Source organism: Quercus robur, chromosome 2, assembly GCF_932294415.1.
Source record: "Quercus robur chromosome 2, dhQueRobu3.1, whole genome shotgun sequence".
In the NCBI taxonomy this organism is placed as follows: Eukaryota; Viridiplantae; Streptophyta; class Magnoliopsida; order Fagales; family Fagaceae; genus Quercus; species Quercus robur.
In genome coordinates this window covers 60,085,169-60,157,257 of record NC_065535.1, presented here as the reverse complement: position 1 = coordinate 60,157,257, position 72,089 = coordinate 60,085,169, and the positions used below count along the sequence as shown (strand labels likewise).

The 72,089-nt window shown below is 36.6% G+C and overlaps 4 protein-coding genes across 4 annotated transcripts; 2 read left to right on the top strand and 2 right to left on the bottom strand.

The window, feature by feature from the left end:
- Positions 1-23,351: 23,351 nt before the first annotated feature.
- Positions 23,352-31,226, bottom strand: LOC126714308 (endo-1,3;1,4-beta-D-glucanase-like). The gene is made up of 7 exons (XM_050414400.1): positions 31,076-31,226; positions 30,514-30,535; positions 29,806-29,932; positions 29,336-29,426; positions 28,990-29,077; positions 27,788-27,890; positions 23,352-23,658 (listed from the first exon to the last, which is right to left on the bottom strand). Exons 1-7 carry the CDS (start codon positions 31,224-31,226, stop codon positions 23,518-23,520), a joined length of 723 nt encoding a protein of 240 aa, XP_050270357.1. The 3' UTR covers positions 23,352-23,517.
- Positions 31,227-39,671: 8,445 nt separating this feature from the next.
- LOC126701462 (uncharacterized) lies at positions 39,672-40,922 on the top strand. The gene has a single exon (XM_050399579.1). It carries the CDS (start codon positions 39,672-39,674, stop codon positions 40,920-40,922), a length of 1,251 nt encoding a protein of 416 aa, XP_050255536.1.
- A 7,958-nt stretch (positions 40,923-48,880) lies between these two features.
- Positions 48,881-51,695, bottom strand: LOC126714307 (probable galacturonosyltransferase 9). The gene is made up of 3 exons (XM_050414399.1): positions 51,211-51,695; positions 49,687-50,928; positions 48,881-49,393 (listed from the first exon to the last, which is right to left on the bottom strand). Exons 1-3 carry the CDS (start codon positions 51,391-51,393, stop codon positions 49,118-49,120), a joined length of 1,701 nt encoding a protein of 566 aa, XP_050270356.1. The 5' UTR covers positions 51,394-51,695; the 3' UTR covers positions 48,881-49,117.
- Positions 51,696-59,005: 7,310 nt separating this feature from the next.
- LOC126714305 (6-phosphogluconate dehydrogenase, decarboxylating 2) lies at positions 59,006-63,108 on the top strand. Its single transcript, XM_050414398.1, has 2 exons — positions 59,006-59,206; positions 61,320-63,108. The coding sequence occupies exon 2, from the start codon at positions 61,328-61,330 to the stop codon at positions 62,783-62,785; it is 1,458 nt and encodes a 485-aa protein (XP_050270355.1). The 5' UTR covers positions 59,006-59,206; positions 61,320-61,327; the 3' UTR covers positions 62,786-63,108.
- The last annotated feature ends 8,981 nt before the right edge of the window (positions 63,109-72,089 follow it).

The following is a 72,089-nucleotide window of genomic DNA, read 5'->3' as shown; positions in this document are numbered from 1 at the left end:
CAATCCTCTTAAAGTCTAAAAACCCTTAGCCTCCCCCAGAGTTTCCCTTATCCGTTCACTTACACCTTGAATCGTGATTCGTCCACGATAGGAGCGGGAATGAAGAGACCATACACTTCCCAGAAATGCTACATTCTTGTGAAGCTCAAAATGGCTCGGTTAGGGCAAGGATGGCAGAGACTCAAGATACTTCTCATCCTCCTTTCCGCCAAAATCCAAAGCAGGGGCTCGTCGAGTCAAACTTTTGGCGCGACTGAGCTAGGGTCACCCATTATCAGTACCAGCCGCTCTCTTATGAGCATAGCTAAAATGGCACCAGCGTGTTAGGAGTCAGGACTGACGTAGGGACAAAGTATCCCTACTTCTTCCTCTCTTCCTTCACTGGTGCCTCCTTTTGCCTCTCTTTCTTCTTCTTTCCCATCACCAGATCCATCCTGGTGCTTTTCCTTCTTCCTCTTCTTCTCCTTTTCCGCCCAGGAAGGTCCTCCTCTCAATATGGGTGCCACTGGGACAGAATTTGGAAAGATTTGGAAGCAGAGCTTAAAAAGATTTCCGTTTGTTTTTTTTTTTTTTTCTCTTTTATTGTTTTTGTAATTCATTTTCTATATAGGCTTTGTTTAAGCCCTTCATTGTACGCTGTAATACCTATTTATATTAATAAAGGTCGTCATTTCTTTATTTCGTATATTCTATCTCTTCTTTTAAAATGGTTATGCCATGAATAGACGTACTATCCTGTAACTATTTTTTTTTTTTTATACTATGAACGATGCTTAGGGCCGAGATTCCAGTTAATAAAAAGACTTTGCTCTGTGCTTATTGAAATTATCCGACTTAATAATACCGAATCGAACAAATGATACTTAGGGCTAAAAATCCTTACTAAGAAGAAAATGAAAAGATATTATGATGAACTTATTAGAGCTATCTGGCATAATGACGCCGACTTGAGAAAACAATACTTAGGGCCGAAATCCCTTTCTAAGAAAAAAGATGTTATTATGAACTTATTAGAGGTATCGTATATAATAAGATCGACCTGAAAATGGGTTGTATACCCCAAACTTGAACGAGGTGATGGCTGAATGCTCGATGCCACGTAGGAAGTAATCATCCGAGGATATATAATCCAAAAGTGTACAGCCCCTGTAGGTCGCTGAGCAATAAGGCGTTTCGCTATCTTCCCAATAATTTTCATAGCCTTAACCTTTTCTGGTATTTGGTCCGAGAATTGAGCGACTTAGAATTCTTCTTAAGCAGCTGACTTCTCCATAGGTTGGAGTCCGAGGACCATGCAATACCTTGGTTCTGTCCAAAACTTAATTTTGATAAGTAGTTGGTTTCCCCATAGGTTTGAGTCCGAGGACCATGCAATACCTTGGTTCTGTCCAAAACTTGATTTTGATAAGTAGTTGGTTTCCCCATAGGTTTGAGTCCGAGGACTATGCAATACCTTGGTTATGTCTAAAACTTGATTTCGATAAGTAGTTGGTTTTCCCATAGGTTTGAGTCCGAGGACCATGCAATACCTTGGTTCTGTCCAAAACTTGATTTCGATAAGTAGTTGGTTTCCCTATAGGTTTGAGTCCGAGGACCATGCAATACCTTGATTCTGTCCAAAACTTGACTTCGATAAGTAATTGGGGGAATTAACCCCTCGGCTATGGCATGGGACCTTGGTTTTAAGGGGAATTAGTTCATCGGCCAAGCCCCTAGAACCATCCGTGCGGCTGACGCTACGAAGCGCAGCCCCTAGTAAAGAAACGTAGCCCCTAGTGGAGCTTTACGCTAGGACACTACAACCGACTGTTAAAAATGACAAGAGAACTGTCTCGACCTACCGTCTATGCCAACATACAAGCCTTTCCCACAGACAGCGCCAATTGTAAGGACATGATTTGTAACGACCCATAATAATGTTGGGTTCGCACATAAAAAGGCCCAAACAATATCATTTATGGAGCGTAGGTTTGAAAGGCTAGGCCTTGGTCACCAGACAATGGTTTTTTCGTGGTGTTCATACATAATTAAATCGTGTTCGTCCTAGGAGTCTTTCTCCTGGAGGCGGGCTGGGAGGCTCTGGTTTTTCGCCATTTTTCCCAGCCTCTTTCCCCGGATTGCTCACCTTTTCTTTTATACTAGCCTGTATCCCTTATCCAACGTCCACGTGTGGGTTCGATTTTTCAGGACTGATACTTGTCCCATCAGCCCATACCCAGAGTGGTTGGGGGTGGTTGTAAAAGCTGAAGAGTATGGCTCTGTCAGGTGCAGAGTATTGAATGGCAGTAAGGGCAGCTTTCCCTTTGTCCTTGATTGTTATACTATCCAGCATACCCTCCTCTATTGACCTAGATATTTTAGATCCTTTTCCAAACTGTTCTTATACCGTTCTTGCCCTTCCTTCCTGGGAGACCTTGGATATGCCGAGGATAGAATCATCCTCGGCTGTGTCTCAAGACTTTTTGGACTTTTATTACCTATCCTCGGCTATAACCTTCCTTGGCTCGGGTCTTGGGCCCCAATGTAAAAATGGGCCAAGGCCACAAATTATTGGACCCCACAATGACTATATTGTTGTATTGAGTTTTTAATAGAGTAATGTAAAAAACAACAATAATTCTTGTTAATAAATTACAAAGATCAATAAGTTGTCAAAATTGAGTTGTTGTCTAATTTTATGTCACATGTCTAAATTATTGTTCTCAATTTTGGTGCCAAGTTATTCATTCATAATAATCAATGTAAAAGTTAAGCTAAATACCCACTCATCTAGATAAAGATCACTTTATCATTACTACTGTTGAATGTCTATTGAAAGTTTTCATGTGTAGGCATGAGTTACAAACTAATACTCCCTCCATCCCGATTTGTTTGTCATGTTTGAAAAGTCAAACTTTTTAAGGGAATATCATTTATTATCTTGTCTGCCTTATAAAAATGTATAAATTTACAAAGCTATCTTTAAATAAATTTATCAGTTTTTTTTTTTTTTTAAGAGTTGTTCTTAATGAGACAACTAAAAAGGTGCTCCAATTAGATTGATTTTTTAAAATATTTGTTACTTTTCTTTTCAAATAGTTTTGAAAATAAAGTAGGGGTATAATAGGAACATTAGTAAATTAATGACTTTTATATTTAGAAACAGGACAATATTTTGGGACATCTCAAAATTGAATTGAGGACAAACAAACTAGAACGGAGGAAGTATTATTCTAAGTGAGAAAAATTAAGACAATGTCAATCTTATTGAGGCAATTATAATTAAAATAAAAATAATAATAAGATGAAAAAATTAAGAAAATGTCAAATACTTCAATTATTAAAAAGAGAAAGTGATGTCAAACTATCAACTCGGCCATAAAAATAGAAATTAAACCATGTGCGAGCAGAAGAAAAATGGTTTAGTAGAGAAAACATATGAACAACTTTTCCTCTTAATAACGGCTGCAAAAATAGACCAACGTTGAGTTTGAACGAACGAAAGAAAAAAAAAAAAAAAAAAGGTTTAGTAGACAAAACATATGAACAACGTTTCCTCGTAACATCAATTTAGGCATCTGTCTTTCAAAAAATAAAAAAGAAGAAGAAGAAATTAAGCATTTGCCTCAAAAATGAAAATTCATCCATTGATACTACGTTCACCATCAAAGCATTCTATTAAGAGTCAAAGACAATAATTACAAATTCCATGTTTCTTGGCAATTGTCCCAATATAAGGAGACATGATTCATCTTTATCTATCTGATCAAAGAAAAAAAAAATGAATGTTGGAAATTCGTGATTCATCCCACACTACCTAATTGTTTCGTGCCGTGATTGTATGGCTAACATATGGATAAAATATATTATAGGACCGTCTTTATAAAAGACCGCTTTTACATTTAGTGACTCTCACACACTTTTAGATATCACATATGATGAAATCAACATAAATCAATCTCATAAGATAATTGTCCCAATATAAGGAGACATGATTCATCTTTATCTCTATATTTAGTTATTTACTGTACCTATTTAAACACTTCTAAAAATAATAATAAAAACTATACCAATTTAAACAAAGTTAATATGGCAAACATAGTTGACCAGATACCATCTACAAATAAATAACACGCTTAAAATGCAAAAACCATTACTAATGTGCAACACTAGGCTCTTCTAGAATCCATCATTAATACCACAAAGGACTTAGGGTACGTTTGGTTGGAGGTAGGGCTGTCCACGAGTCGATTCGAATCGGGTCTGGGGTTAACCCGCAACCAACTCGATTAGATCGGGTGTATGAAAAATGGACCCACAATTGACCGAATATTGGGATCAAACCCGATATCTTGGGTCATCGGTTAAGCAGGTTGGAGCCATCGGGTGATTTCGGATCTAAAGAACAACATAGAATAAATCAACCCCAAACTCAAAGAACACATCTCACATGTCATAACCATAAACCAAAACAAGAGAAATCAAATAACACCAAAAATACCACAAACACAAATCTGAGCTTCAAATCAAGTAGCACTAAAAACACCAAACCCAAATCTAAAATTCAAATCAAATACCAAAAACATTACAAAGTACAAACCCAAATTTGTGATTGAAAGAGAGAGAGAGAGAAAGAGAAGACCCAAATATGAGATCGAAAGAAAGAGAGAGAAATAGGAGAAATAAGACTCATTTGGCACCACCACCACTCCCTCCTCCCACCATCACCGCATCCACCATTAGATTACACAAGATCAAAGCCATGTAGATTAGAGGAGGCTTTAGCTAGATCCTCCTTTGACCCCAGAGAAAGCTTGTTCAGACTGCTCTCTCTGAACAACCCAGTACGGTGGGCCAATGGCAATAAGGTTGGCGGTTGCATTAAGACAGAGGCTATAGGGGTAGGGATTTGAGAGAGATCAGAGAGGGACAGTGAAAAACAAAGGTCTTAACTTTGAGAGAGAGACTTGAGATTGAGAGTAGAAAGAACGGAGACCGATTTATGAGAGAGTGAGATTCTGATTTCTGAGAGAGTGAGATACTGAGATGAGATTGAGAACTGAGGCTTTGTGTGTGGAATTGTGGAAAACTGATTTTCATTTGAATTTTAGCCGTTCTGAACTTCTGATTTGATTTTTGCTTTATGTTTGTGTGTAAGTTTAGATAGTGTGTAGCTCTTAATAAGTTAGTGACTTAACGCTTTAGTCTTATTAGGTCTTTAGTCTTCACATGTTCATCTAAAAAGAATCGATTTTTTTTTTTTAATTTTTTTTTTTAATTCTAAAACTTTAGGTTGGGTCAAGTAATACGGGTTTTTAATCCCTTAACCCGCTATCCAAACCAAATATTCGGTTTTTATTAGAGAAGGACCCGAATCAGACTGACCATGGGCTTCAGGCAGACCCGCTGGGATTCGGGTTGATCGGATTCAGTTGGTTTGGTCGGGTCCTTAACCCGCTAGATAGCTCTAGTTGGAGGAGTGGAAAAGTGGGAGGATGGAAAATTAGTGGGAGGATAGAAAATTTGGTTTTCCTTCATGTGTGTTTGGTTGGTGGGGTGGAAAAGTGGGAGGGTGGAAAACTTTTTTGTTTGGATGGAGAGAAAAAGGAGAGGATGGAAAATATAGTTTATATAAATTGACTATTATGTCATTGTTATATAATATATAAGAAATAGATATAGTTACACTCATTAAATAATATAAAAATTAACACAAATACGTATACATTTATATTACTTTTTTTTTATTATTATATATAATTTAAAATTTATGGGCAACAAAAATTGATTATGCGTTAACTGGGAAGACATTTTCAAAAAAACAAACTTTATCCACATGACCATTGTTACATAAACTGGGAAGATATTTTCAAAAAAAAGAAACTTTCTTCACATGGGCAACTAGGCTGGAGTTCACATTGCCGTGTTGTGAAGATGCTAAGAAAGAGATAAGGATAAAGAGACAAAAGGTTAATTAGGTCACAGGTGTAATGGGAAAGTGAGATGGGTAGGTGAGTGCAATATAGGTGATGATATTTGTGTAATTTATTACCCACATCTTCTTTTCTCCCCTAGTTTTCCTCCCAAATTGGGAGGACAAAATTATATGGGTCCAGAGGGATTATTTTCCACCCCATTTTCTATCTCTCTTGTTTTCTCTCCTAAACCAAACAAGAGAAAATTCCATTTTCCACCCTATTTTCCTCTTCTTTTTTTCCACCCTCCCTATTTTCACCCCAACCAAACATACTCTTAAGTTTTACATGTAACTCACGACAAGTCCATTGCATTTGGAAATCGTTGAAAAAATACTTGCTTCTTTACTTTTTATCTCAACCTTTTTTTTTTCTTTTTTTCTTTTTTTTAAATCTAACTTTTAATTTTTTTTTTTTTTTTTTTTGGGTTGAAATAAACTAACTTTTAACTTTTTGTAACATATTTTTTAGAGAGTTTCAACATATGATGTTTATTCTTGATAATAGTTTTTTATCATCAAATCTCAACCTTTTAAAAAAAAATAATAATCTAACTTTTATTTTTTATTTTTTGGTTGAAATAAACTAACTTTTAACTTTTTGTAACATATTTTCTTTTAGAAAGTTTCAATATATGGCGTCCGCTCTTGATGATAGGTTTTTATTATCAAACCAAAATACCAATCAGTTTTTGGTAATTAAAGGCAAAAATTGAATCCAAAATCTCTTATTCAATTATCAAAGACTTTACTAGTTGAACTAACTGGAAGTTTGGAACCCACTTCTATAACATATTTGACATAAAACAAAACGATTAGAAGCTGAAAATCATAAAAAGGCCGGTTGAAATGTTGAATGCTCTTAAAGATGAACCATGTAGTCAGAGAAGGAATTCAAGTGGGAAACAACCTAGTTAAATCATGCTGTAGGACAAAAAAGGAGGCTTATCGAAAAAATCTACATTTGAATTTTTTTTTTTTTTTCTTTCTGTTTGATCACTTTCCGGCCAAAGATTTTCCAATGAGAGTGATCTATTTTTTAACAAGTTAAATATGGGGCACGAATTATAAAACAAACATGAATAACATAAGAGGATAATGTTCTCATGCCATTTAGGCTCCATAATCAATTAGTTTATCAGCGGCTAAGATCTACATTCTACAATAGAATGGAAAGGAGTAACAGTGTCCAGTTTGATAGATTCTAAAGAATATTTCATTCCTTTTTTTTTATGCAACACTGATTCTTTTAATAAAATTACATAATTTTTCATTTTTGTACTAAATTTAACAAATGATAGTCTACAAATAAAATGTAAGGATATAAAACTGATATTACTTATCTCTTTAATTTTCATTTCTATTATTTATAAACTCCCAAACATTGTATAAGAAAATAATAGTATTATTATCCGTGCAATGCAAATACACGGCTTAATAAAGAATCATAAAATAATTAAATAAAATATTTTAATAATATAATTAATATTGGCCAATAAAATAGATCATAAAAATAAAAGAGCAAATTATTTTATGTTACATGACAAATGCACACATAATGTAAGTTCAATTATTTATTAAAAACTAAGTATTATAAAAAAGGGTAAACCATGTATAAGGTCCCTATCCTTTACACCGTATTTTAATTTGATCCCGAACCTTCTAATTGTGTTAATTTGGTCTCTAACATTTTAGTGTCATGTCAATTTAATCCCCATGTTATCTCTTGGATGGAAATTGCTGATGTGGCAAACGACCAAATAAAAAACTAGTTTCCATTGATGTGACAATAAACTAATTTTTTATTTTGACTGTTTGTCACGTCAACAATTTTCATTCAAGAGCTAACGACGGTGATTAAATTGACATGACACTGAAAAGTTAAGGACCAAATTGATACAATTGAAAGGTTAGGGACCAAATAAAAATATGGATGAATTTGATAGGAACCAAATACATAGTTTACCCTATAAAAAATTATAAAATAATTAACAAAAATCATTTTTATTATTTTAGAGCTTATGATAATTGAGTTTTAATTAGATTATTTTTTAAAGAAAAAGCACTCAAGTGATAGAATTTCACTTAAGTAAACTATTTTCATATTTTTGATGTACTTATAATGAGTTACATGACAATGTTGTGCTGTACAACTTGTAATACTTACATTGAGCTACATCATTTAAACATAAAATGTATGACCCAACATTTATTATTAAAAATAATTATGGTAATTTTCTTAAATAATACAAACTAATCAGTTGATGAATAGTTATTTATTAATCCTCATTATAAAATATATTGTTTAATTATTTTAATTAAGTATTAAGTTTGTTTAAGGAAAAAAAATCATAATTAGTCTTTATTGAAATGATGGAATTTCAAATAAATTGGTTTTATTTAATAAGTAATGCTTGAAGTGAAACATTTGATGAAAAAAATAAAGCTAATGTTTTGAATAAAGATAGATACATGATTTTTTTTTAGTTAAGACTGATATATTGCCAAACACAATTTAGTTACTAAGTACTGACCCATACTTTAAAATATACAAATCATGGTAATAGGGTAGAGTAGTGATACACCCTATTGTGCACTGATAATACCCATGGACTTACCAAGTAGTAATATATCATGGGATATGGGGCGATGACTACACACACAAACTCCTTTTTATTCTTCTAAAAAAATTTATTCTTTAGAAAGTTGATATAAGAAGGAAGTGGGCTAGCTTGATTTGATTCTAAAAAAAAATACCTTGACTTGACTCTCAATTACATATTGTCAAATACAACAACAAAAAGGGGGTAAATTTCAGTATCGAAAACTAGTTTCAATGCTAGATTTAGGTTGCATTAATTTTGAGCATTTTCAATGTCCCTAATTATAACAATGTATTAATTCTTTGAAAGTTAAGTAGGAAGGAAGTGGATGGACTCTGCTTAAGTGCTATAATACAATGGGCTCATTTCCGCAGACACACTTAATTTCAAACCTAATTTTACATCTTATTGAATTTTTAAGTACTTATAATAGAAGTAATTTCACTTTCACATTAGTTTATAACTAACACTCAACAATTTGACAAATTAATTGGATGTAAAATGAATATGAAATTGGGTGTGTTTAAATTTCTATAAAATTATAGTTGTGCACCAAAAACCTCTTTTTCACTTAAGTCAACTTTTGTACCGACCAAAAGCGCAATCACCATAATCCCATCTACCATTTTATAATTATTAGCCAGTACTCTAAGGACACTCATTAGCATTTCTCATTATAATAAGATGTTCTCTACCTAATAATTTGCCGATAGTCATGTATAGAATATCCGTAGGTGTCAAAAAGTCCTTTTTTCTATATATAGAGGCTATAGGCTTAGCTTTTTTTCTTCAAAATGTCACATAGGTGAGTACCTCTCTCTCTCTCTCTCAGAGAATCTTTGTTCTTTTATCAAGTGCACAAATTCTTCCACCTCTCCCTCTCATCAATTATGGAGTCCTTGAAACACCTATTGCATGAAGAAGGATGTAGCAGCAGTGAATCCGGGTGGACAATGTACATATCCTCTCCCATGGAAGAAGATTTTGTTGAATTCTGTAACTATCACGATGATGAGGACGACAACAAAAGTCACTTCAGAAAGCAAAACCAGCATTATGATAAGAAAAATGAGGATGATGATAGTGATGATTCATTGGCTTCTGATGCTTCCTCTGGCCCAAGTCATTATCAGCATACACATTCTAACGGTCAAGGTAGTCATCCTACATCTCGTTCTAAGCAAGATAAGAGTTATAATGTAAACAAGTTTTTTTTACGCAAGAAAGCAGACAAAGAAGAGAAGAAATCTGTCAAAAACAATACTAGAAAAAATTGAAAAAGTTTTGGTATACTTTTAGGTGTCTATGACAAAGTGCTGCTGTTTAGTTTAGATCATTTCAAATTCTAAGTGGTGCAATGTTTACAAAATTTATCGAGTGGAAAAATGAAAACACAATGTACGTTACTTTCCATATATCCTTTAAGAGAATCATATTTATTACTGCTATCCTTTTCTTTTTCTCAATGTTCATGAATTCCATGTTGCATTAAGAATTTAACTAGAAACATGTATACTTATGAAATAAGTGAGAATATGGATACAAACGAGAACACGCGCATGCAAAGAGATGAAAATAAAAATCAAGAGGCTTATCACTTAATGGTATTACCTAATCTTATTTATAAAAAGATCAAAGGATCGGATCCATCCTTCCACACTTATTGTAAGTTGTAACAATTAAATGATAAGTAAATAAATAATAGAAATGAAGGGAGAAGAGGAAAAAAAATCTTGAACCATTCTCTAATCATTGTCATCATAAGCTAAGATATATGTCCCCTTGTGCTTTTCTCCTCTCTTTTCTTTTCCTTTTTATTTTATAAATCTTTCTTTCTTCTCTTTTTTTTTTTTTTTTTTTCTTCTTCTTCTTTTTTTTATTTATTTATTTTTAATAATTTTAAATAAGATAATTTGCTGGCGGCACGTACTATATATACTGCAAACATAAGATGTTGTTATATAATGGGTTCAAGTCCAACCATTTTTAAGTATAGGAAAAATTTTCTTAATCTTGCACCGTCACATCACATCACTGGAAATGCTTCTGTCAAATAGGAAAGGACACAAAATTCAAGCAATAAACGATGGTTGGTTTTGGAAGGGGTTGAATGGAAGGAATTTTCCGATCAAAGTTGCAAATAATGATTTGGCCAGCACGAAGCTTTTGATAATAATAATGCATTATGTGGGTCGTGGCTGGGTATGGACAAAACCAAAAAATATACTATATATTTGTGTGTATGTTAAGTTTTTAAAAAAAGAAAAAAAGTAACATGAAAAAGACAAGTGCTAGTGGGGTAAAGAAATATCCAAACCCAATTCACAAGAAAATAATAATTCTCTAGCAAAAGTTTCCAATAATGATGCATATTTTGCATTAATGTTGTTGTATGATTATATGCAATGTATGTGTGTATTAAACTATGAACAAACAGGTTACGCAGTGTTGGAAAGAGAGGAAAGATAAATATAGACAGACAAATGCCAACTATGACAAGCAGCAAAAGCATTTTAATGACAGAACATTGGCTAGTTATTATGTACCAAATCCTGGAAAGAAATCGGTGCAAGGGCAGCAGCAAGAGGCAACCCCAAAGTACATGCTCTACATTATTCTTAAATTATTAAAGCTCCCAATCAATACTTGATAGAATATGATAATCTCGAAAGTCATACTTTAATCCCAACATAAACCTTCTTTCTTTTTTTTCCAAAAAAGAAAAAGAAAGAAAAGAATTAGCCCACTTTTGATGTGAGGCCTGTTAGTTCAAGGGGCAAGTTTAAAAAAAAGGATTAATTGCATAAGTCCATATATTATAAAGTACGGAAATACCTTGCACTTTGCACCTCGAGTAAGTAGCTCTGTATCTTGTAATTTCTTAATTTGATTTTATAATGTCCTTGTAGCATTACATTATATTCAAAATGTTTTATTTATAGATTAAATAAATACATTATCTGTAATTACTATTGCCCATGGTGTATGGTTGTAGTTTCTTGATCACATCTAAACATACATACTTATTTCTATCGATTTTTTTTTTTTGATTAACACTTATTTCTATCGATTTAGTTGTTATTTAATATTGGTCTTTCTAATCGACATAGCGTTGTTAACGTAGTTACCATCATCTTGAAAGAATCCCTGTAGATAAAAAGTAAAGTCCTCTTCGTTGAGACAAAACAAATTCATAACCTTTTAAAAATGAAGTCAAATCATAAAATCAAATGTGTAACATAGTGGAAATTAAAACAAGTACAAACAATCTTCATAGTGGAAATTATGGTGCGGTTTGGATCCTCGTTTGCTGCGTCCACGTTTGCTACAATGTGTGTTTCAGCTTTTTTTTTTTTTTTTTCTCTTTCAACCGCAGAGGTTGACTTTTCAACCGTGAACAGTGCATCTGTGCATTGTTCACGGACCCACAAATATCACTTTTTAACAATTTTTTCATTAAAAATAGGTCTCACGATACTATTCACACATTTAAAAATTATTTTGTTACAATATTTTTAGTTTTCAGTTTCAACAAAATAAATTCTATCCAAACGTACCCTACATCCCAATATTTGGATGGATGCATGAACATAATTTGGCATCTTTATTACACTTCAAGCAGCCTATAAAGGCAATCTCAGTACCTAGAATCTTTTTCATGTTACTCATGTCATGTACCTAGATTCTTGTGTCTCAAGAGTATTGCCTAGTTTTCTAACGAAGGAGCAAATTCCTCTCCCCACTAGTTGTAAGGAAAAACAAACAAAAACGTGTAAAGTGTAGCTAGATTGAAGAGAGCCTCCGGCCACAACGAAAAAATTATATCTTGTTTCGGGTGTATATGTCATCTCTCACAATAAGTGAGTCTCACAGATATATGGCATATACACGTAAAACAGGATATACCATCTCCCCACAATGAGGCAGGAACTTGGCCATCTATAGATCCTCAAAGGCAAGCTATCAAGCTTTTCTTAGCCTCTAATAGCTCAAAGGCATCAACATTGATCACTTTTGAGAGAATGCAAATGCAATAATGACATGCCCATATGAATCAATTCGAAGCATTCAGCAAATAATGACCCATGTCCAAGAATTTAGTCATCAGAATCAATGCAAAGCTACTCATGAGACACCAACCGCAAACAGTCTACAGAGCCTTCCACAATGTGGCAAGACCCTGCAAGAACTTTTTAGTGCATTTTAGCTACAGATAGCAAAAAGGCATCGAGATTGCATGGTGTAATTATAACCATATGAACCATTACACAAAGCATTAGAAAACTTTTATAGCCTAGAAAGCATTTGTTAAACAAAGGTGAAATTATTCAATGCACCTAGTGTATTACATATAAAGGTGAACCCATATATGAGTCTCGCATATAGAACTCACCTTAACATGAGAGGGAGATGTAATACAACCGATCTAATGAAAATTTTCTCTAGAAAAAGACACCCACCATATGCGCGCACACATATCACACTTTGCTCTCACTACAGCCGTACTTTAAGAAAAAGCATGCAACTTGAAGATGGTAAAATATAGAGCCTGATGGGCCTACCTTAATGGGCCTGACGGGTCGGAACTGGTGGGCCTGTATAAAGATGATCCCCTGCACTTCGAAGGCCCATTGCTGACAGACGTAGTAAGGGCCCATGATCCGAGGTCCATATCGCCTAGAAAAGCCTTAAGAACCGAAAATGGAAATCCTTGCTCACCACGCTCAGAGGAATTTGTATTAGAGTCCCACATGGAAAAGATTTGGAAACCAAGAAGAAAAGTCAACCCTTTGCCACTATAAAAGGCTTGCCACCCTCAGAAATCGAGGTACGCTTTAATTGACCCTCTCTACGCTCTAAGTAAAATAGAAGAATTCTAACTTGACCGTCGGAGAGCTTTTGGCCGGCACCACACCGGTGCTCTCTGAAGGACTTCTTTCGATTGCTTCTGTCGTGCAGGTTCGTTTCGAGTCGCGAGTACGGTGTGACCCACTGGTGACAATTTTCGACGTCATCAGTTGGCGCCGTCTGTGGGAAAAACGATCGTCATAACACATTATCGCTTCTTAGACAAAAGAGTTACATGGTACTCACACGCTCGATGGCAACCACTAACGACGCTCAAGAAGAGGAAGCCCCTACGACTGCCCTGGAGAGACAGGTCAGGACGCTCGCCGCAGCCGTGGAGCGCCTCACCAAACAAAACCACGACCTAGAAGAGCAGCTAAACCAAAAGAGTGCGGCGGTCAATAACCAAGGAGTGGATCAAGAAGGAACCAGCGCTGAAAGGAGGAATCATGACGGACCACAGGAGAGTAACGCCCCGAGCAAACAAGTGCGACGGGACGCCAGCATCCCTTCAGTGACGGATACAGCTCCACAACCCATCATCGCGGAGATGCAGGCGATGAAGGAACAGATGGAAGTGCTGATGAACGCTCTCAAGGGGCGAGTGTCCAATGATCTTGACGACCTTGTCAACCGGACTGACTCGCCATTTACGGCAACCGTCAATACCTTCCCCCTGCCAAGTAAATTCCGCATGCCAAGTATGGATAGTTATGACGGAATCAAGGACCCTCTCGATCACCTAGAGACCTTCAAGACCCTGATGCACCTTCAGGGAGTGGCAGACGCAATTATGTGCAGGGCGTTCCCTACAACCCTAAAGGGCGCGGCAAGGATTTGGTTCAGCCGGCTAACGCCAAACTCCATCGGCACCTTCAAGGAGCTGAGCGCTCAATTCACTACGCACTTCATCGGAGGACATCGGTATAAGAAATCCACGGCTTGTTTAATGAATATCAAGCAGAGAGAGGAGGAGACGTTACGGGCCTACATATCACGCTTCAATAAAGAAGCGCTCTCGATCGACGAAACCGACGACAAGATACTAGTGGCAGCGTTCACGAACGGACTGAAGGGGGGTAAGTTTTTGTTCTCCCTATACAAAAACGACCCAAAGACCATGTCGGAGGTGCTTTACAGGGCCACCAAGTTTATGAACGCTGAAGACGCACTATTAGCCCGAGAAGAAAGACCCAAGAAAAGAGACAGACAAGAGGATCCCCGACAGGACCAGGGGCGGAAGAAAGGAAGAATGGGAGATCGAAGGGAGGAGAGACGTCCAAAACCCATGGGCGCAAGGTTCACAAGTTTCACCCCGTTGACCGCTCCGATAGACCAAGTCCTAATGCAGATTAAGGACGAAGGATCCCTGACGTTTCCGGGAAAGCTGAAGAGTGATCCCAACAAAAGGTCCAGGGACAAATATTGCCGCTTCCATCGTGACCATGGTCACGACACGGCCGATTGCTACGACTTGAAGCAACAAATCGAAACCCTTATCCGACAAGGGAAGCTGAAGAAGTTCGTCAGCAAGGATAGAACGGATCAACCACCACAAGAACAACACCCCCGCCGAGAAAACGAGCGACCAAGACCCCCACTAGGGGACATAAGGATGATAATTGGAGGAACAGCAGCGGCCGGATCGTCGAAAAAGGCTCGCAAAACATACCTTCGGATGGTACAGAATGTCCAGTTGGCGGGTACAATGCCAAAGATGGCAAGAAGGGAAGGCCCCATTATCGGGTTCTCAGAAGAGGATGCAAGACGCCTACACCATCCACACGACGATGCCCTCGTCGTCACCTTGCGGGCAGGCGACTACAATATCTACCGAGTGTTGGTCGACAACGGTAGTTCGGCCGACATCTTGTATTATCCGGCGTTCCAACAAATGAGGATTGACAGGGAGCAGCTAATACCGACAAACGCCCCGCTCGTTGGTTTCGGAGGGAGTAGAATATTCCCCTTGGGCGCAGTCACGTTATCGATGACAGTAGGAGATTACCCCCAACAAATCACCAAGGACGTAACATTCTTGGTGGTCGATTGCTCGTCAGCCTACAATGCTATTATTGGACGACCCACGCTCAACTCGTGGAAGGCGGCAACATCAACTTACCACCTGATGATCAAGTTCCCAACGGAGTATGGGGTAGGAGAGCTACGCGGAAGCCAAATTGCCGCACGAGAATGCTACGTAGCTATGATGGAGGTGGAAGACCAAATCCAGGCCTTGAACATAGAAGAACACTGAACGACGGCAGAACCTACAGAGAAGCTAGAGGAGATAACTCTCGACAGTTCCAATCCAGAACGAACCACCAAGATCGGAACGCTTGCCAAACCCGCAATCCGTCAAGAGCTCGTAGCTTTCTTGAGAAACAATAAGGATGTGTTCGCCTGGAGCCATGACGATATGCCAGGAATCGATCCCTCGGTCATGGTACATAAGTTGAATGTGTTGCCCTCGTTTCCACCCGTCTGACAAAAGAAGAGAGTATTCGCCCCGGAACGAGACCGAGCAATAGCGGAAGAGGTCCGCAAACTCCAAGAGGCAAGCTTCATCAGGGAAGTCTACTACCCCGATTGGCTGGCGAATGTGGTAATGGTGAAGAAAACGAGCGGCAAATGGCGGATGTGCGTGGACTTCACCGATCTTAACAAAGCATGCCCCAAAGATAGCTATCCCCTTCCAAGGGTCGACATCCTAGTAGACTCGACGACTCAACACCAATTGCTAAGCTTCATGGATGCTTTCTCGGGTTATAACCAGATCCGCATGCACGAGGACGATCAGGAGAAGACTTCGTTTGTAACCAGTCAAGGACTCTTCTGTTACAAAGTAATGCCATTCGGCCTGAAGAATGCAGGGGCAACATACCAGAGACTAATGAACAAGATGTTCGCACAGCAAATAGGGAGGAATTTCCAAGTCTATGTCGACGACATGCTGGTGAAGAGCCGGAAGGAGGAAGACCACTTGGAAGATCTCAAGGAAACATTCGGCACGCTTCGATCCTACAACATGAAACTCAATCCGGGAAAGTACGCATTCGGTGTAACGGCAGGCAAATTCCTAGGATTCATGGCATCTCAAAGGGGGATTGAAGCTAACCCGGACAAAATCCGAGCCATAATGGAGATGGCCCCCTCGAGAAACGTGAAGGAAGTACAGAGCCTTAACGGCAAGGTAGCGGCATTGAATAGATTCGTGTCGAGAGCAACGGACAAGTGTTTACACTTCTTTCGAACATTGAAAAAGTCATTCGAGTGGACGGACGAGTGTCAGCGAGCCTTCGAGGAGTTAAAAACCTATCTATCTTCACCACCTCTACTGAGCCCCTCGCAACCAGGAGAAGAACTCTTCCTCTATTTGGCTGTCTCCCCGGTGGCCGTCAGCGCGGCCTTAATCAGAGAGGAGGACAGGGCACAGAAGCCCGTGTACTACGACAGCCGGGCGCTCCACGGTGCCGAGGAAAGATACCAACCTATGGAGAAACTCGCTTTTGCGTTGGTCACGGCGGCTCGCAAGCTCAAGCCCTACTTTCAAGCCCATACCGTGAACGTAATGACCGACAAGCCCTTGCGAAGGGCACTGAGTAATCCAGAAGCCGCGGGTCGACTGACGCTGTGGGCAATAGAATTGAGTGAGTTTGACATCAAGTACCGTCCACGTGTGGCCATTAAAGGACAAGCTGTAGCCGACTTCATAGCAGAGTTTACGCGTGACGGGGACAAGGGGGCAGAGGAACCCCCCCAGTGGAACATCTACACCGACGGATCATCCAATAAGCGAGTTGGAGGAGCCGGCATAGTATTGCTGTCACCTGAAGGAGACAAGATTGAATGTATGGTCCGTCTCGACTTCCCCATTACCAACAATGAAACAGAATACGAAGCGGTGGCAGCAGGACTCGACCTAGCCAAAGCCGCCGGAGCTGAAAGTGTGGTCGTGCATTGCGACTCTCAAGTCGTGACCAATCAAGTAAACGGAGATTATGAATGCAAAGGGGAAAGGTTGAAGAGATATCTTGATCAAGTAAGGGCGAGAGTCGACGGGCTAAAAGCAATGTTCGTCCAGATCCCCAGGGGAGAAAATGAGCACGCCGATCGGCTAGCCAAAGCCGCTTCAGCAGAACATATGATGACACCGGGTAATGTACTTTCCTTTGTTCAAATCTTTCCACTAATAGACCCCGACAACATGCAGTAGATACGCTCCGAAAGAAACTAGACTACGCAGATAACTTCATACTTAAAGGACGGGATATTGCCAGAAGAGAAGGAGGCAGCGAGAAAGCTAAAAGTCCAAGCGGCAAGGTTCGTCTTGATAAAAGACATTCTTTACAAGAGAGGTTTCTCCCGTCCTTATCTAAGATGTCTCGGGGTTGAAAAGGCAGACTACGTGATGAGGGAAGTACACGAAGGAATATGCGGGAACCATTCCGGATCGCGCTCGTTAGTGCACAAACTGGTACGAGCTGGGTATTACTGGCCAACCATGCAGAAGGATGCCGAGTCCTACGTTAAAAGCTGCGACAAATGCCAAAGGTTCAGCAATTTCATCGGACAACCAGCTGAGGAGCTAACCCCTGTAACGGCTCCATGGCCGTTCGCTCAGTGGGGACTAGATATCATGGGACCTTTCCCAACGGCGGTAAGGCAGCTGAAGTTCTTGGTAGTGGGTATTGACTACTTCACAAAATGGGTAGAGGCGGAAGCCTTGGCCACCATTACAGAAAAAAACATTAGAAGTTTTGTCTGGCGGTGCATCGTATGCAGGTTCGGTATTCCAAGAGTTCTTGTCTCAGATAACGGGAGGCAGTTCGACAACGGCCACTTCCGGGATTTCTGCACTCAGCTAGGAATAAAAAACCACTACTCATCACCCGCCCATCCTCAGGCTAATGGCCAGGTTGAAGTCACGAACCGATCCCTGTTAAAGATTATCAAGACTCGGCTCGAGAGGGCAAAGGGCATATGGCCCGAAGAATTGCCGAGCATACTATGGGCATACAGGACAACGGCGAGGACTCCGACAGGAGAGACACCATTTCGACTGACATACGGGAGCGAGGCGGTCATCCCAGCAGAAGTTGGACTCACAAGTTACAGGGTTCACAATCATGACGAATGCAGGAATGACGAATCCCTGAGGCTACAGCTGGACCTGATAGATGAGGTTAGGTCGGTGGTGGAGCAAAGGATCACTAGGTACAAGGATCGCATGTCCAGACATTACAACACCCGGGTCCGACATAGAAACTTCCAAGTTGGAGACCTCGTACTCAGGAAGGTCATGGGTGCAACTAAAGACCCTGCACAGGGAAAACTCGGCCCCAACTGGGAAGGACCTTATAGAGTTACGTCATGGAAAAGGAAAGGAACGTACCACCTGGAGACAACAGATGGAGAGAAGCTGCCACATCCATGGAATGCCGAGCATTTGAGGAAATACTACCAGTAGTAGTGACACGGCAACCAGTTTTTGTTTGAGCTTTTTATAAGTTTCTCTTTTAACTGTCTTTTTGCCACAATTTTGTTGTGCCCTTTTTAAGCCCAAAGGGGGCAGGCACTTTTTTCCTTTACGCATTTCTATAATCAGATATTACTTTGATCTTCTACTTGGATGTCATTATAATTGTCTACAAAACTAACGGAAACTAAATGCAGTCCACAAGATGGACGGATCATCCTACGGGGATGACAAGATACTACAGGAATAATCATTCAAGTCCACAAGATGGACGGATATAAATGCAGTCCAAAAGATGGACGGATCGCCCTACAAGGACGATCGCCCTCAATCCACAAAATTGACGGACACAAAATGTCCACAATATGAACGGATATAAATGCAGTCCACAAGATGGACGGATCGCCCTCAATCCACAAAATTGACGGACACAAAATGTCCACAAGATGGACGGATCTCCCCACAAGGACGATCACTGTCAGTCCATAAAATGGACAAACCCAAAATAAAGTCCACAAGATGGACGGATCATCCTACAAGGATAGTAGTCAAAGTCCACAAGATGGACGGACCATCCCACAGGGATGATGACTCAAGTCCACAAGGTGGACGGATACAATCGAAAGTCCACAAGACGGACGGATCGTCCTACAAGGACGATCACTGTGAGTCCTTAAATGGACGGACATAAAATAAAGTTCACAAGGCCGACGGGCCATCCCACAGGGATGATGACATCCTACAAGGTGGACGGATATAATGGAAGAACATGCAAGCGAAGTGGACGGACCACTGACTACGTAAAAATTTTGCAAGTCCATTAAATAGGCATTACATTTAAAAAGTGATGTACAACGCCACAAAGTGGACGGGTCCTCATAATGAACCTCTAAAAATAGACGGAAAAGGAAAATCCTCACGGATGTAAATGCTCAATCAACACGAGATAACAAGTCCGCAATGCGGACGGAGTATCACGGATAAACAAATATTCTCACAAAAATCCTTCCTCAAGAAGGAGGACGGACCTTTAAAACAAAGTACCAAACAATGATAGAAAGCATATATGAACATTAAGCCAAAAGCCCCAAAGGCAAGCGTTTAATACAACTAAAGAGGACGGATTGTTCTGAAATGTAAATAAATAAATAAAAATAAAAAAAGGACGGATTGTTCTCAAAATAAATTACATTGACATTAATCTTTCTTTTGTTCAGCAACTTGGACATCCTTCGACGGGACGGACTCTCCGTCTCCTTGAGCAGCGTCTTCGCCAAATAGGTCCTCCGTATTTTCGGAGGCGACGGGGAGGGCAGAAATCTGGGCTTAGTCCTCAAGTTTGACCATTGACAAATCCAGCTCTGGATAGGCCTTCTTGACTTGACGGAGAGAATCATCGAAACCTTGAAGGAAAGAATCTGACAGCTCGCCCAAGCAGGTCTCTGAGCTTCGGTACTCCTCGACGGCTGCCTCTTTCACATGACGGATCTCTTCTTTGAGTTCTTTGATCTCCGCCTCCCTTTTCTCTATGACCGTCAGCGCAGAGGCCGTCTTCTCCTCCAGCTCCTTCCTTGCCTTCTCAGAAAGCTCCAGCTTCTTCTCCATCTTGGACCTCCATTTATGGAGTTGTCCGAGCTCTTCCTCCGTCTGCTCCGCCTTCGCGCGCACCCGGTCCAACGTACTCTCACGGTTGAGACACCAATCCAGTAGTCCCTTCATCATGACCAAGGACTGCGAATAGAAATGAGACCGTCACATAATGTAAATAACAACGAAGAAGAAAAATAAACTTATTTGACGGACATAACCAACCTGAGCGACAGCAAAGAGGCCCGTCTCCCCCATGGCCTCCGTCGAGTGGTTTCCAAGATCTTCATAGTCTTTCGCCGTGATGATGGACGACAACTTCTCCAATGCATACTTGGAGTCGTCGCGGAGAAGGGAAGGAGGTCTCTCTTGTTTACCGTCTGGGGCCGTCATCAATCCTTTACCCGTCCCCTGCTTAGCTGGGGTGACGGTCTTGTTACCCTCAGCCATTAAACCGACCACAGGCTCAAGAGAGACCTTTGGTTGCTTAAATGGACGGTCGGATTTTGATGTCGGTTTCCTCTTAGGGGCTGAAGCCGCCACCTTAGGTACCACCTCGCCGGATTCCCTCTTCTTGACGGCTTGGGATTTGATCAAAGCTCTCCTTTTTGCGTCTTCCATCTCTGCAAATAATGACGGATGAAATTAAAACTAAGTAAAGTCAGTTAAATGGCAAAGTAAAGTTGACGGGCTTACGTCTATGAACTCGCTCGTCGTATCTAATTGCCTCTTGGGTGGGCTCAGGACCGTCGCAGTACCAATGTATGGTCCTAGGGTTCACCAACTTAGCCCAAGTCCTTTCCTCCGACGTAGTTTTCCTGCAAATCTTTTCAAGGAAACTGAACTCCTCAAGGCTGACTTGTGGGCGCCGTCTACCTACAGAGAAAGACGATCAAGATATACACATAGAAATGGACGGATACAAAAAGCTTTACAAAATTAAGACGGATGCATACGCGATTGATTTATTACTGCCCAAGTTGTGTCGACGGGCATGTACTCCGTCTCCCCTGGATGGCTCATCCATCTGTCACCCTCCAGGAAGAAGTAGCGACTCTTCCAGTCTCTATTTGAGTCTGGGGTCTCAAAGATCACCTTCAACAAGGGGCTCCGACTAGCAAAACTATACATCCCTCTTGATCCAGAAATCTCGTCTGGACGGTAACAGTGAAGAAATTCACGAACCGTCAGTTTCCTCTCCCCATCCGACATTGCACCGTAAAGAATCTCCATGGCTATGAAGACCCTCCAGGCGTTAGGGGATATCTGGGTGACGGACAATCCCAGATACTGTAGAAGCTCCCTATGGAGTGTAGAAAGCGGGAATCGAAGTCCAGCCTTCAACGCCTGCTCGTACACTCCGACACCGTCTACCCCTTCATAGTAACACTTCTCCGACACGTATGGTAGACGGATGGAAACATAGTCCGGGATTTGGAAGTTGGTTCTGAAGGTGCTGAAATGTTTCTTCCTGATGACGGATGTAAACCTATGCACCGTCCACTCTGGCAACATGATGAACTGCCTTAGTCCATCAGCACCTACAACGGACTCCAGTGCTTGATCCCCGTCGTCATCAGAACCCTCTATTTCAACTATCTCCACATCCTCATTTGTTGAGGATGAAGAGGAGGCAGACGGACTCCTATCTTCGCCGGGGCTCTCTTGGTCTTTATGACCGGACGGGTATACATCCTCGTATTCCGTCCCATCACGAACCACCGACTGGTTACTTGACGCACTAGACATTTCCTACAATTGACAATGAAACCTAAGACCGACGGGTTTGAAAGTATTGACGGGTATGGAAAGCCTAACAACAATGCATGGACGGAAATGTAACTTGGCTATAGTATATTAGAAGTACTTACCAAACTTAGCAGAGGAGAGGTGACGGTTGGTGTAATCAGTAGATGCTCGTCCTCGACGGATTACTCTGACAAGGTTGACGGCTTCGCTCTGACAAATGATTTCTGAGTGAAAATTGAAAAATGAGAGAGTGAGGCGCCTTATATATATATAGGAGATGCACGGAAGACGAAGCGACGCTTCGATCCTATACAACGGCCATTCGGAGAGTGACACGTGGCATGCTTAATAAATGCTGACAACCTGTCAGTACGTACCAACAGATTTGTACCCGTCATGTAACCGTCAACCTGATGAATCTTCCTCTGACGAGTTGATCCATCTGGAACCGTCGTCCTATCTTGCATGAATCCGTCATAAAATGCCCGTCATACCCATACGTAAGGATCGTCACCCCATTGATCCTTTGACCTAAAAGGTGACGGACCATTGGGGTGAAGGGGGCAACTGAAGATGGTAAAATATAAAGCCTGATGGGCCTACCTTAATGGGCCTGACGGGTCGGAACTGGTGGGCCTGTATAAAGATGATCCCCTGCACTTCGAAGGCCCATTGCTGACAGACGTAGTAAGGGCCAATGATCCGAGGTCCATATCGCCTAGAAAAGCCTTAAGAACCGAAAATGGAAATCCTTGCTCACCACGCTCAGAGGAATTTGTATTAGAGTCCCACATGGAAAAGATTTGGAAACCAAGAAGAAAAGTCAACCCTTTGCCACTATAAAAGGCCTGCCACCCTCAGAAATCGAGGTACGCTTTAATTGACCCTCTCTACGCTCTAAGTAAAATAGAAGAATTCTAACTTGACCGTCGGAGAGCTTTTGACCGGCACCACACCGGTGCTCTCTGAAGGACTTCTTTCGATTGCTTCTGTCGTGCAGGTTCGTTTCGAGTCGCGAGTCTGAAGGACTTCTTTCGATTGCTTCTGTCGTGCAGGTTCGTTTCGAGTCGCGAGTACGGTGTGACCCACTGGTGACAATTTTCGACGTCATCACAACTTTTATTTACTCATTATTCACAAACGTAACTCATCCAAATTCTTACATGCTACAGATTAAAGTCCAGGTACTCTGACCCTTCGGAAAACCTAGCATTTGACTGGGTCCACACTGTATGTCACTCATACAATATTATGAAGGCAAGACATAACAAAAAAAAAAAAAATCTAATTTGACAATTTCACTTCACATGCTTAGCAAACCATTCTAATAGGTTCTGATAAGCCTTCTCAGCAGAATTTACAGCTGCCACATCTTCAACACTAAACATGAGTGTCCACCCACGTGCAACTTTAGGAAATATCTTAACATAGCCATCCACCTAAAAAAAAAATCAAACATTACTTGATTACTATCAAATGCAGAAATTAGGAAAAGATGGGAAAAGTTGCACCAAGATGAATGCATTACATGAGCGAGCTATGCCCTAGTATGGAAGGTCGACCCAACCAAGTTAAAGGCATTTCAAGGACAAGATGATGGATCACCATATGAACATTTATTTATTTCTTTGAAAAGATATGATCATACAGACTTACACTAACCACAGCCTCTCTCTTTACCACCAGAGCCAAAGACATGCTATTATGAACATTAATTCATCAAATGCCAAGGCATGAGCAATTATTTATTTGTTTGAAAATATTTTATTACCCTTAATTACCCCGACCCCAACCTATCTCTTTACCACCAGAGCCAAAGCCAAAGATGATAAGATTAACATTCATCCAAGGCCAAGGTCATGATCATCATAAAATGCAAAAAATTGAAAAAAAAACTGGGAAAAGTTGCACCAAGATGTATGCATTGCATGAGAATAGCCCTAGTAAGGAAGATTGACCTAAAGGTGTTTGAAGGACAAGATCATGAATCGCCATAAAAAATTTTATGATGCTTTGCCCCAACCCCAAACCATCTCCTTATCACCAAAGCCAAGACCAAAGATGATATGATAAAAATTGATCAAAATGCCAAGAGAAGACATAAAAGAGGAATCATAAAATAATAGGGATATGACGTTCCCCATATGAAGGTAAGGCAAAGATTTATGTAACCAACATCAAGTTTTGGTGTTTATTCATTTTGTCAAAAAGTAACACACCTTAAAGTATTTGACACTGAAGAAGGACTTATCAAGTAAAACATCCTATCCAAATACAAAAGGAATAGAGGGTTGGTTTCAAGTTACACCTGGTATAACTCTAAATAATGTTACACTACTCAATATTTTTTAATTGAATACGAATTTTGACAAATCCACTGTTAGATTATATTATCTTCGTATATTTTTCATACTTGAAAATTTCGAGGTGATCAAATATTAATAGTCATATCATCAATCAATTATTTAAATTCAAGTTTTTGTAGTTTAAAATAATGCATAAAAGATGAGTTTATGGATCGAATGGTAAATAACATCCAATTGACATGAAAATTGGCATGAATGTTAAAAATATATAAAACATGTAATTCAACGGTAAAATTTTCAAAATATAAATTTTATAACAAGTTATTGGATATAGTATAACATTACTTAAACTTACACCAGATGTAACTTGAACTCCACTCATATATATATATATATATATATATTCCTTAAACAAGAACTTTGTAACTTAATATTCTAATAAAATATTAATTTAATAAGATGTCAGTATGCAACTTGAGGAAAAAGACAAAAACAAAAACGTGGGTTCTGTGAGATTTAAGTTTAGAAATTTTTTATAATAGAATTTTTGTTTAAATAGAATTTAAATTTGTTTTAAATTATTGTTAAATCTTATCCCTTAGTCAAAACATGCGTTTTTTTTTTTTTTTTTTTTTTTTTTTTTTTTTTTTTTTTAAGAAAGATAACGTGGATTGTTGTGTGGGATTTGAGTTTATAAATTTTTTATAATACACTTTTAGTTTGAATATAATTTAAATTTGTTGAAATTTAAATGATAAAATTTTACCTAAGTTTTTAAATATTCTCCCTTAATTGAAAAAATATATCCTAACAAAAAATATATAATTAATTTACTTATTAGTGAGAATATCCACTTGGCGCAATCACAGCTTTTAAACCCAACTTTTATTATATAGTATATGATATGATAATATGATATTACATCAGCATACTATAGCAATAAACTAGTAACTACAAATAAATAAATAAACTAATAACTACAAACCACGGCTTATGAGAGTTCACACTTTGTAATCATTCATGCTTTTATCTACACATCAAAGAAATATGGATGCCCACACCTATCAAAAAATAAAAAAGAAATTTGCATACCCACTTGCTCTCACACATCAGAGGATTTGAATCTCTCATGTCTCGCCATTTGTGGAGCTTTGCCACCAAATTTGTGAAAACAAAGCAGAATACATATCATGACCATAACATTACTCTGAAAGAAATAAATACTAAGACCATGAAATCGAAGCTAAAGGGCTCGTGGGTGGTGGCTATATTCCAATATGCAAAAAATCAAAAAATAGCAAGTCTACCCTCATTAATAGAACGATGAATTATCAATCTTAGATTTCCTTCCTTATTATCTAAAGAAAAGAAAGTTTCATGTTTATGATGTAGAACAGCCAGTACGTACATGCCTTCCTAGAGCAGGATGGGCACCAGAAGTTACAACGCAAAATCAAGAGAGGGTGCTAGTAGAGGTCATTGGGGCGATAGTGTCGTCATGCATGAAATTTGACAGGTTGAAGGAAAACTGCATTCTAATCAAGCCCCGAAAACAGTATTTTTGCTATTTATAATGAAGGTTCAAATAGTGTGTAAAACACATATGAATATTTAGACCCCCAAATAAAAATTACCAACACAAGCTTATAAACAAACAATTTATGTGCGGAATATGAATATAAGCTAAACCCAAATTGGCAACACACTCTAAACCATAATTAATCACAATCGCAGCAGTAATTAAAAGGTAAAGAGAAAGGGAAGAAAGATGCAAACACAAAGATAACACAGCGATATGTTATCGAAGAGGAAACCGAAGTACTCAGCAAAAAACCTCTCAGCCGCCCTCCAAGTGGTCAATAATTCACTAGAGAATGAAGTTGGGATACATGAATAGCAGAAGACCCTCCAAGCCTAATCTTCCCAGTGCACCTAAACCCTCCAAGCTTCTTACTCTAACAGGATTACGCCGAATCTTGTCTTCTCTAGCTTACCGAATTCCGCAATAGCCCATTGCATCAACCAAAATGAATTGGTCTCTTCTGAACTGCTTCCCAAGCACCAAAAAACCTTCTCACTGATATGAGTATGGTGAGATAAAAATTTGACTAAATGTACCTCTCAAGGATATATCAATGGAGAGGGTGAGAGTAGAGGAATTTGGAGAATCAAATGATGAAAATTGTAGATGAGTCAATCTTATTTTTCTCTAGGGTTTCTCTCTCAAAATTCTCTCTGGAAACTCTCAACATTTCGTGGGTATAAGGGTATTTATAGTAGGGTGTATGAGAAATGCGAAAGGTCAGGTTTCTAACAAACACGGCATTCTGGCGACTCAGCCTCGCGACTGGAACGAGTCGCAAGTTTGAGTCGCGAGCTAACTGCCTAACTAGACTAGAAGTTTTTTCCTGTAGTGCTATAGCTGACATGACCCTTTAGCTCCCCCTGCATGCTTCACATGTGTGCCATTCTGGCGACTTGCCAATCGCGAGTCAGTCGCAAGATCCAGTCGTGAGACTCCCTTGAATTGCACACTTCTGAGATTTCTGCACACTTCTGAGATTTCTTCACACTCTCTCACACACTACCTCTACATAATTCCCACCTAAATACAGGGTATCTAATTGCTAAATTACAAACAAATTTGGTATGGAATAAAGTCAACAAATGATTGAATAAATTCAACCTTACATATAATAATATTTATTTTTCCTTAATAACTTTTAGTTTAAAAGTCAGAATAAGGTCTCATTTGTTTTGGAACGTCTCTTAGAAACAATATTTTCAATTTCCACAATCATCTAAATTTTGCTATTTTTGGCAAAAATCACTATTTTACCACCTAATTACGTGATTAGCGCGGATTAGGTTTCTGGGTGTTTTCATAGCCACTCTAGGGTTTTTTTTTACTATTTAAACATATTGTAGCCTTCAGGGCAGTTGAGTTTTTCAGATTTATAGAATACAAACTTTGTCTATTTCTCTCTGTGGATTCTAGAACCCTATCACCTTATGAATTCAAAGAACCCCTCGTGAATTCGAGGTTTTCATTCAAAAGCTAACGTTTTTAGTTTCTTTTTCCATTCAAATTGCAATGTGTTTGTTTTCTTGTAACTTCCGTGACATTAAATTAGAAAAGGAAAGGCATATAAAATTAGGTAATGGCTTAACACTGTAATGTAGCCAATAAAAATGAATAACCAAGACTTAAAAAAAAGAAAAAAAAAGAAAAAAGAAGAAGACAAGGATTTGATTTCCCTACCTCAGATTTAGCATCTAAAACCTCTTCAAACTGTTTCGAGAGTTCGGGTGGAGTAATTTGGTCAAGTTCAGCTCCTAGTATTGCAATTGGAACCTTAACCCCAGAAATTAATTCCAAATATTGATCAGTAAACAATGATACAATCCATTAATTTTGTTCTTCCTTTCACTCATACCCAAAAAAGAAGAAGAAGAATAAATGGAGAAAATTATCAAGTTTTGGTTTGCTTTCAACTTCAAGGTAGAAGAACAACATAAAAAAAGAAATGATTTCTAACAACTATGTAAAAATGTATTATTATAACAGAGAAGGTGTTAAGTAAGATAAATCGTTGCATATCAATATGCCAGCACCAAATAAATATTCATTGACCCAGGGACGAAACTACTCAAGGGCTGAGAGGGGCCATGCCCCCCACCCCCTCCCTCGTCGCCCATCCTCCTTGACCTTTGAAAAAAAAAAGTACTAGTATGTATATTAATAAAAAGAATTTTAATTCTGGCTCTTAAATTTATATATTTGGCTCCCTTTCCCAAAAAATTTACAAATTGACCCAAGAAATCCAACAAATAAATAAGAAGAAAAATCTATAATAATAAAAAAATGCACATACCCAAATAATAAGAAAAATCTTTGGACAAATCATAAATCCGGTCTAAGCAAAAACAATAACAACAAATCAATTACAAATCCTAGCAAAAAAAAATCACAAAAATCCAATAACTTTTACCCAATTTCTCCCTCTCACTTGAGAGCTCTATGCCCCTCTCAAATGACTCCACCTCATAACCATAGAGACAACTCCTATGCCATATTAATCACTCCATTCACACATTAGTTAGACCTTGAAAATATTAAGACGTGCCAGTTGAGTTACAAAACTCTTAATTATAAAATCCTATTATTAAATTTTTTCAAAAGAAAAAATACAAATAATCATTAATAAATTAATGCTAATAATGCAACTTTGTCAACCTCTAGTATTAATATTCCAATTTTTTAAAATCTTTTAACAAAGAACTTCAACCCCCCTAAGTTTGAATCCTGGTTTCGTCCCTGTATTGACCTCAATAGAAAGGTGATAGAAGTTCTTTCGTGAAGGTGCTTCAAAAGACACTTTTAAGTTCTGAAACTGCAAAATAACAATCTAGTGAAACTAATATCAAGCTTTGGAGCATTTTTAAGCATATAAATCCATACCCTTGATATCATCTACAGTGACAAATGAAGGATGTAATAGCACAGCAGCTTGGATAAGCTCAGCTTTTGCAAGTTCAACCACAACCTTGGCTGAGAAGAATACAAAGGTTCAAATATCAGTCTTTTTTTCAAGCAACAAAATGCTATATTATTTAAAATGTTTGAAATTTAGAATTATTAATCAAACTTTGTTTCCAGTTGAAAAAGTAAAGAAATTTTCTAGTTAGGGAGAAGGGGGCGATAGCAAAACTATGAAGATACACAAAACCAAAAAATCTTCCCTAACAAGCAATGGCTTTTGCATGAGTCTGCTAGTTTGGGATTGAAGAGTTAATAAGAAAAAATCACCACCCCAGCAGAAGCCTGCAGCCCCAACTGCAGAAAAACCTTTACTTTTTACAGCTTCAACTACTGGCTTTGCCTCTTCAAATCCCTTGTCCTATTGAAATAATTATAGAGCTTCAGACACTACTAGTGCATACTGAAAATTGCATAGTAATTAGTAGAAAGCAGCAATATCAGGGTTGCCAATTTCAATCAAGGTCTCAAAAGGGGACACAGCAAGGCAGATCAATAATTTATGAAGTATGAACCATCTGTTGCTTTCAGCAATAACAATAAAGAAGTTGCACAGCTGAATCCAAACACATATTCAGACAGCCTACCTAATATGTAAAATACCAAACTCACAATGAGGCCTTAAGAAATCTCAATTGAAAATGTGGCAATATATTCAGTTTCACAAAAGGGTCCAGAGTGAGAAAATCAAAATTTATAGAAAATTTCCAGCAAATTAAAAATTGAAATATAAAACCAACCGGTCCATGATCCTTCAACCAAACTTCTCTGGGCCTATTAGCATCACCTGGCACAAAGCGATCTCCATGGAAGAAGTCAGGAACTACGACATAAAATCCAGCAGCTGCAACCTTGTCTGCAAGCTTCCTTTAAAATAGAAAACAACGAATATTAGTTATCAGAAGTGAAAAGTAAGTACTGAGTCACAATGTTAATTGTGATTAGGTGTGAACAGACATGTAGATTACAACTCCATCTTTAAGGGCAAAATCTTTATCGTCGCATCTTCTTTTTCAAAATAACATAATATAGTCTCCAATAAGCAATTACAATTATGAATTGTCCATTGTACTCAGCTTCCAAAATGAAAGAAAAATAAAGTATTTCACAGTGCTCAATATTTTACCATTTTTTTTTTTTTTTTTTTTTGAGAAGCAATATTTTACCAAATTAAGTCAGCTAAATTTCAGGATGATAGCTATGAATTTTAAAGAAATATATATGGCACCTAAACCAAAAAGTCATGATATAAAAGAAGTTCATTATTAATATGAAAAAAATATCTAGAGATACAAATTTTGTCACACAACTCTGATATGGTCACTTGTAAGTGTTGGGTAAATAATTGTTCACCATTCACAATTAACCACTTTAACAAATTGTGGCAAAAGTGACCGTGCAAAACCCATAAACTATACAAAGAAAAGAGATATGAGAATTAGCCATACCTCAAGTTTGGAACCTCATATCCTGCAGGAAAACTCAAACATGTTAAGATGGAACATGATAGTGGTAATTAATTAACATAGCCAATGATTTTATAGCAGATACAGACAAACATATAAACAGAAAAAATATATATATATATATATAAATTAAAAATTATTAAAAAAAAGAAGAAGGGGGGAATATTAACATAAATGACTATACAAAACACTAATCATCAATTAAGAAAAAGAACACCCTGAAGATAGAATTTCAACCTTTGATACTGATCAAAGCCTTTTTTTTTTTTCCTTTTTTTTTCTCTAATGCCTTTCCACAAGAATTCTTTATGTTTCATTAATTAGAACAGATAAATTCCAAGGATAACTGAAGGTGCCAATCAATTTTCCTCAAGATTCATAAATAATCAAATAACCCATTTAATCTTAAAAACCATTTCCTCCAACAATCACATAAATGAATCCAAAGAACCCCCCTATAGTATATTTTCAGAACCCAAAAGCCAACACCCAGATCACAGTTTGAAGTGAAGTGTGAAGGAAATGTGTAGGTACGTATAGGTACCAAAAATGGCAGAGACGAGAAGATTGGCGAGCCTGGAGTTTGGGAAGCCAGAGACGTAGGTGCTGAGACCACCAAGCTGTTCAATATGTCCAGCTCCAGCATTTGGGTTCAGGGTTGGTGGTGAGTTGGAGCTACATTGAGGACCAGACATTCTCCTTTCTTTTCTTTTTTTTTTTCTTTCTTTGATCAGCAAACACAAAACAACACAATACAAACTCTCTCCTGAGTCTTTGGGCCGTGGGGGTTTGTTTTGTACAAGGTTTGTTTGGATAAAAAGGTGTGATTTGGAGCACCTTGGCTCCCACTTTCCACTAGATCGTGTCATCTTTGACATTACAACCTGCTCTAGTAGCTGTAGAGGCGAGGTGATTTGAAACTGGATGTCTCGTTAGCTAAAAAAACTCTTGACTACGGTATTTTATGGATGACACTATGAAGACTATATTACTAGTTGCTATGTATTGGCAAAAACCATGCAGCTAGCTCAACTGTCTTCTTGTGAAATTTCTAATTGTTTATATATCAAACTCTACCCGGTTATAACAATGGATTTCATAAGAAAATAAAAAGTAATAGCTATGTACTCTCAAATCATCATGTGAAACGTAGGATGGAGGAGATTGGAACTTGGCAGAGGCAGGCCTAGGATGGTGATGGCTATAGTGTTTTATTTTTGGTGCCGGCCAATTCAATTTTAAACTCTCAAAATGTAGTAACTCATGATTTTTGGGCTTTTACCAAGAATTTGATAACTTTAGATATCAATATATTACTTCATGAATCAAGGCAATTTATATATTTCACAACTAGTATGAAATGTTGTCAAAATGTATTCATTCTTGATAAGGTTTTTCTTCCTTTGCATATAATGTGGTGGTCAAAGCTGTATTATTGCACTTTTTTGCCAAAAGTTTTGTGGATTGGATTCAACTATGAATGGCTAAATTATGGAAGATGTAAATGGGTATGAGTCTTCCCTCTTATATAGGGGTGGATCTCATACTTATGGGAACTACCCCCATGTGAGAGAGAGGACTCATATATCGAATGCATAATGTATTTTTCTCAAATTATAAATGAGGGGTAACTTGATAAGTTCAAATTTTTTTTTTTTTTTTTCTTAATGAAGGTTCAAGTCAAAATTATGATGGCCAAATTGTAAAAAACTTTTAAAAATACATATGTTAAAGTAATTTAAAATTTTAAGGCTTCATCCACCCCCTAATTTTTCTTTTAACATTTAATTTATTTATTCATTTACCTTTTCTATTTATTTATTTGCATCAATCTATTTATATATATCTAAAAGTTGAGACGTAGAATTTAATGTTGATGTATTCCTATTGAGCTACCTTATCAGCCACGTCATTTTTTTTTTTTTTTTCAATTTCCTTTATGATTTTTCAATTTTATTTTATATAAAATAATTAAATATAGCTCATGGAAAAACCTGTTAATGCAATCCATTACTATTCATTTGTTTTAAATGCAAATATTTGACTATTCAGCTACCCAAATTGATTTCAACTTTTCATTTTCTTCTTTCTAATTTCAAGTAATTGTTTTTTTGGAGATTAATTTCAGGTAATTGTTAAAATTGAATAATTCATTATCATTTAGTGGATATATGCACATGATTACTATTCATTACGATTTCAACTTTTCATTTTCTTCTTTATAATTTCAAGTAATTGTTTTTTTGGAGATTAATTTCAGGTAATTGTTAAAATTGAATAATTCATTATCATTTAGTGGATGTATGCACGTGATTACTATTCATTACAAACGTTACTATTTATTAGATGCAAATGTTTAACTATATTCAGCTATCCATATTGATTTCAACTTTTCATTTTCTTCTTTCTAATTTTAAGTAATTGAATATTTAAATTTTTCATCTTCCTATTCTAAAGAAAAATAAATAAATAAAACTCTTCTTCTCTTCTTCCAACCTCTCCCCTCCCTCTTTGCCTCTTTATCTTCCTACTACTCTTTATTTTACCGTTAAACTTTCTTCATCATTTCCTCTTTCTTATATTTTAACTTTTCTTCTCTCCATCTTATTTTGTATAAATTTGATGTCATTTATTCGATTCAATCCATATTTTTTTCCATGCAAAAACTGTGAGTTCTCTCTCTCTCTCTCTCTCTCTCTCTCTCTCTCTCTCTCTCTCTCTCTCTCTCTCTCTTGATTTTTGTTCTTTCTTATAACTGAAATTTAGGTTTAAGGTTTTTTTATTTAATTTTTTTGTGTTGTATTTTTTTAATTTTCTATCACAAATCACTCCTATAGCTTTGGTTGAATTTTGGTTTGGGTTAATATGTAGTTTTTTTTTTTTTTTTAAATAGAAATTTGAGTTTATATCAAAATAAAATATACTACAAATTTGAATGTGCCTACCAATGGACTTCCACTGAACAGAGATGTATTCACAATATTTTTAGCTTCATATACTTCTTTGGTAATGTGAATTTGAGAAAGAGAAAAGGGTAGACAAAGGATGTATGGTCTTTCATAATCCTCTATGTCTTGAAGAAAGTAGAGGGCCTATTAGTCTCCCTTCTACTGGAATTTTGAATAAAAAGCCTTTTGCTATAAGTTCCTTGACTTTTTGTTATTTTGTAATCGCTCTATAGTTTATACTGTGATGAAAAGTGAATAAAGTTTTTTTTTATTTGTAGAGTATTAAAAAAGTAAAAAATTATTCAGGATGGTAATATTGTATTGTTGCATCTCATGTGTTTGATAAAATTTCTTTTAGAAATCTTATATGTTTTTCTCAAATCTATTTGTTATTTTTATTTTGGTCATTTTATTACAAATAATTAGCATCTCCACCATCAAATTTTTAGTTAATCTGAATTTTCTTTTTAAGTTTTTACTTTGCTTAGTTGATCATCTTTACTAAAAATGACAAAAAGAGAATAAGATAAAATATAATTTACTTTATAGCATCATTGTGCTATTAATGTTTTTATGTATAGATACTTAAGGAACTTTTTCTTTTTGCATTTTATTTTATTTTATATTTTTACTTTATAATATATGATTTATTGATAATGATCTATTGCATAATTATAATCTTTATTTACTTTTTCACTTAGTTTCAATTGTGAGGAAGAAAGAGATGTGGATCTATGTTTTTGAGAAAAATATATCTATAAGAGCTAAATCGCATATATTTTTATAGTAATAAACAAAGTATACATAGTTACTGTAGGGTGTTGGTTTTGAGCGCTCTTCCTATTGGACGAAAGGTCTCATGCCCAGTTGGCCCAATACAATGAATTTTTAGAGAGTGAGCCTAAGAACTAGGTGTTGGTCTAAACCACAATCACTACACATGGTTGGGTGTGGACGGACCAATGAGGAAATGGATTCAAGCCTGAAATGTTGTCCCCAAGTGTTTCGTCCGAGGAGCTTGATGTTCTTCTTCTTCCACTTTCAGTACTAAGTTCCTGTGGTTTTTACAAGACCATGTAGACTGCTGCCGTTTTCTCCTTTTTCTCTCTCCCTATCCCTTTCTCGCAATCCCCCATTCTTGGGGGGTCTCTCCCATTATGTACTTCTTTCCAGTCGATCCTGACCCTTCATCTGTTGATTGTGCAGGCCATTACTTGAGTGCTCGTTCCATCAGCCACCTTCCCAAACCCTCTGTGAGTTGCGGCAACCAAGGCCATACTGTTCAGGGGTCCTTTCATCATTAATGTGGAGGTGACAGCTTTTCCTTCAACTGCTCTTACTCCATACCCCCGTGTGCGTCCTGCGGTACTCGTCCTTTCTTCGGGGAACGCTCTGGGAGGCTGCCTTTGATGGTGTGCCGTTCTTTCCCACTGGAGTCTGGGACGCCGAGGACAGAATCGTCCTCGGCAACATGTTTAGACCATTTGGATTTTTAGCGCATGTCCTCGGACATTTCTCTCATCGGCGCGGGCCTTGGGTTCAATATAGAGTGGGCCAGGATCCCCAAATTCTCTAGCCCCACAGTTACAACTTGGTCTAATAGTTCTCACACTATCATTTTTTTTAAAAAAATAAAATTATTACATTGTGTTTTCATACATATCTCACTATATATAATACCTGATTACAAAATATATTTTGTTACACTACAAAAAATTTCTAATTTATAACATAATTTCAAATAACACATATTGAATTTTTAATAATATACAATATAATATATTAATTCAATAATTATCCAATAAAAAATAATCATATAATATTTTCCTGCACATCACGCAGGTCTACGACTAGTTAATATAAAATAAAGAAAGTATCAATTTTACACATTCAATACCCAAAATCACCCGCATCAATCAAGCTAAAAATGTGTGAATTTGCAAAGTTGCTACAGTAAACTATGTAAATTTAAATTGACACTATTCACTTTGTATTTTATTTTTTATTCTTTTTTTCATATCTTGGTGCAGAAGGAAGAGAGTGGACAGTGGTTATTGTGTGTGAAAAAAGAAAAACAATTAAAAAAATCAAGAAAAATTGATATTTTAATGTAAATATAGTGTAAAATAGATAATCTGATATGAAGTATTTTAAAAAGTAAGTATGTAAAATAAAAAATAAAAGAAGTATATTTTTTTTGCTAAAAATAGACCGAATTTTTTGCACAAGCTAATGTGGATGCTCTAATGTAACAAACCTGTAAATTTACACAATTATACACGAACTGGTGTATGTCATTTTTAAGCAAAACTGTTTAAATTTTACACATTTTTCTATTATACACGGATTGATGCAAATGCTCTCTCACTGATTGATAACTAGATGGTATACAAAAGAAATTTATATTTTGTGGAGGCGATAATATTAAGTTAAATGCCTTAAAATTTAAGGTAGGACAGAAATAATACTTAGAAGTAAAACCAATACAGAACCTACAATATATTTCTGTTGGGTCTAAAAGGCGCAGAATGGTTAAATAACCCCACAGTTACCAACTACACTTTATCTTCAAATTCGAAAGCTATCACAAACAACAATCCTTCATACTGCATGGAAACTAAATATTTGAATTCTATGAGCATTAGTTCAATTATAAAAGTACTACATCATAAAAAGGAAGTAGAAAAGCAAATGACTATCTCCTTGATGCTATTACCCCTTGATTCAACTTAAGCAAAATTTTAAAATATTTAGATTCTAATTTTTTTTATTTCAATTGACAGAAGTTGAATGAACTAAGTTATTGGTTAGGAACAAAAGAAGAAATGTAATGAAAACTTAGTCTAGATAATTTTTTTACTTATAAAAAGGTTTCACCTAATTACCTTCACATGGTAAAGGTTTTGCAATTTTTGACCATAAAGAAACTCACCATCCTCTATCTCTAGTAAAGTGTAGGGAATTAGCATGAAATTCCCAGACCTGTGAGAAACAAAATAGAGAAAAACACATGCCAAAAAAAAAAAATTACACACACAAGACAGTATTTATATGGTTCAGTAATTTGCCTACGTCCACGGAGTTATAGAGATTTCACTATTATTAGGGAAAAATACAAAGTGCGGCAATATAGTTTTTTTCTCTCTCTCAAAAACTACAACAACAAACCCTAATCACCAAAACAACATTTTCTACATCCTGCACACAGGATTCACAATAGGCTACAAAACAGGCCAAAATTTTTTCCTTGGGCCTATTGGCCCAAGCCTCCGCTCCATGGACTAAGCCTCAAAAAATCTCCCATTAAAAACCACCTAACATTATTTCAGGTCAGGTCGTCATCTGAATCAAACACAACTAGGCTCCACAAAACCCGACATAAAGAAAGTAGCTTTAGAAGCTAGTGTGGTGACAGAATAGATCGTACTTCAAATGACATTTAGAGAGAATACGACATTCAAGGTTGTTAGCCAACCACCATTCTAAAGCATCAAGAATTGATTTTGAATCCTCTGCATATATAAAAACACCTTATTCCTAGATGACATCTAAAGCTCATTTCATAGTGTTGGATGTTTTCAGTACTTCTGAAAAACCTATCCACTATGCCTCTGGTTTTAACCTTTGAATCATTACTGCCAACACTAGCAATAGAACCGCCACTACCTTATCTATCTGTAGATACACTCTTATCAATGCTGCTTGAGCATAGTTTGCAAACCCTCATGAATAGAAGTAATGTTTCTAGCAGGTTCTAACTCTTGATTCATCTTTTTTTCTTATTAAAAAAGTTAAAATTCTATCTGTTTCAACTTGAACAAAGGATTTAACACCATTTTGGATGTCACTTGATCCATCTTTTATCATGAAAAAAATGATATGTGCATAGCAATGTACAAATATCTTACCACCCAACATGATTAATTTACGCTTAATCATTATTACTTGCATAAGCCAAGGTTATTACTTGCATTAGCCAAGGTTATAATATACACCGCATTTAATTAACCAAAAAAATCAAAAATCAAACAGTTAATTAGAAATTTAGAACACCATACCAGAAGAGAAAATAAAAAAGAAAACTTTACATATGAGAAAGAAAATATTAACATATAAAACTAAAAAACGTAGGTACATATATAAGGATATCATCGATCGTTGTGAACAAATATTGGAGCTAATTCCTATTCCTAGACTAATAATTTTTTTCCCAACAGTAGTGTTCCTCAGAATCAATTAATTTCCAAAGGCCTAAGTTAGACCTTCCAACGTTTGTTGCATTTGACACAAGTGACATAAGTTGTCATGGGTTCATCAGCACTCCGGGTCTGCATTTGGTAATAAGTACACTTGCACTCGCGACACTGGCTACACTGGAACATCTCAGTGGTGGCCTTTTCTTCCTCATCAGCATCATGCACACATCTTTTCAAGGTTTTCAACTGTATCTGTATATTCTCACTCTGCCTTTTGTTACTAGCCATCTCTTCAACACTCATGGTCACAAGATTCTCTGGCTTATCTCTCCAAGAAGCACCTTCCTCCTCAAGTCTATGTTCTTTGGGTCTTTGAGATTGAACAAGATGGATTGATAACTAGCCTTCTTGATGGGATTAGACCACCCAATCCTTTCAAACATAACAGACTCTATTGAAGCAGCGACTTGAACCGAGTCTATTGCTAGTGATATGCTCTCATCAGTTTCAGAAGAAACTCTAGAAAAGGCCTCTGTCAGAAGTTTCCTAACCCTCTCACGATAACCAGAGTTTTTGTTGTTGATGGGCTTGGAATCTTGATGAGTCTTTTATGTTTTTGTCTTAGGATTAGGAATGCGAAACTTGATTATCAGCCTCTTTCTGTTTGGAACCCCAGAATCCTTTTTAAAGCCACCATCTTTGTTCTCTTTGATAGATGCCCTGGAATCTTTGATGATCAAGAAAAGCCATACCCACATCTGTTTCTGGCTTGGGAAGCCGAAACTTGAAAACCTGTGCCTCTGTCATTGTGATGATTATCAGTGCTTCCTTCTTTCTCTCTGCCAAGAACACAACCAAATTTTCCAAATAGAAGTACTACGTTTTTAGCAACATTTTATGATTTCAGAAACTCAACAACAAGGATTATTATATGGATTATAATTATGATTGCCTTAAAATTCAAGGAATTCGAGTTGGACTCAGATTCGGATTAGCAAATTTGAAATTGATGAAGCAGGGCGGTGATGTGTTATAGCCGTTGGGACTTGGGGCCTGGGATGCACGGACGCGGCTCCCAGGCCCGCACACCCGCGTCCGACGCGGCGGGACGCGGCGACGCGGGAGGGACGCCGCAGACCGCACGTCCTTGCCGCGTCGTGTCGCGTCCCGCCACATGGCAATTCCCGAATCGGGCCGACGCGGCTCAAATCGACGTCGACGCGGCCGAAATCGGCACCAATGCAGCCGAAATCGGGCCGACTCGGTCCGTATCGGCCTGTATCGGCCGAAACGGCCAAGTCAGGCCGAAATTCAAAAAAAAGGTGCAAAACGCACCGTATAACTAAACCTAAGTACCCAGACCCCCTCAAACCCTCACACTTCATCCAAAGCTCCCAAAGGCCCTCTCTCACTCCGCCCCTCATCTCCCTTCTCTGTGCTGTCACTGTGCTCCGTCCCTCATCTCTATTCTCTGCGTTTTGAGCTTTCTGTGAGTGCTGTGTGCACACTGCATTGCTTCAGCCTTCAGGTGTGCTCTCTCTGCTCTTTTCTTGAATTTTTATTCTTTGTTCTTTACAATTTCTCTCTGAATCTAAAAATTTATGTCCTTGATTGCTTGCTGTGTTTTTTTACTTGTTTTTTCAATTATTTCTTGTGGGAGTTAAAGGGTTTTGTTAACATGTGATTTGTGATTTGTGGTTTGTGGGAGTTAAAGGGTTTTGTGTTTGTTTGCTATGAACCTGGTTGCTGTGTTCTGGTTGTTGTGTTTTTTTTACTGTGAACTTGGTTTGATTTATCATTAATTTATTGTGTTAATAGTCATTATTTGTAGGTTATTTGTGGGAGTTAAAGGGTTTTTTTGGTTTTGTGGTTTTGTATTTTTTTGCTGTGAATCTAGCTGCTGTGTTTTGTTGCTGTGAACTTGGTTTGATTTGTCATTAATTTATTTAGTTAATAGTTATTATTTGTAGGTTAAATTGAATCTATTGAATTTATAATGGACGAAATTAATAGCACAGAAAGTTCACAAGAAGTGTCAAATGCTGAATCTCCTCTTTGGCAGTATGTGACTAAAGTAGAAAAACCAGCTGGTGCATCTGTTAAATCTGGTGGAAACACATATTTTAAGTGCAACTATTGTGATATAGTTTTTATGGGATCCTATTCTAGGGTTAAGGCTCATTTATTACAAATTTCCGGCAAAGGTATTAGAGCATACCGTAATGTGTCAAAGAGTCATAGGTTGGAAATGCAGCGAATGCATGATCAAGTTGAGGCTAATAAGTTAGAGCAAGAACAGAGAAGTCAAATTCCCTTACCCCCACCTCCCCCAGGCCGTGGGATACCTATTTCCCCATTTCGGAGACAAGAAGGGAGTGATAGTAGTCATAGTACAAATCCGGTTGATGCTAAGAGGAGGAAGGTGACTATGAATACTACTTTGGAGAAAGCATTTCAGAATAATGCTAGACATGATTTAGATAGTAGAATTGCTAGGATGTTTTACACCGGTGGGCTTCCATTTAACTTTGCAATGAACCCACATTATCGTAGTTCCTATGCATTTGCTGCTACTCATAGCATTCTGGGTTATCTTCCTCCTGGATACAATGCTTTGAGAACAACACTTTTGCAAAAGGAAAGAGCTCATGTTGAAAGACTCTTGAAACCAATTAAGGACTCTTGGCTTGAAAACATTATGGTTGTATCAGATGGGGGTCCAGTGTTTATAAAGGCAATTGATGGGTCAGGTGAGTTCAAAGATAAGCATTACATTGCTGGGGTGTTGAAGGATGCTATAAAAAAGATTGGACATGAAAAAGTTGTCCAAGTCATCACTGATAATGCAAATGTGATGAAGGCTGCTGGAGCTCTTATTGAGGGTGAGTATCCTAAAATATTTTGGACACCTTGTGTTGTCCACACTCTTAATCTAGCTTTGAAGAATATTTGTGCAGCAAAAAACACTGAAAAGAATGAAGTTACATATGAGGAATGTAGTTGGATTACACGTGTTGCTGATAATGCATCCTTCATACGTGTTTTTATCATGAACCATTCTATGAGGTTGGCAATGTTTAATGAATTTTGTCCATTAAAATTGCTCCAAGTTGCTGATACTAGATTTGCTTCGGTGGTTGTAACGTTGAAAAGGTTGAAGTTGATAAAAAGATGCCTTCAAGCCATGGCTATTAGTGACCAATGGGCTTCTTATGGGAGGATGACGTTGGAAAAGCTCAAAAGGTGAAAGATATGATTCTAAGTGATCTTTGGTAGGATAATATTGATTATATCCTTGAATTCACGGCACCCATTTATGATATGCTACGAATAGCCGACACAAATAAGCATTGTCTTCATCTTGTGTATGAGATGTGGGATTCCATGATAGAGAAGGTGAAAGCAGTGATATATCGGCATGAAGGCTTGGAAGATGATCAATATAGCTCATTTTGGGGTGTGGTGTATGATATACTCATTGATCGGTGGACTAAAAATTCTACACCACTACATTGCTTGGCTCATTCCTTAAATCCTAAGTAAGTACATTTATTATCTATTTTCCTTAGTTCACCCTTTTAGTAAAACACACATTTGATCTATATTTGTTTTTTAATCTTTAACTAGGTATTACTCCATTGAATGGATTTTGGAGAATCCAAAACGCATCCCTCCACATCGGGATCATGAAATTTCTATGGAAAGAAGCAAGTGTTTGGAGTGATACTTTGAAGATGAGAATGACTTAACGGTGGTGAAGTATGAGTTTGCTAAATTTTCAGGAGGGAGGTTTCCTTCACCAAGTGCCTTGACGAATAGGTGGACCTTACTACTTTTGGTTTGGTGGCAATACCATGGCTCTGCATTTCCAACTCTTCAAACCCTTACCCTTAAACTTCTTGGACAACCTTGCTCATCCTCATGTGCTGAGAGAAATTGGAGCACGTACAAATTCATTCATTCCTTAAAAAGAAACAAAATGACTCCTGCACGCGCTGAGGATTTGGTATATGTGCATTCTAATCTTCGACTCTTGTCAAGGCGCAATGAAGAGTACATACATACCGCAACAAAGATGTGGGATATTGCAGGAGACCTTGGAATGAGAGCGACATGCATGGAGGAGCTGGAATTCTTGAGAATGCAGCTCTTACACTTGATGAGCCAGAGTTGGAGGCTATAGTTATTGGGAATGTTAACACTAGTGCTACTACTAGTGAAAGTGAAGTTCGAAGTGAAGCTATTGATCTTGAGGATGATGATATTTGTATTTGATTGTCTTGTTGATTATCTTTTATTTTGTTTTAGTTTCAAACTTATGAGTTGTATTCTAATTTCCAAACATCATGGAATGTTTTAGTTTCAATCTTGTGGATTATATTTAATTTATGAACATCATGTTTTAGTTGTTATCTACTATTGCTCTTAAATTTGGTATTTGTTTATATAATGTGAAAAAGTAAAAGTATGCTTAACAATATATTAAACATATATTATAAAAATATTTTTAATAATTTTTTAATCGCCGAGTCCTGCCGCACCCGCACCCACCTTTTTCAAAAATTGCCGAGTCCCGCACCCACACCCGCACCCGCACCCGAGTCCCGAAACGCACCCGTGCTTCATAGCTTGGGGCTATTGGGCATTTGGTTTGGTGTCAAATGAGAGAGGGTATTTAGTGAAACATGTTTGTCGTTCGGTTTGGGCTGGAGGTGAATTTTAATTTAATTTAATTTTTCTTTTTTTATTTACTTTTTTTTACTGTTGGAAATAGAGTGGTTTTGACTTTTTAGGATTTGGATCACAACGTGCAATTACACTTAAATTAAAAAATAAAAATAAATAAAAATGAGAGTGAAAAAATAAAAATAAAAAAGTAAAAAGGTAAAATATTAAAATGTAAAAGAAAAAAAATCACTTGATGATTGACTTAAGTATTATACCAGATCTCAATCCAAGATTTAATACTAATTTACTGGGTGGCTTTTAAATTTTTAATGGGTACCCTACCCCCTGCAATTGTATTTCATTAGGCTTTTTAATTAATTTTCACTACATAAGAAAACATTATTTGTATTTTATTAGTCAATACAACATGTATTTTAAATTAATTGGGGAACTTAATATACTGTATATAAGTTTTGCCTTGTGTGTGTGTGTTTGTATTTCCCTTGTGATATTTACTCCCCATTTGTTTTGACAAAAAATAAAAATAAAAAATTACTTATTTTTGGAAACTTTTTTCTAGAAAACATACTAGTTTTCCTTGTTTGGATGTCACTTTGAAAATGAGAAAGGAAAATTTTTTTTCGTGTGGAATATAATTGTGATTGGTTTGTTGAGTATGATGTTCTGGAAACTTTTTCTGTCATATTGAGTTTATTTTTAGTAGACCACAAAAGTGTTTCTAGTAATTCAGCAAAAAAAAAAAAAAGTGTTTCTAGTAATTATGTTTTTGTTGTACTAAACACCAAAACATACATATAATTTTTTCTGGAAAACATTTTTCGCCAAAACATACAAAGCATTAATTATTTTCAGTCTTAAAATCACTAGGGATGAATTTGCTAATGGCTTTTCTAAGTAAAGCACATCAAAAAATAGATGGTGTCTGAGTTTGGAAACGGTCTGGCTCTACATTTGATAAAGGAGTGGAAGCATTACAATTCTATCCATCTCTGGTTGGAGTACATTAAAAGATTTATTTATTGCCAAAAAGATAAACATGTCTTGCTAAATGTTTTTATGATATTTATGTATATTGTATTTGGGCAATACTTAGGTATAGTATTTGGATGCTATTATTTAGGTTCCCCTTTTAAGATACTGTCATATGGATTTTTTCTTATGGGATGGAAGTGTATTTTTTAGTTAAGTAGCCACATAACTAAATATTAAAAGAAGAACCTAAGAAACAACACTTAATATACTGTACCTAAGTTTTGTCAATTGTATTTATATTTGCTTCCATCGTGGTAGGATAGGCTCTGTGAGAACAAATCACAAATTGTAAAATTTTTAGCATTTGAGAGCTTTTGAATTGATCATGCTTGTTTCTTTTCATTGAATAATTAATTAGTTAGTTGCCAGCTGAAAAAAAATTAGTTAGTCAATTTTTACAACAAGCCCTCTTGGTATAAGGGAAATACGTTAATGACCAGAAATTTATACCAGAAGGTAAACATAATTTTCCTTTCTTAGTGCCTTTTTTTTTTTTTTTTTTTTTTTTGGTAAAGTAGTGAAGAATTAGATGGATCACGAAACCCACTCATGAAGAATTATGCATATCACGAAGCCCAATCCATGGAGTGATGAAATGCATTAGTTATACGAGTCTATCTCGTGAAGCGAGAAATAAAGTGGATCACTAAACCCAATATATGACCTGAAGTAATTAGGATTAATGAAAGACTCGTCACAAAAAGCCCAACACGTATGGGTAATCATCCATAAAATTATTGGGCTTTTTAAGAATTAAGCTCAAACAATACTCAGGCAGGAAAATTTCAATGGCACATAATAATTAGAATAACCATTAGAGCACTCACATCAGTTGGTGTATAATAGAAAAAAAAAAAATGTCAAATTTATAAAATTTTGCCTAGAAATGACCCACCTTATTCTTAGACGGAGTCTAAATCTCATTTCATTGGGTTGGATGTTTCAGTACTTCTAAAAAACATATCCATCATGTCTCTAGTTTTAACCTTTGAATCATTACTGCCAACACTAGCAATAGAACCACCACTACCTTATCTATCTGTAGATACACTCTATCAATGCTGCTTGAAGCATAGTTTGCAACATAGTCATAATAAAGCTCACAAAACCCCTCATGAATAGAAGTAATGTTTCTAGCAGGTTCTAACTCTTGACAGAACTTTTTTTCTTATTAAAAAAAAAAAGTCAAAATTCTGTGTGTGTCAACTTGAACAAAGGATATAACACAGCAATGGCCATTAAAAGTTTCACTTATGCCAGTACTTGCCAAACTTTAATTGCATCTTGCGCGCTAATACTCTCATGTAGTAATCGTTTTCAGCAGGACTGAATATATTTTTAGTTGGATAGTCACTATCCTAATAATTTAATCTTAATCACTAGGCAATCAATTCTATTCTACATTCATATCTTTGTACCCAGGGAACACGTTTCTAAACTCTAAGGTAGAAGCCAATATTGCATAAGTTGTATTCCAACGTGTGAACATTTAAGATCAGTTTCTTTGAAGGTAATTGCAATTCCTAGTGCAATCAAATACTTCACGCTTTCATGAACACTGAGTCACCATTTTGGATCTCACTTAATCCATCTTTTATCATGAAAACAATGATATGTGCATAGCAATGTACATAAAATATCTTGCCACCCAATATGAGCTTCCTTTTAATTCACGCTGAATCATTATTACTTGCATTAGCCAAGGTTATAATATACCCCACATTTTTAGTCCCCTAATCAGGCAAAGCTTGAAAGATAGCATAAGAAATTATAGCTCCAGAGTTTGGAAGTGATATATCACATATAAGTTTAAGATACTCGTGCAATTTTCAATTAGGGTCAATAAAATGACAAGTGAGATACATGTACCCATTTGTTTTCTAGATTTTTGAAACTAACTCAATTGACACTGTAAAGCATAGCCTTCAAAAAAATTTATCCATCTCATAAGTAGCAATGCAATTGTTATTCTCAAAAAAAAAAAAAAAAAGCAATGCAATTGTTCCTAGTACTAGTTCGTGATATTTTATGTTGATATAGAGTAGCAGTCTTCATACATACATTTAAAGATCTTAAGCTTGATTATATTAAAAGGGTATTCATGTACTGACCATATGTGCAGCTACTTCCCCAACCTCAACATGGTCGTACTTGAAGATTGCCAAGTTACTGCCCCTAAACTTGCTGCCACACTCTTGAACTACCTCTAGGACACAACTACTTACTATCTTGGGAGTCTTTCCATGCTGTCAGCACACCAACAAAGGTTGTCTCTACATTCAATTGCTTGGTAACCATCATACCATGCTGCTGCTGCCTGTCTTACACATGCACTTCTTGTGCACATGTTTCAACCCACACTGGCCATATGCAAACACACCCAGCAATCCAATCATACGCCCAGACCACACAACCTTAACCAATGCACACCAGGTGGAGGGCCTGGCCATGCCAATACCACCATCCCAAATTTAATCACAACCCTACATCCTTTCACCACACCACTCATATGTAGCCCAATCATGCTTTGCCAGGCATGCCACAGCCCAAACTCATATCCCACATGAATTAACATGTCAACACTTGTTAGAAGTGTGTGGTTAAATGATTAAATTTACCATATCCCATTAGCTTAAGCTTTTGGGAGAATTGGTAATTTAACAACACTGTTAGGAATGCATGAGAAGGCCAAAACACAAGAAAATACAGTCTGGGATACGTGTCAAACGACACTTGAGGGATTAGGGCAAGTGCCAAACAACATTCAAGAAAGGCCAAACAGTACTTCCCTCCCTTCCCCAAGTGCTGAGTGGCAATCCCTTGCTGGATCAATCCAAGATTCATGTGGCAGCTTCCTCTTATTCCCCTGTGCACGTAAACCAACCTTGATGAGGCAACCCTAGGTCCAGATGGGCGAGAACTTAGAAATTTCACATGATTGGGAATGTTATTTACAAGTTAGTTGTTAGAAGATGGATTAGAGTTAGTTAGTTTGGACCCTAGCACATTAATCACATGTGTAATCCATATAAACACATGCTGAATTAGTAGTTGTACATGGGAGAGTAGTGAACCAATGATACGGGGCCATGTGAGCCAATTAGATTAGGGTTGTTGTGGTATAAACAGGGGCTTGTAATTCTCATTGGCTCATTGAATAAGGAATTCTTAGTCGTGTTTTCTCTTTGGTTAATTCTCTTTGGAGGTAGAGATTCCCTCGAAGCAACTTCATCTCAGAAAAGATGGCTCTCTTGAAGTCATACACCTTCATTCATTCATCTCCCATCACTTTCAAGAATCCATTCGTAAGCCACCATGGCTGAACCTACCCTTCCCTAAATACCTCATCCAAACCCTCACATCAACAAGTATTCACCTCCACTCCACCTTATTTCCACCTACCCGAACCAAGAATCCTTTGGAACCCTAATCCATCTATCTTCCCTTATCAAGAACATACTTGAAATCCCTTAAGAACACCCAGGCAGCTAGCCTTGCCTTGCACACACACAGCTTACCCATTGCTCATCAATCTGCCCATGGCTAACCCACACAAAGCTGCCTAGGTTCATCATTGAACTTTATTGCCCACAACACATAATTGGCTTGCAACTTGTCAAGGCATGACCATGAGTTCATCATATTTACAAGGCCACAAATAAAATGACATCTCAGCCAACTCATGCAAGCATGCACCACAAAGAGGTCAGCACAGTGCCAGTCTGATGCCGCCCAAAACTCGTTGCTCAGCCCATGGTTTGTGTGGCTAACATGAGTGCAAAATGCCACCGCATATAGCCAGTCATCTCAAGTATCAAGGATCTAACACCTAGGCATCATATAAGGACACATCACAGAGATAAACTTGTGGCCTCAAACTTCTTGAGTTACCAAATAACTAGCAGACACAATGACACATTGGCTGTGCCAAATATGGACATAAACCATCTTGCTAAGTGGTTAACAGTGGTAAACTGTAAATTGTGACTCAACCATAGTGATTTTAAGGAATTCAGAAATAAATTAGATTTCTTGAAGAGATCTTGAAGGGTTCTGATGTTTAAGTGTTTAGATAAAGAAAAGATCGAATCTTGAATATGTTGATTGCTGTTTGGTGTTAAAACAGGGAATAGAACAAGAAATATAGATTGATAAAACACTAGGCATTCACACCTAGGTTTCCTAAGCAATCACACTTAGGTAGGAGAAGCAATCACACTCAAAGCTTAAAATAAGCTGCCAGAATTTTATTAAAATCAATCTCTCTATCAATATTATTGAATAAAATAAAGTCTTTATATAGGCTATTGCTAAGTCCTTTCCTAGAAGGATTAGTGCTCCAAAGAACCTATTCCTAGAATGACTAGAATTACTAATAGCAAACAAAAAGGATTAAAGATCTACTAAACCAAATAGAAAAAGGACTCAAAACATAAAATAAGACCGAGTCTTTGGTGCAACCAAGAACAGCCCATTCCAGAATCTGAAAATTAATCAAACTGCCCTTGTTCAACTGAAACCGATTCAACAGTTTTCTAACCTAAAAGAACTTAATACTAAGACTCAATAATAACTGAAAAATAACCTATGAAATTCTCTCGTCCACACCACACTGGTGGAGGAGATAGCAGATAAAATTTGATGTGGTTCTCAAAAACTATCAATTAAATGAAACTGTAGTATCTAGGGATGCAATCTAAATACACCCCTGAATGCCTTAAGAATGAATTTGTGTTTAGATTAGAAGCTTTCTAGCTTTTGCACCTGGCAGGCTGCAATTTTACTTCACATCATCCAGCCACCACCTCATATACAAACTACAAGGCCATTCAATTCTAATTTGAAGAAATACTGATTTTATCTTCCCTAAAGCAACTGCTTTCAATGTCATCTCTTCATCAAGACCATTCCAACTAGCCACAACTCCATTTTAACCCCACAGAAAATCTCGGTTTCTTCTGCAACCATAAAGCAGAAAGGGCAATGTGCTTTAATGCTACTTTCTGAATCTCAACTAGCCGTGAATTCTCAGTGTTGAAGGGATGGAGTACCCAGGGCTAGAATTTGTGTTTAATAGTTATAAGCTAACCTGCACCTATTCTTTTGTTAAATACACTACAATTCCACAGTAATATGCTTGTAGTGTATTTGGAATGCAGAATTGTTCAGCCAAGGATTAACTAGAAAGACTTAATAGACAAAGAATAAGAGACAGCTTGCAGTAATCTGAAATGTCCGAAGTGTTTATGTCACATAGAATCTCTCATCACATACAGCCATGTTTTGAGTAACTAAAATTAGTAAAAGAACTTTCACCAAAAGAATAATTTCCAAGTGTACATAACCCAATCAGCTTCATTTCTCATGCTTGATAGATTACACCTAAGGGACTAACTTTTTTTTTTTTTTTTTTTTGAGAAGTAATAAAGATGTATATTCAAGAACACTACATCATGCAAAAAGTCATAAGGGACTAACAAAACATAAAAAACCAAAAACATTGGATAGCATTTCCACCATAGAATAAAAAATAATGACAATACCGCTGAGCTTTGCTCTGAGGGCTAAAACTAATAAGGATATGAGAACTTATAAGACTATTAAACCCACTATGGATACTTATCAAAATAAATAAATAAATAATGAAAACCCACTATGGACATTTGCTGCAGGTCATTTGTTGTGCTACCTGATTGATGACAAAGCAGGACAGGCATTTAATTAGAGGCCAAAATTGCACATCTGCACAAACTCCATATCATTGTCCACATATTTGGTCCAGAGATTCTTATATTGGTTCAGAGCAATGTCAAGCCAAGGTTTCATGTTGCCATTGTAATGAATGACTGCAGCATTGTTGATCTCATCCATGCTAATGCTGGGATTATAGCCAAGCCCTAGCACGTGCCAGGATTTGTCCAATGACTTAGTTGTTGAGTAAAAGGTGATCAGGCCAGGTGGAAGAGTACCTGACCTCCATAAGGTGTCATCTGCATTCTGATAACAGAATTCATAGAGGGAAAAACACTTAGACAGTGACTTGACAATTCTAAACTACATAACTAATTTGTTTAATGATAATTGTACAACTATTTTTTTGATAACTAAACTACATAACTAATTTGTTTAATGATAATTGTACAACTATTTTTTTGATAACTAAACTACATAACTAATTTGTTTAATGATAATTTATTAAAGACAATAGATATAGTACACATGCATTATATAGCACCACCTAAATTAATATTGACACAAATAAGTCCAATAAAAAGAAAACAATCACTTACCAAGTTCTGCCAGTGATGGTACTGCTCTGTGCATTTCTCATGCCTCCAACTATCAAGATCAAATATATTCATCCCATAAGCCCAAGCACAAGCCTTAGGATTGAACTTCTCCATAATACGAGGATGCGAGAAATTCAAATACTGAGCATAGCGATGGAAAGACCCAAAACAAGTCTCAACAGCCCCATTCACTTTCCCATCCAAATCAATCTTCCACAACCGTGTTAAATCTTTCTGAACCACAACATCATCATCCAAAAATAGGATTTTGTGCAATTTCGGATACATCTCCGGCAAATAAAAGCGAAGGTGATCCAACATTGACAAGTACCTTGAGCTCCTAACTTTCTTGTTATGTGCTTCCTTAGTAGCATTCTCTGCCTGGTTCTCAAAGTAAAACCTCTGCAACTTTGCTGACTCCAATTGCCTCAATACTGGCACATATGATGTATTCAAGAAAGTAAAATCCTCTACCGCCTTCATCTCCAAGTGGGCACCCCCTTCCACCGGCCTCATCTTAAACCAAACCTTCATTGCTTCAAGATTCATCCTATCAGTAACAACATGAAAAACATGTTTCCAAGGCTCCTGTGCATTCTTCACCACCGATCTCACTACCACAGATACAGCAATCACATTATCTGAAAATATCGCATAATGATACAAACTCGGATCCTCAAACTCTGGCTTAGGCTCTTCATCATCCGTATAATTTTCTGGATGTGAAACCCTCTCCTCCACAAGCCTCATTGCCAAACAATGCAAGCTCTTTGGAATTGATTTGGCAGCAATGTAGCTCGCAAATGCCCCATTCTTCTTTGCCTTAATCAGCAACTCATTAACCGCAAAGATTGTATCTTGCAACTTCTGAATCTTCAACTGATTATCATAATTCTCTTTTGCCTCCGCAATCATCAACCGTGCAGTCTTAACTTTGTCCTTCACCTCCTTCTCAAACTGCTTTAGAACTTCTTCATCTACTGGGCCATCAGACTCAAACAACGATGCCCGGGAAGGGGGCTTTATCTGAAGATCAGTGAAATTTTGTGCCAGATCATTAAACATCGCCAATTGCCTAGAAATCTCAAGCTTAAGCTTCCTGGCATACGTAGCATACGCATTCACAAGCGTAATGTGATCGCTCGCTTGCTTATATATCAAATCCAATCTTGTTTTAAGGGGGTCAGAGTTCAACGCTAAAAATGTGCGATGTACATAAGCATTTCCGGTAGTCGGGAGCCCCTGCATCCAAGGTTGAATCAAATCGTCAATGCAGGCCTTTGCCTAGATGCAAAAATGTTAACTGGGTTTTGCTTAATGTTTGAAATCACCATCTGGGTCTTGCTTAATTTTTGAAATTACCATCTGGGTTTAGCTTAATTTGTGAAAATGCTATCTGGGTTTTGCTAAATTTGTGAAATCGCCATCTGGGTTTTGCTTATTAAATTGTAAAATCTCCATGAGGGTTTTGCTCAATTGAGAAAAATGGGGTTTAAAAAGTGTGAAAAAGGAGAGGAGACTTACAGAGTTGTGGTCAGGGGCGGAAGGATTGGTTAAGACAACAGAGAGAGTGGCGATGAAGAGAAGAGAGAACATGGCGGAGACGAAGATCCGGAAAGAGAAGAAGCTCCGGAGACTGAATCCACCGAGACAGAATCCTCCTCCTCCTCCGCCGCCGCCTCGGCTTCCTCTGACAGCGACAGCCATTCAGTTCAGATCCAACTTCCCAGATATCGATCTCTTTTGCTTTTTAACCTTTGTTTGTGCAAACACTTTAACACAAAGTTTTGTGTGTGTAGTAGTATGAAAGAGAAGAAGCTAACTATTAAAGAGTTCAATTTTAATGTGTGAGACTGAGATCTGAGTTAGAGTTTGAGACAAAGATGGAAAGAAAAGAAAAGTGTGAAAACAAATGAATGAATAAAAGAAAGGAAAGAATTCCCAGTTGGAGCTAGCTAAGGTTCTGTGGAGTCTTGGATCACGCTTCACGCACGATGAATAATGATGATTAGTTATTAGTTGCTTCCTGCATCATCTTGTAACTAAACAGGACTACCCATATCTTGCCAGGTCAGCATCCAGTTTCACTCATGCGGGTCCTAGCTGACGTGGAAAATTGTCTCAAATTTTTTTTTTTTTTAAAGCAAATTTTACTCCTAAATTATATATAAGAGTTTAGCTGTTACCTAACTACTGTAGTTTTTTTGTTTATGACCACCTACCTAGTTTATTTTAATACTACTATTACCTACCTGGTTTATTCTAATTAGTATTAGATAAATTATAATGGGATGTGTTTTATTTATTTAAATAAATTAGTTTGGATTATTATTAGTTTTATTGATAGGTTTGATGAAGTTAGTATTTATCTTTATGTATTTGGAAGACTATTTAGCCTGTCTTGTATAATGTATATTCAAATTTTGACATTGAATAGTTGTCATGAAATTTTAAGAAAAAAAAATTGTTAGCTAGTTTAAATGCAGAGGTCTTGACTCGCTCAAAATAGTATATTTATCAAACTAGGAGGTCTTAGTTCCTTCAAATGCAGCAAACACAAAAAAGGTATATATCAATCGGTATTAGAGCAGGTTCTGATAGAGGACCGTTACATGAAAAGATTGGAAGCCATGGTGAGTAACTTGGCTTCTGTGAATTCAAGATAGTAGCAGATGTTTAAAGAAATGAAATAGATGCTGAGATGCTCGTTGTGATGCTTGCGCACCTTGATCAAATTGCAAGTAATCAAAATTTGGATCATGCAAAAAGTTTACATAACTGAGGTGAGACCGAAAAATCCAACCATGAATTAACAAGTTCGAGTTATTGTTAAGAATTCAATGTGTCATTTGATATTTTCCTAAATCACTCATGTGTCAACTGTCAAGCAACTTCATTGATTTGTATCAAGCTAATTAAATTGATTCCCAATGGACTTTTAAAAGTTTTGATCAGAAGCAAAACAAGATATCCATATTATAATGATATGTTTCAAAGTACATTTATTTATTGGTTTACCTGAGTATTAGTGTACCCTAAATTTCGAATATGATTTTAGGGAAAATTGCACTTAACCCACCTATGATATGGCCCGATTTAACAGTGTTTACCTGTGGTTTAAAAATTGTCACTTAATCCACCTGAGCTTTAATCTGTTAGTAGATGTTACCCACCTCTCCCATTGCAGTTAGAAAAACACATTTTATCTCAAAAACATAAAAGAAATCGAATCAATCACCTCTAAAAAAAACAATTCTAAAGCCAAACTGTTCAACAAGATATCCATATTATAATGATATGTTTCAAAGTACATTTATTTATTGGTTTACCTGAGTGTTAGTGTACCCTTAATTTCGAATATGATTTTAGGGAAAATTGCACTTAACCCACCTATGATTTGGCCCGATTTAACAGTGTCTACCTGTGGTTTAAAAGTTGTCACTTAATCCACTTGAGCTTTAATCTGTTTGTAGCCGTTACCCACCTCTCCCATTGCTGTTAGAAAAACACATTTTATCTTAAAAACATAAAAGAAATCGAATCAACCACCTCAAAAAAAAAACAATTCTAAAGCCAAATTGTTCAACCCATTCCGTGCATAACAGGAGAGCAATGTAGTCCAAGACACCATATTTCCCTCACCCATCTCATCAAAAACTCTCCTCCCATCTCCAACATTCTCAATTTTCATGTACGAATCAATAAGAGCAGTCCCAACACTAACATCATCCACAAACCCAGATTTTATACATTGACAATGCACCTGCCTGCCCACGTGTTGATCAAACAAACATCCACAGAACTTCAACACACACGACATGGTCGACCCATCAATAGGTAGACTCGAATGATGAAGACCCACAAAGATAATGAGAGCCTCTTGGTTACATGATAGCCCATTATTTGAAACTACAATTTTGCTCTCCTAAAATTTCCAGAGACCTAGAGTTTTTTGTTGCAATTTAAAAATTATAAATAAAATAATTAGATGGCCCCAACCCCAGATTTCATGGCCTAGGCTTTCCCATCAAAGAAAATTCAAACACCTGGGTTTTAAAAATGACCCGAAAAGAAATAACTTGGCCTAGACTTTCTCATTGAAGCAAATTCAAAAATCATCAAATCAAAAAGAAATTCAAACCAACCCAAAAAAATTTGAACCCACAAATCCATTAAACCCATAAAATTCAAACGTACTACAATTTCTTCAGCTCTTTCAACCATTTCTCCTCCAAATGAAATTGGGTTTTGTGTTTTTACTTCTTTAGTGGAAATGGAATCCCACTCAAGCCCTTTCTCATTGTAATCATAGCCCTAATCTTAGGAAAAAGAAGAACTTGAAGAAGAACATGAAGAGGGAAAAGGAAGAACTTGAAGAAGAACATGAAGAGGAAGAAGAAGATGATTTATGATAACATTAACTCCACTTACCTTGCTTACAAATCCATTTTGTACATTATCTATTGTTGTTGACTTGTTTCTCTATTTCTTTTGTTGGAGATGGGATAAGAGATTTGTGAAATTTTAATCTAGAAGATTTTAGGATAATTGGTTTTTTTTTTTAAATTTTATTAATGTGGAGAAGAAGAAGAAGGAGAGAAAAGAGAAGAGAGACATAAAATATAATGAAAAAGACACATTTACCTCTATTTTTAACGGTGGAAAGGAAGAGGTGGGTAACAGCTACTAACAGATTGAAGCTTAGGTGTTTTAAGTGACAACATTTAAACCATAGGTAGGCACTGTTAAAACGGACCAAACCACAGGTGGGTAATGTGCAATTTTTCCATGATTTTATGACAATCTTGCAAGTGTAAAATGATATCTTGAGGACCTTATTTTGGATTTGAAACCCTAGATTAGATAGTGTGAATTGTTAAACCCTAGCCAATAGGGGTTAAGTCATTGGCCTTCATGACCTCATTGAAAAGATCCAATGCTTATTTTGGATTTTGAAACACTATATTAGATACAGTGTGAATTGTTAAACCCTGGCCAATAGGGGTTAAGTGGGACTTCAAATGCAATCTCATGGCTAACAGGGGTTAAGTTGAAGTTAAGGTAGAATAAGTAATGCGGCCATGGCTAATCGAGGTTAAGTTGAACTTAAGGTAGAATAAGTATCTATCAGTCTAGTCACATGCCTAAATTCATGTAGTTGGGCTTGCAATTGGGTTTGGGTTGTTACAGTTGTAGGACTCAAGTTATAATTAGAGGTTCTCAAAATCACATATAAATCCAAGTTCCACCTAATAAACATCCAAGTTGGGACTCCGCATACACTTACATAACACAAAAGTAAAACAGTCCAATCCAATCAAATTCACTCATTTTGGAATATCATAACCATAGACTTTAGCACGCTTATCTAACTCAAGCAAAATATGAAAAATGTGCAAGGATATTGTAGAAAGTGAAATTTTCTACCAATCACAAATTGCCATGTCAGACCACTAAATTCATGCAGTACATTTAAAGTGGCTAATTACAAGAAGCCACGTATTATTTAGTGGGTTTCACTATCATTATTCAGAGACCAATGACAATATTCCAAGTGTCAAAGAATAAAAATTACAAAGAAGACCTAAGAATCAATCAGATGTTAGCATGTGCTAATTTAAATGGCATAAGCAGTCTAATTAAAAATTGCCATGTGTTATTTTAAATTAAAGCACTATGGCTAATCAAATAATGTCATGTGTCCCTTGGAGGACAAGACATAAAGTCCCTCCATTTAAATTATGACATATGTCATTAATGATAGCCAATTATGTGTCATCACACTTCCCCAAGACTCCTATAAATAAAGACTCTTCTAAGTTTTATAGGGAGATTTTCACACACATTCAGAAGTCTCGAAACTCTATTGGAATTAAGCTCCAAAGCCTCCAAGAATTTCAAGAACTCCGACCTTCGAATCTTAACAACAATCGAAGAGAAATCATTCAAGTCATCTTCCTAGATCTCAAAGTGCATTGGAATCAAGTCCAAAAGTGTTCAAAAACTTCAAAAGATTGCAAGTTAGTAAAGATCTATGGATTCAAGCCTCTAAAGCCTTGAAGAACTTCCACTGCAATCTTCGAAGACGAAGAACACACAAAGAACACGAAGAACATTTAAAGAACACATGAAGAATATTCAAAGAATACACAAAGAACGCAAAGAACACACGAAAAATGCAAAGAATGAAGGATTCCTAACAAACACATAGTTAGAGATTCATTGTAATTCTACTTCAAAGATCTTTTGATCCCGTTATCAATCAAACTGAGAAGCATCTGGTGTTCGAATCAAGTTTATACTTGAATCAAAGATTTTTCAAGGAGATCGAATCAGAGGAGTATTTTTTTGTAACCAGATTCAATTTTAGAAAATTGTACTTACTCATACATCAATACAAATTTACACTTATGAAACATTGTCAATTGTTTGATTTTTAAACTTGAGATTTTGTGTTTATAGATATGTCCATGGGCTGGTCAATGAGTATGTCATACAACATCCAAAACTCTATACGGGTGAATGTTAGAGTGGTGAAAGTTGGGATATGGATTGGAGCACATGATCCAATTCAAGGTCCTAAACTCAGGGAAAATTTATTCGTTAAGCATGTTCCTACCCAATGGGATTTTACTATATTGTTAAGGTCTTTACACATTTGTTTGTATATGCCAATTCTCATGTACGATGGTGGAGTCTTGTGGTGGACCAAAATATTTCTAAAACCTCTGAAATGACCAAAATACCTCTAAAATCTCTAAAATAACCAAAAATACTCCCAAAACCACTACATTGAGTAGAAAAAAAAAACCTCAAAAACTCTAAAATGACCAAAATACCCCAAAACCTCTAAAATGATTAAAATACCCCTAAAATTGCTAAAATGACCAAAACGCTCTCAAATCCTCTCGAATGATCAAAAAAATTAAAACCTTTAAAATGACCAAAATACCTTAAAACCATTTGAATGACCAAAATACCTTGAAACTTTTAAACTGGCCTAAAATATCCGAAACCTTCAAAATAACCAAAAGTTTTGGGTTATTTTTGTTCATTTTGAGGTTTCAGGGGTATTTTTGGTCATTTCGATGGTTTTGGCTCATTTTTGGTTATCTTAGAGGTTCAAGGATATCTTGGTCATTTTAGAGGTTTTAGGATATAATTTTTGGTCATTTTAGAGGTTAAGGAGTATTTTGGTCATTTTAGAGATTTCAAGGGAATTTGGGTCATTTTTTAGGTTTGAGTATATTTTGGTCATTTTAGAGGTTTCAATTTTTTTTTTTTTTTTTTTTTTTTTTGGTGTGGTCATTTTGAGGTTTCCGAGGTATTTTGGTCATTTTAGAAATTTTGCGTGTATTTGGATCATTTTAGAGGTTTTAGGTTTTTTTGCTCATTCTAGAGGATTTGAGAGCATTTTGGTTATTTTAGCGATTTCTAGGGGTATTTTAATCATTTTTAGAGTTTTTGTGGTGTTTTCGTCATTTTCGAGGTTTCGGGGATTTTTTGCTCATTCTAGTAGTTTCAAGGTTATTTTGGTCATTTTAGAAATTACGGAAGTATTTTGGTTATTTTACAGGTTTTGAGGTATTTTTGGGTATTTTAAGAGACTTTAGGGCTATTTTGGTTATTTTAGAGGTTTTAGAGTATTTTTGGTTGTTTTGAGGTTTTGGGGGTATTTTGGTCATTTTAGTGATTTTGAGGGTATTTTGGTCATTTTAGTGATTTCGTGGGTATTTTTATTGGATTTATGGTATTGTTTTGGTAATTTTAGAGTTTTCATGGGTATTTTGGTCATTTGCTAGGTTTCGAGTGTATTTTTGAGGTTTTAAGGGTAGTTCGGTTATTTTGGGTCTTCCAAAGGTATTTTGTGGTTAAAGGGTAATTTTGACATTTTTAGGTGTTGAGGCTATTTTTAATCAATTTGTTATTATAATAATTTTAATTGTTTATAAGAACGTTTATGAATCAAGTATATGAATGTTACATTTTTGGATTATGATTGGAATGTAATTAATGAATCAAACACTTTAATCTTGTATTGTTGTAATGTGATTACATGAATCTAAGATTACAAGAATGTAACATTACACCTTGATGTAACATCAAGCGAACCAAACGCCCCCTTAGTGTGTCTTCTTGTTCACTATCATTATATATTATCCTATGTATTTCACTTAGGGCCCGTTTGGTTTTGGAAATGGAAAAGTGGGAGAATAAAAAAAGGGAAGGGATGGAAAAGTGGGAGAGTAGAAGAAATTTTACTTTCCTCCCTTTGTATTTGGTTGGGAGTGGAAAAGTGAATGGATGGAAAAAAATGAGTTTGTATAAATTTATTCATATGCCCTTGTTAAAAAAAATGTCTAATTAAAACAAAAAATTAGAGAAAAGAGAGAGGCAATTATCCAAATTTATTAAAAAAGAAAAATCAAGCCCACAAAAAAAGTTAAAAAAAAAGAAAGAAAACAAAAGAAGACACTATCATGAAAAAAAAAAAAAAAAAAAAAAAAAAGGCACTATCACTCCCATAACCCCCCCTCCCCCCCCCCCCCCCCAAAAAAAAAAACAATGCCCAACACATAAGAGGAGGAGGGAGGGTAGTTCAGTCATTAACTGCAACTATTCATCTTCCCTCTATTTTCTCCTCAAATTGGGGAGATAGAATTTTGATAGATTAGAGGAGAAAACACATGAGTCTTACTAATTTTCCATCCTCCCCACCTTCTCTCCAATCAAATACTTATAAAATCAATTTTCTTTCCTCTATTTTCTATTCTCCCTATTTCACCCCAACCAAACATACCCTTAATTTTTTTTTTTCTCTCATTTACAAATTGTTAGTGAAGTTTAGGTCTAGTGCATTTAGTGCACTTCGGATGATGAAACATATCTAAAAGTGGATATGTCAATATCTCAATGAGTCTGATGCAACTAGGCACTCAACCCAAATCTCACCCACAAATTGTATTGAACCGCCCGTCATTGTAAACCATAGTGTAGCCCCATTTCGAAGGTACACATGTAGATGTAATCCCACACGGTGATCTCAAACCATCACAGACTCCAAACTACAACCTCCAAAAAATACACACCCATCTGAAAATCTTCCGGACCCACATTAATGTTGCCGCAGAGACCCATCCGAAAGCCATCCCTCCACGTCTCCAACTCCGATTCTCGATCAAAGAGAGAGAGAGAACCAAAAACTGGGGATGATGTAAGCCGTTGATTATTACCACGTCATGATACATAGTGACATGGCAAAATCAGATAGGTGGTGGATCACTTACTAAAATAAAGAAAATGCCCACCTAACACAAAAATAAAGTGCTAGCCAAATTTGACTCGCTTGTTTCTATGTCCTCTTTATTTGTACAATAAACACGTAATTGGTTTGGTATATGGCTGATAGTTGGTAGAACTACTCTTCTAATTGAGATTTTCCCAGATCTTTGCTCTCTTGGGTTTTGCTTATTCTTCCTCAATTTCATTCCTTGTATCAATCACAGAAGAAATACTTCAGGTTTGGATCATTTTGCCTTTTGGGTATTAGTTTATGTATTGTATAGGCATGATATTTGTGCTGTGTAGTTAGATTTCTGATCTGGGTTTTCTTTTTTATGTTTAGTTTATTGGTTTATTGTCACTTAATTATTAATTGTTTGTGTTAATTCTGTATTGGGTATGTGTTGTTTGTGCATGATCTTGGTGATTTGTGGGGTTTTATGTTTTTCTTTGTTTTAAAATGATTGGTTGATAAATTTTTTTTAGAGATGTAAGATTTTATTTATTATGACTTATTATTTGGATCGGTTCTGTAATTAGATTGCTTTTGGTTATAACTCACCAGTCATCTGGTATATAATGGGGTTTGGATCTGTGGCAGTGGGTCTTTGCTTGTTTGGTCAAAATTATTTTTTGATGAATGGTAATATTTGATCAAAAGAACACATTTTCAAACACCCAAAAAAAAAAACATTTTAGCATTTCATTGCAGCCCACATCAGTTTGCAGAGGATAGATGTGACATCCTATTTATCCACAACATCTAATCCCCAGTTTGGTAAATCGACACTGATTTGTACACTCAGATCTATTAGATGAGACCAGATTCTACTAGTAAAAGAACATTTGAAAAACAAATGATGTTACACTCTCCAACTTATTTCTACAGAAAACATATAGGATGTCCCCTCCATAGCCCCATTTAACCAGACCTTCCCTAGTTGTTAGGCTATTTTAAATAGCTAACCAACAAATGAAAAGAGTTTTTAGGGATAGCTATGCGATGACAATCTATTTCCACAATCAACCTCTTCATTGTTTGATCCTAATTTCATTTCAAGCTGAAGAGCTGGTAAATTCCTTAGATTTTGCAAGTAACCACCGTACAGAATCCTCATTTGCTAAGTCAATTTGTGATAACCCAGACTGAAAATTCACCAGGACTCACGTCTAGTGATTCCCTCCCTTCTTTTCTTTGCTCCCTTTCTCTTTTGTAATTATTCTGTTTATTGGTTTTCTTTTATGTTTTTTCTCTGTTTTCTTCTTCTTGTATTTTCTGGGTTTGCCCTATGTTCTTCATGCTTAGAGTAGTCTTTCGTATATATATCATTCTTACTTATCAAAAAAAAAAAAAATTCACCATTGACTCAGATCTAGTTGTAGGGCAGAACCAGTAACCCTGTTTCAGGATACTAGAAACTTTGGCATTCACATTACTTGCAGCTTCGAAGATCTAGGCCTATTCTGTTGGGTTTAACAATTTGCTATAAGTGAATAAAAGTTTGATATTTTCCTTTTTTTTTTTTTTTAATTTTAATCTTACTATGAGAATCAGGTTGTTTAGGACAAGAGACATTTACCAATTGGTTTATCATCAGACCAAGCCACCAATTAAGCTAACTGGAATCCACTCATTTTTGTTCATTTTGAGACTCAAATATGCTGGTAGTTTTTACTCTTAGATCTGTATTTTATGGGATATCGAGGATTCACACATTCTCTGTTGTTATATTGGACATATTGATTTCCTTTTTCTTAAGGGAACACTCAATTTGATATTTTTTAAAGAAAGACAGAAAGTCAGGAAAAATTAAAATAAATAAATAAAACCTAGTTATTTAAGCATTATCAAAATGTTGATTGTATAAGGGGCAGGTTGAATTCATTGAGGAAAGTAGAAAGAATTCAACAGAATCTGTAACTCCAAATATCTTGGCAAATCTGATGTAATATCTTTAGTCCAGGCTAAAGCTTTTGGTCTTTGTATGTCCTTGTTTTCCTTTTTGCTTGTTGTAAGCTTCCCTCGGTGGATGTACTGACCTTTGTATTTTTTAATTTCCTCCATTGATGTCAATGGGTTTCTTTTCATGTTTTGAGTAGGGCCATGCGATTTGTTTCTGTTCTTTTCTTCTTATGCATATACTTACCGAAGAAAATGGATTGTACTGTTCATTCAGAGATTCCTGGTTTCATTGCTCATGTGATTTTATTGAGTTTTATTCTTCATAAACTACAGTAGTTCTCAGCTTTTATTAAAGAATCAAAACAACTTTTTCTTAATGATCTTGGATCACATTTTGTTTCAATCAAAATATTGGATTTGTCTTACTGGCATCCCACATATTTGGCAGGAAAAAATATGGCTGCACCCCCCAAGCCTACAAGAATAGGCCTTGCTGGTCTAGCCGTCATGGGCCAAAATTTGGCTCTCAACATTGCTGAGAAAGGCTTCCCTATTTCCGTATACAATCGAACTACCTCCAAAGTTGATGAGACTGTTGAACGCGCTAAAAAGGAAGGGAATCTTCCTGTATTTGGTTTCCATGATCCTGAATCTTTTGTAAACTCAGTTCAGAAGCCTCGTGTCATAATTATGCTTGTTAAGGCTGGGGCACCAGTGGACCAAACCATAAAGACCCTCTCTGCTTACATGGAGAAAGGTGATTGTATAATTGATGGTGGTAATGAGTGGTATGAGAACACTGAGAGGAGAGAGAAAGCTGCAGCTGAATTGGGTTTGCTCTATCTTGGAATGGGAGTTTCAGGTGGTGAGGAGGGTGCTCGTAATGGACCCTCTTTGATGCCTGGAGGGTCTTTCGAGGCTTACAAGCATATCGAAGACATTCTTCTCAAGGTGGCTGCTCAAGTTCCTGACAGTGGCCCCTGTGTGACTTACATTGGAAAAGGTGGATCTGGAAATTTTGTAAAGATGATTCATAATGGAATTGAATATGGTGATATGCAGCTGATTGCAGAGGCATATGATGTATTGAAATCAGTTGGAAAGTTGTCAAATGAGGAACTACAAAGTGTTTTCTCAGAATGGAACAAGGGCGAACTGCTGAGCTTCTTGATTGAAATAACTGCAGATATATTTGGAATTAAGGACGATAAGGGTGAGGGATATTTAGTTGACAAGGTTCTGGATAAAACCGGCATGAAGGGTACTGGTAAATGGACTGTACAGCAAGCTGCTGAACTATCAGTTGCAGCTCCCACAATTGAATCTTCTTTGGATGCAAGGTTCCTCAGTGGGTTAAAGGAGGAAAGGGTCAAAGCTGCTGAAGTCTTCAAATCAGGTGGCTTTGGTGATATCTTGACCGACCAAGTAGTGGACAAGAAGAAGTTGATCAATGATGTGAGGCAAGCTCTCTATGCATCCAAGATATGTAGTTATGCACAGGGGATGAATCTGATCCGTGCAAAGAGTATTGAGAAGGGATGGGGCTTGGAGTTGGGGGAATTGGCTAGGATTTGGAAGGGAGGGTGCATCATCAGAGCCATATTCCTTGATAGAATTAAGAAGGCATATGATAGGAACTCTGACCTTGCAAGCCTTCTTGTGGATCCAGAGTTCGCTAAGGAAATCATCGAGCGACAGTCTGCCTGGCGAAGAGTTGTATGCCTTGCTATCAACTCTGGTATTAGCACCCCGGGCATGTCTGCCAGTCTTGCTTATTTTGACACTTACAGAAGGGCAAGATTGCCAGCTAATCTGGTCCAAGCTCAGCGAGACTATTTTGGTGCTCATACATATGAAAGGACTGATGTGGAGGGATCCTTCCATACTGAATGGTTCAAGCTTGCCAAAATGTAAGATTTTAGTTTTGGCGGTATCCACTTGAATGGAACTCATAATAGACCTAATAAATTTCTGCCCATGACTACTTTGGGCAGAGCTGACACTACCTCTACTTGGTGAAATTTATCACAAGTATTCTGTTTAATTGCTTGAAGTTTGTTTATGTATTTTTGTCCTGGTTGTGTTTTGGCAGGTCCTGCTACTTTTCTTATTGTTTTCTATTGAATTGATCCATTCAATGGCCCCTTTTTTTTAGTGAAGATGTCTTTTGGAGTGGGGTACAGTACTGATTTGTGTTAGAATGTATGATCATGAAATGCCATAAAGAGCCTTATCTACATCATTTGGTGCTATTCTTTTTCTACTGCATATTACAGTCTATTGAATACCTCATTGTTCCTAAAAATTCCACGCGCGTATTCCACCATGGAGGTGCGACTAGTCTGAATGACGTGCTAGCTTGTTCCCTGATTAACCAAATGAGGGAGAAAGACACTGGATATTTCTTGTATCTTATAGTAAATGAAATAGTGTGTTCGGAAGGGTATGAAAAGCCTCCTTGTTCATTTATGCCATATATCATTTTATTCTGCCTTAACTTTGTTTTACTTTACCACTGTACACCCTTGGTGCGATAGTCACTCTACAAGTATAAATGCTTGTGAGGTGTGGGGAGAAAGGGTCAGGGGTTCAAGTCTTCAAAAAGTAACTTCTTACACGTATATATTTAGATTATTCTAAGTAGAATTTCAAAAAAAAAAAAAAAAAAACCTCAATACTCGATTCTAAACTCTATATTTAGCCCAACCCTATTTTATAATCAACCCAAATTGATAAACCCATGGGCTAAGCAGGAACCCAGGCAGCTCAATTGGTTATCCCAAATTAAAATTTCACCAAATTACAGAAATGCCATACCTTTTTTGAAAGTTACAAAAGTCCACTCCACTATTTGAAATTAAACAATTGCCTGCACCTTTCTCAAAATTATCCACACTGCCTCTTGGCTTGACCAAAATTACAACAATAGCCCTCGACTTTATAAAAATTATCAAAATCTCCCCAAAACCCTTAGACTTACCAAATACACTAAAATCTTCCAAAATTACCAAAATACCTCTACAACCCAAAAAAAATTGCTAAAATGTTCTTCTAAACCTTGGGAAATGCTCCACATCCCTAAATAGCTCCTACAAGTCTAAATCATGCTCAATCAATCCTAACACTCAATGGTTACCTCTTTAAAGGTGTGTAGTTATGCATAATAATAGACAGTGCGCCTCCAATTGAGCACTCCATTGATCCTAGCTGCTTGATCAGAACAATGACAATAATCTGGCAAGTGGACATATCGAGAAATGAAAAGATCCTTGCAAGTCACAACAAGTGCGTTGCATGCTAAAAGCAATCAAGATTGGACATGCATGAATTGCCTCTTCCTTCATCTACTAGGGAAATCATTACCATCGGGTCCATCACTAAAAATACAACATTCCCCCTAAAACATGATTTTCCCTATCAAACAAATTAGATTTCAAAATGAAGGGAAATTGATACAAATGTGCTTAATGTTTGATTACACATCACCTACTTGGCTCAGCCTTGCCAAGACAAACTCGACAAATGACTAAATTAGGATGGTACAACTAAGATAACAATGACCCCTAATGTGCACAAAATATATCAATTAAAGTATTTCCATATGTGCATTGTTAGTCTTAGTTTTATGTTATTTCATATCTAATGCCAAATTATTTATATTCTCTAAGTAATGGAGGCTTAACATTCTTATATGCTTTATCTAAGGCATTAGAATGGACTAACTAAAGTGGGTTTCATCAAGTTATAGGCTTTATCTAAGGTATAAGAATGGACTCTAACTAAAGTGGGTTTCATCAAGTAAAAGCGCCATCAATATAATAAGTCAAGAGTGGAGTGGGAGTTAAAAGGGGAAAAAAAGAAAAAAAAGAAAAAAGAAAAAAGAAAGAGAAGTGAAGTATAAGAATTAAGTGAATAGAAAGACGTATAAATGTAGAAGTGAAAACTACAAGATGGTTCAAGGGTTTTATCTTTCAATTAAAAAAGCTCTTGTGTGGCTTTGCTCTGTCAAGTTAATTTGACCTGACCCATAAATATGGATTCATATAAGATTTTGAGATTTTACTATTTTACATATCATTAATTTGATTTTTTTTTATTAAATATAATTGTATGTTATATTTAAACTCTCCGTTATAATTATAACACATCATTTTTTTTAAAATTAGTAAAATATATAATTTCATAAACAAATACAATCATAATAAATGCTATTAATGGTTATCATAAATCATATTATATTAAACTTTCATGTACATATATTTTCATAGGTTGGAATATTTTCCTTGAAAGAATATTAGAAAATCTTTGAGTTTTGGAATAGATTCTCTTCATTTCATGTATAAATAACTTTGTATTAAATACACTTTTAAATATACCAAATTTAATTTGAATAACCAAATGCAAGACGTTTGGGTTGGGTTTACTTTTTATTGTTTTTTTCCAAGTCATGTGAGTACAATAAATATATGTAAGAAAGAGCATCAGACTATCGTTACTCTTCAAGTTTTCTAATTGATTTTATTTACAAGAACAAAGTTTCTCTTCAAATTAGTTTGGGAAAAAAATCCTTCAAACTTCTTATATATTTTTATATTGAGTGTAAATTTTGAAAATTTAATTTTTATTATTATATCTTCAAAAAGTTTTTTATTTTTTCCTCGATCAAGGTGCATTGTAGTTTAGGAAACGACCTCGCCAATTACCAATGAAGCGCGGAACATAGATCATTATTCACCGCAAGTTCTGAATCTCCCAACATTCACTTCATATCCCCTGTTTTTCACATCAATTCAATTTCAAAGGTTAGGAAAACTCTCTCATTCTCTCAAATTGAACTCATTGCATGTTCATTTTTCTATGTTCTACTATGCTCTTCTTTTGGTCAAACTGCTTAGTTTTTTTCTTAACACTCTCAAACTCTGCTTGTGTGTGTGTGTGTTTTTTTTTTTCCTTTTTAACGTCTGGGTCAGTCTCACTTCAGTTCAGCTCCTTGGTTTTCTGTTTGGTAGCTGAGAAGCTGGTGGAAAGAAAAAAGAAAAGAGAAAAAACCAATCTTTTCTTGTGCTTTGGTTGTTTAAAATTTTAAAAACAAGAAAAGTTACTCACCCACATTCACAACCAGCATTCTATAGGGGACAACAAATGGGATAATGTAAAAGGTCTCAAATATTAGCTTGAATTGAATTGCCAAGAGCAAAACATATATCACCAATCATATGTTGCAAAAAGCTTCATACTTTGCTGGTGAAAGTGAAACAAGCATTTAAAAAAAATTAGATTTTTTTTTGGTACCAAATGTTTTCTTGCAATGCAATGGATTTCAATTCTTGTTATCCATGAATTACAACTATATTTTGTGTTATCATTTTTTTTAACCTTTTAAATGAGTTTTAGTATGATAAACACAATTTTGATGTGAGGTCTAGGAATTCTGAGGCTATGAATTTAAAAGGGAACTAGTAATTGACCCTGACTTCATACTTGACTGTATTTGAATTGTGATATCTTATGCATGTTTCTATTAAAAGGCAAAGTGGTAAGATGTGAGTTGGATGCTGTAATGAGAGCTAACCTTATGCATTGAGTCTGAATCTTAGGTTACCCTAGTGTCAAGGTATTTTACTTAAATCTTTGCCTCTAGGCTAGAATAGGGACAATTTGGAAATATAAAAGGAAGGATGAAATATACAATAAATAGAATTTAGAAATAGGATACAAATGTGATGACTGATAAAATGCATTACTAGTTATCAAAGTAAAAAAAAAAAAAAAAAAAAAAAAGGGCTAATCCAATTAATTTTGTTTTATGTGGAGCTTTATTTTCAAAGCTTAACCAATTATGATACAAATAATTTTCCAACAGACATCCATATTAGGTCCTATCTCGAGTGTTCATGCAGCATAACTTTTGTACTTATTGGTTGTGTTAGTATCACTCCTCTTTATTATCTTCGTTTTTATTGTTAATTGATTTTAAGTTTGATGATTTCTTGCATAGAAGGTAACTAGGTAAATGATGCCTTCCAAGTATAAGTCACTAGAGTAAAGGATGTCATGTTTCAATCTCAATGTAGCAATTAGCATGAATCCAGTGTTGGGCATATTGTAAGTTGTTCTATCCTGAGATGCCCTTTTAATTTGTTGATTTTGTTGTGATTCGAGCAACTGAAGGAAATTTCTTGTTTTACTATACGTGGATGTTGTCTCTGCAATCAGAGAGCAAACTTACTGAAAGTTATGATTAAAACTGTAACTATATTGTCTCATTCTAATAATTATATGCATCTAATCTTCATATGTGTTGATTTTTTCCCTAAATAGAAAAACTAAAATGTTGACAGAGCATCTAAAAAATTTGGCTTCAAGTTGTGTTGAAAATATGTGGTATGGTCTTCTTTATAGTGTATTTGCTAGCAGTGCAAGTAAATTTGTAACTTTTGGGTGATCCTGGACAACTTTTATAATAGTCATTGCAGAAAATGTAATTTCTTTGAAGTTTCTACCTCATACTTTTTTCCATTATTATTATTATTTATTACTATATTAATTCAAGGGTAAATTGCTCCTTTCCACACCCTGTTTACACTTAACCCTCATAACTATTGAAACACATGATTGAGTGAGCCCCCAAAGTTATCACTTTGTTTTAATGTCCCTCTTTGCTGTCTATTTTGGTGTTAAGTATGATAAAATTTAGCAATAAAAAACCAATTTACCCATTTCCAAAACAAATGATAGATGAGTAAATTGGTCTTTCAATGCTAAATTCCATCAGACTTATCAGCAAAATAGACAATAGGGGGTGAGTGTAACATATTTTTAAAATTGAATAGTTGATTATGCATTTGATATTTCAGGGGGTTAAGTGTAATTGGGTTGATTGTTTATAGTGTCGTGAGTTGTAAATTGAAATTTTCTTTTCCAGACTTTAGTAGTGAGTTGTTTGAAGTAGATTGTTAAGGAATGGAAGCTATGGTTGTTGATGGGGAGGAGGTGCTTTCTCTCACTCAAAATAATTTATCTAGCCTTTGAGTGTACTGTCACTTCTTCACTAATTCATTTTAGTGGCAAGTTTGTTTGACTATGTAGCTTGAAAAAGGGGGGGGGGGGGGAGATGAAATTTGGGAACCTTGGAGTCAATAAAAGGAACTTGATGGGTGAGATTTCATGGTTAAATGAAAAGGAAGGTGCCCGGGAGCATACTAATGAAGAAAGGAGTAAGAGAGAGGAAATGAAGTCCGAGTTGGAGCGACTCATTACTATGGAAGAGAGTTCTTGGCAACAAATATCAAGAGTCCTTTGGCTCAAGGAAGAGGACAATAGTACAAGGTTTTTCCATTGGATGCCAAACTCTCATAGAAGGTATAATCATTTAGGGTTCTTAGAGGTAAGTGGGTCAGGTTTTTAGGAGGATTCACAGGTGAGGGGTTAAGTGATGAATTTTAACAAGCTTGTATCAAGAAATAGAAGGATGGAAACCTACAATTGATGGGTGATGTTTCAAGGTTAGATGAAAAGGAAGGTGCTCAGGGGCATACTAATTAAGAAATGAGTAAGAGAGAGGCAATGAAGTCCGAGTTGGAGCAACTCATTACTATGGAAGAGATTTCTTGGCAACAAAAACCAAGAGTCCTTTGGCTCAAGGAAGAGGACAATAATATAAGGTTTTTCCATCGGATGCTGAACTCTCATAGAAGGTATAATCATTTGGGGTTTTAGAGATAAGTGGGTCGGTTTTTGAGGAGGATTCATAGGTGAGGGGTCAAGTGATGAATTTCAACAAGAAATAGAAGGATGGAAACCTACAATTGATGGACTAGATTTTTATACTATTGAGGAGGTTGAGGGAAGTTTGCTTGAAAGGAGGTTTGAGAAGGATGAAATTTTGCTAGTGAGGGACCTTCGGGGGGATAAAGCACCATGGCATGATGGGTTTACTATGAATTTTTTCTAGCATTGTTGGAGGGTGGTAGAAATGGATGTGTTGGCGTTCTTTGAGGAATTCTATGAGCATGGTAAGTTTGATGCATCCTTTATAGCATTAATCCCTAATAAAAATAATGCTTTGAATATAAGAGACTTTTTAGCCTATTAGCCTAGTTGAGATTGTATACAAGATCCTTGCTAAGGTGTTGATGAATAGGTTGAAAGGTTGTTGGACACGTGTATTTCTAAGTCTCAGAATGCATTTGTGGGAGGAAGGCAAATTATGGACTCTATGTTTATTGCAAATGAATATGTGGATAGTAGGCTTAAAAGTCATCTTTTAGGAATCATTTGCAAGTTGGATATTGAAAAAGCCTATGATCATGTTTATTAGGAGCTCTTCTATTTGTTGGAGAGGATTTGATTTGGTAGTAAATGGAGAGGGTGGATCCATATGTGCATTTCCACTATTGGTATTGGTGAAGGTTCTCCTGTAGGCCTTTTTGGTAGTTTAAGGAGTTTTCACCAAGGAGTTCCTGTATTTTTGTTACATTTCCTCTAGTTATGGAGGTGCTGAGTAGGTTGTTAAGGAGAATGGAGCATGTTGGCCTTATTAAGGTTTTTAGGGCAGGTAATGGGGATGTTGATCCTTTGTCTCTGTTACTTTTCCTACCAGTTATGGAGATGCTTAAGAGGATGGAGGATGTTGGCCTTATTAAGGATTTTATGGCCAGTAATGGGGATGTTGATGGTTTACATGTTTCTCACCTATTATATGCGGATGATACAATCTTGTTCTATGAGGCTAGTACCAAAAAAATTCTCTACATTCAGTTGCTGATGACTTGTTTTGAGGCGGTGGCTAGCGTGAAGGTTAATTTGAGCAAGAGTGAGATGGTCCAATAGGAGTGGTGGAAAATATGACCACTCTTGCTGATTTATTGCATTGTAGGGTAGGGAGACTTCCAGTGACTTATCTTGGGATGCCATTCATACTCAAAGCTTCTTTTAAGTATAAATCAGTTTGGAACCCCATATTGGGGAAGTATGGGCATAGGTTAGTAGCTTGAAAGAGGCTTTACCTACCAAAAGGGGGTTGGTTAACTTTATTTAAGAGTACATTTTTGAGTTTATCTATGTATACTTTTCTAATTTACCATCCCCATGAGTGTGCTAACCTAGGAAGTACAAATACTCCATTTTTGTTCAAGTACTAGTATCCATATTCGATACCTCTGGGATACTCTTGCATGTGTGTCGCAATTTTTTTTTTTTTTTTTAAATGTGTCTATACATCTGGGATATGCCAGTGATACAGTCGTAACCCTACCCTTCTATCATGAGAGATAGGCCAAACCTGTGAGGATTTTTACTTATATTTTTTATATATTGGTTTTAATGTTGAACTCTTGTCTAGTTATCTTTTGTTTGCTCTTTTGGATCTTGGTTTTATTCTAAACATCATTTGACGGCCATGGATTCACTTTATTATCCATTATTGCTCTTAATTGATATATGCTTAACAATATATGAAAACAAATTCTTAATAATATACAAAAAAAAAAACATATATATATATATATATAAATATATTTAATAATTAATCAATACAAGTATTCCCATCGTATTGTAACCTAGTTTTTCATGAATTGTCGTATTGTTGTATCTATATCGTACCATACCCATGCTTCATAGGTAATAATTAACACAGGAATTTCTTGTGGGGTGGTTTAGGGGAGAATTTTAAACATCATTGTTGGTTTAGGTCCTTTAGGATAAGTTTTGCACTCTTATTGCTGATGGGGGGTTGGGGATTAGGAAGCTTGCAACTTCTAATCAAGCATTGTTAGGGAGTGGCTGTGGAGGTTTGGAGTAGAGGAGACACAGTTATGGAGGCATGTAATAGCTGCAAAGTTTGGAGAGGTGTGGGTTGGTTGGACCACGAAAAACCGATTCGTGGCTCTTATAGGTGTGGTGTATGGAGGAGTGTTAATATGGGTTGGGATAAGTTTTTGCAGAACATTCAATTTGCAGTAGTTTTTGGTGACCAGGTTTGTTTTTGTCATGACCGTTGGTGTGGTGAACAACCCTTAAAGATGGATATGATAATTCCTCTAGTTTTGAAGCTTTAGTGGCGTCTTTGTTGGTGAGGCAAACTATGGGGGTGATGAGGTGCTGGGATGTCAGATTTGTTCAGTCTTTTAATGATCGGGAGTTAGATTTGGTGTCCTCATTCCTCCAACTTCTAGAGTTTCACATTCCCATTAGCGAGGGTGGGGCTCAGGTAAGGTGGAAACTTAAAAGGATGAGGATTTTTGATATTCATTCTTTCTATAATGTTTTAAGGGGCTCCAATGCTTTTTGAGAGCACCACAGAGGGTCTTCTTTTTTGTGTGGACAATGGCATGGGAGAAGATTCTTACTTGTGATAATTTCATTAAGAGAGGTTACAGTTTAGTAGGGTGATGTTGGATGTGTTGGTGTAGTGAGGAGATGGTGGACCACCTTTTGATTCATTATATGGTTGCATACAATCTGTGGGGCTTTGTGTTTAGATGTTCTGATATTCATTAAGTCTTATTGGGGAAGGTGATGGATGTCATGTTTAGTTGGAGGAATTGGGTAGGTAAGCATTTTTTTCGGCTATTTGGAATATGCTTCCTTTGTGTTTGATGCAGACTATTTCGAGGGAAGGTAATCGGCATACATTTGAAGATGTGGAGTGTATGGGGTTAGCAACTTTTGCTTTCTCTTTTTTTGATTGGTCTCATGCATGGGGCTTTTAGCTCCTCTTTGCACATGAAGTAGTCTTTTCTCAAAAAAAATTATTATTAAAAAAAAAAATTCATTTTATGAACTTGAAATGCATTGAAAAACATAAGAAAAGTGATTTGTGCTGCATTCCATAAATAAGGCCCTTTCAATGAGGGATGGTTTGTGGGGGAAGGAGTTGAAGTGTAAATATAGAACTCTCTGCAGTTGATCAGTCTCAGAAATTTTAATGGTCCATATGGTACGAGGGTGACAAGAGTTTTAAATTACTTAGTGGCCTTGAAGACTTCATGTCTAGTATTACCATTGCTGCTGAATTGGCCTTGAAGAATCTTTCTGGCATGGTTTATTGAGAGAATAAGCCACAAAGAATATATTTTCAAACCTGTGTTGTGTATAAGTTCACAAGGGAAAAAATTTAGTCAAACATTGTAGGATGGGAAGAAAAATGTAATTAAATCCTAGTCTGTGGGATCAGTGCAGCAACTGGGAGTTGGATGGACAGCTTTATATAATCTTT

What these genes read in the sequence shown, in the direction of transcription:
- LOC126714308 (XM_050414400.1), bottom strand. Translation starts at nt 31,226, where the DNA reads ATGTCTGGTCCTCAATGTAGCTCCAACTCACCACCAACCCTGAACCCA. An exon ending in TATGAGGTTCCAAACTTGAG is followed by an intron (nt 29,933 to 30,513) that starts GTATGGCTAATT and finishes TCTATTTTAAAG; the next exon opens with GAAGCTTGCAGACAAGGTTG. An exon ending in TTTTAGATGCTAAATCTGAG is followed by an intron (nt 23,659 to 27,787) that starts GTAGGGAAATCA and finishes TTTTTTTTTTAG; the next exon opens with GTGGATGGCTATGTTAAGAT.
- LOC126701462 (XM_050399579.1), top strand. Translation starts at nt 39,672, where the DNA reads ATGGACGAAATTAATAGCACAGAAAGTTCACAAGAAGTGTCAAATGCT.
- LOC126714307 (XM_050414399.1), bottom strand. Translation starts at nt 51,393, where the DNA reads ATGGCTGTCGCTGTCAGAGGAAGCCGAGGCGGCGGCGGAGGAGGAGGA. An exon ending in CCGCCCCTGACCACAACTCT is followed by an intron (nt 50,929 to 51,210) that starts GTAAGTCTCCTC and finishes CCTTGGATGCAG; the next exon opens with GGGCTCCCGACTACCGGAAA. An exon ending in ACCATCACTGGCAGAACTTG is followed by an intron (nt 49,394 to 49,686) that starts GTAAGTGATTGT and finishes TTCTGTTATCAG; the next exon opens with AATGCAGATGACACCTTATG.
- LOC126714305 (XM_050414398.1), top strand. Translation starts at nt 61,328, where the DNA reads ATGGCTGCACCCCCCAAGCCTACAAGAATAGGCCTTGCTGGTCTAGCC.